The sequence below is a fragment of the Natator depressus genome, chromosome 2 (genome assembly GCF_965152275.1).
Source record: "Natator depressus isolate rNatDep1 chromosome 2, rNatDep2.hap1, whole genome shotgun sequence".
NCBI classification, from domain to species: domain Eukaryota; kingdom Metazoa; phylum Chordata; order Testudines; family Cheloniidae; genus Natator; species Natator depressus.
This window is the reverse complement of record NC_134235.1, coordinates 1644486-1713233: the sequence shown is the minus strand read 5'-3', so window position 1 is coordinate 1713233 and position 68748 is coordinate 1644486. Positions and strand designations below refer to the sequence as shown.

Here is a 68748-nt window from a genome sequence, read left to right as displayed (position 1 = left end):
TGCCACAAGTCCTCCTCTTCTTTATACAAGGTGTGGTAAACCGAGGACAAACAGCTATAAAGGGGGTGGGGGGAAGTAATCAGTCCCAGAAGGTTAAAAGGCCCCTCCCTATCCACTGAGGAGAGGTAACCACAGGTTAATAAGGTTCAGCTGAAAAGGGGTTGCTAAAGAACCAATTAGGTTCATAGAATCATAGAATATCAGAGTTGGAAGGGACCTCTGGAGGTCATCTAGTCCAACCCCCTGCCCAGAGCAGGACCAATCCCCAACTAAATCATCCCAGCCAGGGCTTTGCGAAGCCTGACTTTAAAAACTTCTAAGGAAGGAGATTCCACCACCTCCCTAGGTAACGCATTCCAGTGTTTCACAACCCTCCTAGTGAAATTTTTTTTCCTAATATCCAACCTAAATCTCCCCCACTGCAACTTGAGACCATTACTCCTTGTCCTGTCATCTGCTATCACTGAGAATAGTCTAGATCCATCCTCTTTGGATCCACCTTTCAGGTAGTTAAAAGCAGCTATCAAATCCCCCCTCATTCTTCTCTTCCATAGACTAAACAATCCCATTTCCCTCAGCCTCTCCTCATAAGTCATGTGTTCCAGACCCCTAATCATTTTTGTTGCCCTTCGCTGGACTCTCCCCAATTTCTCCACATCCTTCTTGTAGTGTGGGGCCCAAAACTGGACACAGTACTCCAGATGAGGCCTCACTAATGTCGAATAGAGGGGAACGATCATTTCCCTTGATCTGCTGGCAATGCCCCTACTTATACACCCCAAAATGCCATTGGCCTTCTTGGCAACAAGGGCACACTGTTGACTCATATCCAGCTTCTCGTCCACTGTCACCCCTAGGTCCTTCTCTGCAGAACTGCTGCCGAGCCATTCAGTCCCTAGTCTGTAGCGGTGCATGGGATTCTTCCGTCCTAATTGCAGGACTCTGCACTTGTCCTTGTTGAACCTCATCAGATTTCTTTTGGCCCAATCCTCCAATTTGTCTAGGTCCCTCTGTATCCTGTCCCTCCCCTCCAGCATATCTACCTCTCCACCCAGTTTAGTGTCATCCGTAAACTTGCTGAGGGTGCAATCCACACCATCCTCTAGATCATTAATGAAGATATTGAACAAAACCGGCCCCAGGACCGACCCCTGGGGCACTCCACTTGACACCGGCTGCCAACTAGACATGGAGCCATTGATCACTGCCTGTTGAGCCCGATGATCTAGCCAGCTTTCTCTCCACCTTATGGTCCATTCATCCAGCCCATACTTCTTTAACTTGCTGGCAAGAATACTGTGGGAGACCATGTCAAAAGCTTTGCTAAAGTCAAGGAACAACACGTCCACTGCTTTCCCCTCATCCACAGAGCCAGTTATCTCCTCATAGAAGGCAATTAGATTAGTCAGGCACGACTTTCCCTTGGTGAATCCATGCTGACTGTTCCTGATCACTTTCCTCTCCTTTAAGTGCTTCAGAATTGATTCCTTGAGGACCTGCTCCATGATTTTTCCAGGGACTGAGGTGAGGCTGACTGGCCTGTAGTTCCCAGGGTCCTCCTTCTTCCCTTTTTTAAAGATGGGAAAAATAAGTTTGACGAGAAGAACAATCAAGGTCCCTCCCTTTATTGTTATTTACTGGTTATTACTGATAGGAGGAGGATGAAGGAAAAAAGAATGAAAAACGGGGGCAGGGGGGAGATACAGAATGTTCTTCTTTCTGGCTGGGTCCCAAGGAGGGGCCCCAACAATGAATCTGAGCACAGGGCCCCACTAACTCTAAATCCGCCACTGGGGCTGACCCCTCCCCCACAGCTCCCCACGCCACAGCCAGGGGCTGACCCCCGACTCCCCGAGCCCCGCATGCTGCTGCCAAGACAGGGGCTGACCCCACCACTCCCCGAGCCCTGCATGCCGCTGTCAAGACAGGGCTGATCCCTCCCTCGCCCCAGGTCCCCACACCGCTGCCAGGGGCTGGGGCTGGCCCCGAACCCCCCACAAGCTCCATTCTACCTGGGGCTGATCTCACAAGCCCTGCTGCCTGACACCTCGTGTCGCCACCCCCCCCCCATGTTCCTCCATGCCCCACTAGGGGGGCGCACCAGACTTTTGTGGTAAACTGGGCATTTGTTCGTTTGCTCTTGCCAGATGATCAGTCAGGATAGCCGGGACAGAGCTTAAAAAGGGAACTGTCCTGGCCAAATGGGGACGTATGGTCACCTTATCTCCAGGCAAGTGGGTCCTGAGGGAGTCTGGCCAGGGTGGGGGCAGACCCTGGCCTGGCTAGTTGCGCCACTCCTGAGAGGCTGGAGCGATTCCCCGCCCTGGCACTGGACCGGCCGTGCTGCCAGCTCAGCCTGGCAGACGCCATCACCTTCCAGCAGGGCTGGTGAGTGTGGCAGGGGGCACGGTGTGAGGGAATAGGTCTCTGGAGGTGTGTGAAGGTCTGCAGGCCAGTGGGGGATCTCTTGGGGGAAGGTCTGGGGGGGGGCTGCTGGGCATAGCAATTGCAGGGGACGCTGGGCACAGGGAGCCGGAGGCTGTGTGGCATGGCATGGGCCCACCCCGGAGGGGAAGGGGCAGGCTGGCAGCACAGGGCCGGGTGGGCCAGTGTGCGTCTGGCAACTGCTGGTTTGTATACAGTGTCCTTGCACTGGGCTGGGCAGAGTGGGGCTGGCCCCACCATGCTATACCCCATTGCCCCTGGCTGGCCCCTTGCTCTGGGGACTGGCTTCCCCACGCCATGCTCCTTTGCCCCCATGGGGGCCCACAAAAGGTTAATCTGGCCCTGCCCAGGAGTCCCAGCTCCCAGTCCCACGCTCCTCCTCGAGCCTGGCTCCCAGCCTGTCCCCCCAACTGTAACCACTAGACTTCACCTCCCCCCCCCCCCCCCCCCGCGAGCCAGGATAGAGGCCGGGGGCAGGGCAGGTCTAGCCGCACAGGTCACCACACACCTTGGGCACTCCATCATTATTACAAGCTTTGAAGCAGCAGCCAGGTGCCCCCATCATGGACCCGGACCCCAATGTGGGAGGCGCTAGACAAACCCAGAACACAGACAGCTCCTGCCCCAAGCTGCTGCTCTAAGGCTAAGGCCAGAAACATGAGGTGGGTCCAGACTGATGGACAGGGAGCACCAGGGTATGACACACTGCTCAGCCTGAGGCTGCAGGCTCAGGTCCCCATGGCCTGGAGCTTTCTATAGCCATCCCAGCAAAGGGGAGCTTCAGATGCAGGGCCCAGGGTTCCCATGCTGTGGAGAGGTGACCCCACCGGAAGGGAAGTGTGGTTGGTATCTGACTGCAAGGGGGAGGGACGAGGTATGGTCCCTGGGTGTCTGCGCAGGGGTGGATGATGACAAATGGTCCCTGGGTGACTGCGGGGGAGGACAGAGGACGGACAAGGTATGGTCCCTGGGTGACCACAGCACCTCAAGGCATGATCCCTAGCCAGTCCTCCCCAGGAAGCCCAAAGTCTGAGGGGGGCTCTCACTGCCAGCCCAGCCTGTGCCAGGGCAGCTCAGGGCTCACCCCACCAGCATGCAAGTCTTGCTCAGGCTCGTTCCATGTACTCAGTGACATGGACCGATTCATTCAGACGTTCTAAAGCCGAAGTGTACTGAGGGGCGCCTGCCTGCAGGGCACGGGGCCAGGATGTGCTGGGATGGAAACACCAGAACCCCTGCAACCCGTTCAAAGGTATCTAATGCTGCCACGCCCAAGAGCAGGGAACCAGGCAGGGGCCCATCCTGCTCACGCTGCAGTGTGGGATCATGACACTTCTGCCTGGCACCACATAACAGCCATCTCCAGAGGAACCCCAGACTTCTATGGCCACAGACAGGCTGAAGCAGACCAGCTCCAGGCTGGCTTTGCCAGGTGGCTCGTGGGCCAGGAGCCTGGTCATCATTCCATCAACTGAGAGGTCTCACAATGAGAGAAGGCGGGGAGGCAATCTCTCTTGTATCGGACCAGCTGCTGTTGGTGGAAGAGAAGCTTTCGAGCCACACAGAGCTCTTCTCCTGGTCAGGCGTTCCCCAGGCACTGCTGTTAAATCATTGTGTCCCATGCCAGGGGGGACAGCGCCTCCCTGCAGCTGGTTTGCTGGCTGCCAGGTCCTGAAGAGGGTCTGGCTGGATGCTGTCTGCTGCTGATAAATGCATGTTAACAAAAACACTGTTTTAACCCATTCCTTACCCTGCCTCTGCCGCAGCCAGTGCTGCCTCTGTTGGTGACAGGACGCTGGGCCAACCCAGTTTACTAAATCTGGTGTTAAACAAAATCCCTTCTTCACAAGCTGCCGTATTCCCCCTTGCACCAAGACTGCTTCTCCAGCCACCACAGGCTTCCAGCTCCCATGAGACCTGAGTTTACAACATAAAGTTCAAGCAGAAACTAATGCCCCCCTCCTTTTAAATACAAACTACTCTCACAGCATGCCCAGCTCATCCTGCAGCACAAAGGCAGACTGTGCCTTTAAGGTCAGCATGGAGGGCACTCGCACAACCCCTCTCCCTGTGCCAGTTGCAAGGGTGTTAGGTGCAATTGCACCAGAGGCCTTCCCCTTCCTGGGGAGCCCTTGCTCTAGTCTAGTGCCAAGGAGCTGAGTGGTGTTTACGCAGGTGGGCCATACGGCAGGCCGAGCGCGATCTCCTCAAACACGAGATGCCCAGAAGATAAAGGGGCACAGCTTGTGCAGTGGGGCCACTGAGTACGTACCCCAGAGCACTCCCAGGCGGCAGGGAGTTTCTGTAAAAAGGGAAATTCCACAGAACAAACACAGTGCTCATTGAACCGTAATGTTTGGGAACCAAAGAGTTAAAGCAGGAAGCTCCTGGCTCCTCACAAGACCCCAACACTCTCAAAAGCCATGGGACCTTCCCCCACCTGCTCTGCCAGGGGCTCAGAACCCAGCCCATGTACTGACTGTACCCCAGGTGGGTGTAGGTGCAATGGCTGGGGGGAGGGGGGGGCACTGAGGCTCAGAATGTACCAGGCTATCAAGCATTTGAGCTCCTCTGGGCAGACGGGTGCTGGGAAAGCCCAAGGCAAGGGCTACTCATCAGCTGGGAATGGCTTTCCCAGACCAGACCCGACCACTGCCCTTGAGCCAGAAGCACTGGGAGCTTCACCAGCACGGAGCCTGGCAGGCCAGAGAGCCATGGTGCCAGCAGGCAGGGAGTTCCTGGCACTGGGGTCACAACTGCCTGTGGTGTTTGAGGACCCTGCCAAGGGACTGCAGAGCCGCCATACCAATGCCGGGAGCAGCCTGCAGCAAGCAGAGGGGATGCCTAGGCTGGGAGGTTCACAGCAGACTCCGGCTCACATAGGGTTACTCCTGGGAACTGCCATAGGCAGGAACCCTGGCACAATGGAGACTGATATCGCAGAGCGCCAGTCCTTCCTCCAGCACCTGGGAACTGCAAGACTTCAATTCTGATGTATCCCCACCAGCACTGTTTCCCCTTTGCCCTGCACTCAGCCAGAGGGGCAGGCTCCCTTTGCAAATACAAAATACAATTTGCACCAGAACAACGTTTTATTTAGAGCGTTTTTATAAAAAGGAACTGCCCCTGATATCTGGGGCTGAGCAGCTCCTGCCCCGAGCCATGGGACAGCTGACTACTGGGATGCACGCCCCAGCGCCCGCGGCCCCTAGGAGAATGAGTGGGCCCAAAGCCCGGGTGTAGGCAGCCAGGGCTACAGACACAGGTAGCAGAGTCAGGGCCCGTCACCCAGTGAGAGACACCAGGTTTTGCAGACACTGGCAAGACGTTCAAATGTACCAACGTGATGTTGCCACCAGCAGAGGAGCTCAGCCTGGGCCCAGCACCGACGTTGACATTGGGGCGTAACGGAACCAGGCTGCTGGACGAAAGGGCACATTGCTGGCATGGGCACTGCTGGACCGATCCCTTGCTGAGGCCAGGGCAGTGCTCCCTGCCCCCATGCACTCAGTCACATGCAGCGCTGGTCCTAGGCACACATGCCTGTGCGCTCACTCCCCCAGCAGCGTGGTGACCTCGTGCACGTGGTCACGCACCACCTGGTCCAGCACGGCGTACACGTCCTTGCAGGCCTTGCTGGCAGCCTCGATGACCTGCTCCAGGTGGTCCTCGTGCAGCCGCGAGTTCATCTCCAGCAGGGCAATCTGGTCCGACTTGGGCAGCAGAGCGAGGGCTACCTGGGGCCCGCCGGCTGCCTCCTCCACATAGTTGAGGTCGGCCAGCGGCGTGTCCTCGATGAAGCCGGCAGAGCTGGCGCACACGTAGTCTCGCATGGGGATGCCTGCGTCGATGGTGGCCAGCGTGGCTGCATTCACGCAGGCACAGTAATTCCCACCGTCTGCCTGCAGGATCTGGGGAGGCACAGTGCTTAGCACAGAGGGCAGAGCAGGCTGCACCCACCCACTCAAGGGACCTGTGTCTGGCCCCACGGAGTTCAGAGCTAGACCCTGCATGCCCACAACCCTCCTTGGTGATCAGTCACCTGCTCAAGACACAGTACAAGCCCTGTGCAAACTCCTGGTGTTGCTGTCTGAGCAGGCGGTGGAACTAGCAGGGCAGTGAGCAGAATGCACTGTGGCTGATCCCAGCCTGAACCCCACACAAACAACCCTCCTCACACTGGTGCACGAGCCAGTGCCCCAGCCAGGCGAGTGCCCCCCACATAGGTCACCGCCCCCTGCCCCAATGGCTCAGCTGACGGTTCCTTGTGCCCCTTGGTCACACCATACTACTCCCCAACATGCTCCCTGGGCCCAAGGCCCTTGTAGCAATGGGCAAGGTTTGAGCCCCCTTCCCACCTGCTCCAGGGACCTATTACAGGCATCTGGGGTGGGACATACCGCCCTGGGGTCACCACACCAGAGAGGCAGGAAGCTGCCAGTGCTGTGTGAGGAGCTGCAGGCCACAGGAGCCAGGTGGTGCTGAGTTAACCAGTGTAAAGGCCCCATGACTTGGGGGGCCAAGGCTAGAAAACCCCTTACCTGCACGTAGATGTCGATCTGGGAGCGGGGGTATAGCTGGGTGAGGATCGCTGCCTCGAAGGTCTGCTTGAGGTGCAGCGTCATCTCACTGGACTTGCGGTCACCGTGGGGCCGGCGCTTGCGCTCCCCTGTGCTGAAGGTAGCCATGCTGTACTGACAGTTCACCAGCGCCCGGTCATGCAGGGCCTTACTGCGGGAGCCACGCATCTGCCAACAGACGGGTAACACGGCAGGGCTAGCAGGCCACATGGTGCTGCAGTGCCCTGGGAGGGGGGGCAGGGTCCTGCAGTCTGGGGGAGTCTCAGAGGGATTCGGTGGACAGGTTACCTTGTCCCATAATATAGGGCTTGCAATACTGGGTGTTATGGACGACCCCCCATTATGGGCCGGGAGAGGGACCAAGGGCACGTTTCCCTGGGGACAGGCCTGCGGAGCAGGGTGAGAGGGGATCGCTCCCACCAGTACTAGGGACTTGAGGTGCACAGTGAACTTGCTAGGGACAAAGCCCTGATGGGTCCCAGCCACAGCCGATCATCTCCAGGGAAGTGGGCTTGTTTGGTGTTTTATCCTATAGCTCGCCTTCCCCCACGCCCAGCTCCTCCATCTGACACAGGGCCAAGATGGCCAGTGCAGAGGCACAGTCAGGAGTGGGGGTAACGGATGGGGGAGCAGGGCTGGAGGCCTGGACTCCTGGATCTATCTCGAGCTCTGGGGGGAGCGGGACCTAGTGGTTGAGGAGACTGGGGACCCGGACTCCTGGGTTCCATCCTGGCTCGAGAGGGTGTTGGAACTAGTGGCTGGGAACCCGGACTCCTGGGTTCTTGGGATGGGGGGGGGGGGGCGCTAGTGGCTGGGGACCGGACTCCTGGGTTCTCTAGGGGGAAAGTGGGGGCTAGTGGCTGGGGACCTGGACTCCTGGGTTCTCTAGGGGGAAAGGGAAGGCTCGTGGCTGGGGACCGGACTCCTGGGTTCTCTAGGGGGAAAGTGGGGGCTAGTAGCTAGGGACCCGGACTCCTGGGTTCTCTAGGGGGAAAGGGGAGGCTCGTGGCTGGGGACCCAGACTCCTGGGTTCTCTAGGGGGAAAGGGGAGGCTCGTGGCTGGGGACCCAGACTCCTGGGATCTCTAGGGGGAAAGGGGAGGCTCGTGGCTGGGGACCCAGACTCCTGGGTTCTCTAGGGGGAAAGGGGAGGCTCGTGGCTGGGGACCCGGACTCCTGGGTTCTCTAGGGGGAAAGGGGAGGCTCGTGGCTGGGGACCCGGACTCCTGGGTTCTCTAGGGGGAAAGGGGAGGCTCGTGGCTGGGGACCCGGACTCCTGGGTTCTCTAGGGGGAAAGGGGAGGCTCGTGGCTGGGGACCGGACTCCTGGGTTCTCTAGGGGGAAAGTGGGGGCTAGTGGCTGGGGACCCGGACTCCTGGGTTCTCTAGGGGGAAAGGGGAGGCTCGTGGCTGGGGACCGGACTCCTGGGTTCTTGGGGGGGGGGGCGCTAGTGGCTGGGGACCGGACTCCGGGGTTCTCGGGGGGGGGGGGGGGCTCGTGGCTGGGGGAAGTGGGGGCCCGGACTCCCCCGCCCCCTCACCTCGTGCGGCCCGTACACCACGGCCAGCGCCTTGGTGTTGCCCTGCTCGAGGTAGGCGGAGCCGTCGGCCTGCGCGAACACCCCCATGCGGGCGCGCACCTTGCGCAGCTCCCCGGCCCGGCGCCCGTCCACGCGGTAACCCTCGTCCGACAGCAGCTCCAGGCCGGCCATGGCGCGCTCCCGGCCTGCCCCGCGCCGCGCCCCCTACCCGCCCCTCCGCCGCTCCCGGCCTGCCCCGCGCCGAGCCCCCCGCCCGCTCCCGGCCTGCCCCTCCGCCGCTCCCGGCCTGCCCCGCGCCGAGCCCCCTGCCCGCTCCCGGCCTGCCCCGCGCCGCGCCCCCTACCCGCCCCTCCGCCGCTCCCGGCCTGCCCCGCGCCGAGCCCCCCGCCCGCTCCCGGCCTGCCCCGCGCCGCGCCCCCTACCCGCCCCTCCGCCGCTCCCGGCCTGCCCCGCGCCGCGCCCCCTACCCGCCCCTCCCGGCCTGCCCCGCGCCGCGCCCCCTACCCGCCCCTCCCGGCCTGCCCCGCGCCGAGCCCCCTGCCCGCTCCCGGCCTGCCCCTCCGCCGCTCCCGGCCTGCCCCGCGCCGAGCCCCCTGCCCGCTCCCGGCCTGCCCCGCGCCGCGCCCCCTACCCGCCCCTCCGCCGCTCCCGGCCTGCCCCGCGCCGCGCCCCCTACCCGCCCCTCCGCCGCTCCCGGCCTGCCCCGCGCCGCGCCCCCTACCCGCCCCTCCCGGCCTGCCCCGCGCCGAGCCCCCTGCCCGCTCCCGGCCTGCCCCGCGCCGCGCCCCCTACCCGCCCCTCCCGGCCTGCCCCGCGCCGCGCCCCCTGCCCGCTCCCGGCCTGCCCCGCGCCGCGCCCCCTACCCGCCCCTCCGCCGCTCCCGGCCTGCCCCGCGCCGAGCTCCCAGCCTGCCCCGCGCCCCCTGCCGAGCTTCCCGCCGCTCCCGGCCTGCCCCGCGCCGCGCCCCCTACCCGCCCCTCCGCCGCTCCCGGCCGCGCCCCCTGCCCGCCCCCCCGCCGCTCCCGGCCTGCCCCGCGCCGAGCCCCCTGCCCGCCCCTCCGCCGCTCCCGGCCTGCCCCGCGCCGAGCTCCCAGCCTGCCCCGCGCCCCCTGCCGAGCCCCCCACCCGCCCCCCCGCCGCTCCCGGCCTGCCCCGCGCGGGGAGTCCAGCGCGTCACGGCTGTGCGCTCTCGCTGACCCTCCTGGTGTCTCGAGCGCCCCCCCCGCCGGCCCCCCCGCCCCAGGAGCGGAGCGGAGCGGGGCGGGGCGGGCCTGGGGCCGGTCTCTGGGGCGAGCGCCGCTGGCGGCCTGAGCCCCGGGCCCGCCGCGCCCCCTCGGGCGGGTTCCCCCCTTGCGCTGGGGGCGCCGCTGCGCGCTCGGGCAGCGAGCCCGGAGGGGCCGGGCCCTTGGGCCGGGGCGAACCTCCAGGCGAGCTGATGCCGGCCCGGTCCCCCCGGGGCCCGCGCTGCGAGCCGCCGCTTCCGAGGGCGCGAGGCCGGAGCCGCGCCGCGCAGCAGCGAGCCCGGCCGCTCAGCCCCGTCTGTCGGGCCGGCGTCCTCTGTCAGGCGCCAGGCACGAGCCCCCAGGGCCGCAGCAGCCGCCTCCCGCCTCCCCAGCCCTCTGGTCTTGAGCTGGGGGCTGTTTTTAGCTCCCAGCTAAGGAGGGCTGGGAAGCTGGTGTCTCTCTGCGCCGTTGGTTGCTCGGGGCCCGTCTCCTGGCCATTGGATTTAGCCTTGTCTTTTCGGTTCCATTGATCTGGGGACCAGGCCCAGAGAGCCAGGTGACACCCACACCCCTCTCTTTGTCTGCCTGGAGAGCAAACAGCCCTTTTCCACCTCCAGGTGGCAGTGCAGCACGTGGGGGAAACTGAGGCACACATAGGCTTCATAAAAATATTGCAAAATATTCTGCCCTTCGACCGTCACCCCTTTTCCTCCTGCAAGACCAGACTTAGCAGGGTCGCTATAACACGTGACCTGGGGAAGTTCAGGGACCTCTGTGACAAGGCCTCAGCTATAACATTTGCACTCCCCTTAACATGGGCCACTTCCATATCATAATCTTGGAAGGCCACGCTCCATCTCAGCAGCTCGGCATTTGCCGCTTTCATTTGATGCAGCTGCTTCAGAGGAGAGCGGACCATACACAGGAAAGTGCAGCCCAGCCAGATACGGCTGCAGCTTTAAGAGCCCACACAATGGGCAGGCATGCCGCCTCTAGTTTAGCATAGTTTCTGCTCTGTGGGGAGCAGTTTCTTGCTCTGGTACACAGTTGGGTGGCTCTCCCCCTTAGCATCGGCTTGCATCAGCACCATGCCCAGCCTGTGAACACCAGGAAGGGCTTGTTGAAGTCTGGATTTAGAACCTCCTTCAGTGCACAGAGCCCTCTGGCACTGCTCGGTCCAGACCATCCTGTCTAACTTACCCTTCTTGCACAGTTCAGTGATGGGAGTTGCCAAGGAGCTACAGTGGGTGTGACAAAGTGGGAATGTTCTTAATATTTTCTCTGAATACTGTGTGTGCACCTTGGTTCCCCTGTCGTGAACCCGCTCCTAGAATTAATATTTCCAGGGATTTAACTTTTCCTCAGTGTGATGGATGTACTGGCTTTGCTCTGCATAGCTCTTGGAAGTCCGGAACCACTGCAGAACGTTTAAAGTCTCAGGTCTGGTTCGGCATCAAGTCTGTTTCTGTATTTCATTTTCAAATGTGCATATGAGGAAAACGCTTTTTTGCATAAGTATGTTGTTGAAAATTGTAACAAAACTGTAGTATCTTTTTCTGCCAGAAGGGGGTACTTGTTTCTTAAACTCAGCCAAAAGTTCATCACTGACATATATCTTAAACTCCTTTTCAGTTTGTAATCACAGGAGATCTCAATCAATTTCTCTTTTTCCTCAGTGTTCAGTATCTTTGTTGAGAAAGTGGTATCAACAAAAGGGTTGTGAATCCAGTCATTATTGCCTGACATAGCTGGAAAGTATTCCCTGAAAGTTGTGCAAAGTCCTTATTAGTTTTAGTGCACGGATCCAACTGAAGTTTATGTTCTGCCAGGAAGTCATGAAGATTACTGGTTTCAGAGTAACAGCCGTGTTAGTCTGTATTCGCAGAAAGAAAAGGAGTACTTGTGGCACCTTAGAGACTAACCAATTTTTTTGAGCATAAGCTTTCGTGAGCTACACGAAAGCTTATGCTCAAATAAATTGGTTAGTCTCTAAGGTGCCACAAGTCCTCCTTTTCTTTTTATGAAGATTACTGAAACACTCGGTTTGATTGTTTTCCAAACAGTTTTCCCAGAATTGCAACTTCTTTATCATGGATTCAGTTTGCTCTTGCACATTGAAAACTGTTATTTTGAGGCCTTGAAGAGATAAATTTAGGTAATTAATTCTTGAAAAAATATCTGCTAAATAAGCTAGGTTCTAGAGCCAGACATTATTTTCCATACCGCTGGCAAGGTGGAAAGGGTGGCTGAAAAAAACTAGGATTTCCGTTCTAAGCTCAAACAAGCGCACAAGGACTTTGCCCTGTGAGAGCCATCTGACTTCGGTATGGGTCAAGAGACAATTGTGTACACTACCCATTTTTTCACAAAGTATGTGAAGTATTCTGGAATTTGTTGGCCGTGATTTTATGAAATTCACCATTTTCACTGCATTGTCCAACACTTCCTTCAGTCATGTGTTCTGCTGCGTGGGCTTGTCTATGAATACTGCAATGAGTCCAAGAGACTTTTGATATAACCATCATTAATGTGGCCCCATCAGTGCAAATGCCTAAGCAATGAGACCAATCTATTTCCTTTTCTTGAAAATATGCACTAGTCAGATTGAAGATATCTTCTCCAGTTGTACATTCTTCCAGTTTCTTCCAGCAAAACAACACGTCGTCTTCAACCATACCTTCATTCACACAACGTACAAACAGAGCAAAATAGCTAGATTAGCTACATCAGTTGGTTCATCCAATTGTATAGCATAATATGGACTGTTTTTCACTCTATGTACAATTGTTGTCTCTACGTTATTTGACGTCATTAATTCTTCATGACAACGTATTGGACAAAGGTACCATGTCAATCCTTTTTGAAGCCTTTTCTCCAAGCATGCAATGAACTACATCTTTTATACATGGACCAATCAAGCTCTCTGCTGTGGTAGGGGCTTCTGATGCTTTTGCTACTCGGTAGCTCACGTGGTATGACGCATTTTCGTTATCAGTACTTGCTTTGGATATAAAACTGATCATGTCACTTTTCCTTTGAGCTAATTTTCACTTGAAAAAATCAACAGGCTTGTCGAGTTGTGCAGGATGCCTAGTTTCTATATGGCGCCGAAGTAGAGAAGGTTTGAGGCTGTTGTTTGCTAGAACATCACCACAGATCACACACAGTGGTTTTGGACGTTCTTGATCACCAATGCATGTACACCCATATTTTATATAATCATATTTTCTTTTCTTTGTAAGTGACTTTCCAGGACCATCATGATCATTAGACTCGGATTTTCCACAGTGTGGACTTGAGGAAACACAAGCTGATTCTTGCGTCTTTCCCCTTTCCTTTTTCAGCCACTTATTAATTGAACTTGTGTACAAAAGTTCTAATAAAAATAACACAGAGAATGCTAACAACCAACAAACTAGAAAATGAGAAGATTTACTCACGTCTCACTGAAGCAAAACGGCACTCCAGGGAGAATGACTTAGTATCGAATTACTGAGGCACCTTAATGCTGCTACACTGGCTGCAACGTGGTTGCAGCTGGTTTGGCGCACAAACACCTTTTCTTCTGCCACCAGGGCCACCCCTAGGGGGGTGCCGTCCTAGCCGGGCCATCCCTAGCTATTTTGATGCCCTACGCAGCCCCCACCCCAGGCCTCTGCAAGGGTTGGGGCGGGGGGCTGGCCACTTCTTGCAGGAAGTGGAGTGACCCGGCCCCAGCCTGCTCTGCTCTGCTCCCCTGGCTCCCAGGCTTGGGAGAAGGGGGGAACCGCCCCCCAGCACTCACTGGCGGTGTGGCTGGGAGCCCAGGGAGTGGAGCAGACTGGGGCTGGGTCACTCTACTTACTGGTGAGTGCAGGCCCGACCGCTTCTGGAGTCCTCAGGTGAAGGGGTGGAGTAGGGGTGGGAAGAGGTGGGGCAGGGGCCATGGGGAAGAGGCAGAGCAGGGGCTGGAGCAGCACGCAGCTGCGTAGGGCACCAGAAAATTTGGTGCCCCAAATTTCCTGGTGCCCTATGCAGCTGTGTACTTTGCAAATGGGTAAGGAAGGCCCTGCCTGCGAGGGACAAATTAGCCTGGACCCCTCCCCACGTGCAGCGTGGCCCCTGCTCACTCTGCCCTTCATGCCACCCAACTTCCCCTATCTGCCAGGGATGGGGTCCGAGCTGCCAATTGTGCGCCTGGGGTCCCAGCTGCTGCTCTGCCCACCATGGGGCTCAGGCTGCTGGCCCCGCACCGGGGTCTGGGCTGCCGTCTCTGCACTTTGTGGGGCTCAGGCTGCTGGACCCCGTTGATCAGGGCTCGGGCTGCCTGCTGAGTGCTCCACTGAGCTCGAGCTAGCGGTCCCTGCTGACTGCTGGGGCTTTGGCTCCTGGACCCAACTGCCCAGCCCCACGCTCCATGGGGCTTAGGCTGCCAACCCCATGCTGACCACTGGGGCTCGGGCTGCTATTCCCCTCCTCTGATGGGGGCAGGGCTCGGGCTGCTAGCCCCACTCTCCATGGGGCTTGAGCTGCTAGCCCCGCGCTGACCACTGGGGCTTGGGATCCCACCGACTGGGGTTCAGCTGCACTCTCTGCAGAGCTTGGGCTGCTGGCCCCAACTGCCCCGGGCTCGAGCTGCTGGCCCCCCCCACTGACAGGAGCTCAGGTGTGCACTCCTCAAGGCTCATGCTGCTAGCCTCAACTGCTTGGTCCCACTCTCCATGGGGCTCGGGCTGCCAGCCCCGCACTGACTGCTGGGGTTAGGGATACCGGCCCCCCCCACTGACCAGGGCTTGGCTGCGGGCTCAGCACTCCATGGGGCTCGGACTGTCTGTCCTGCAGCTGGGTCCCACCTGCTGCCTCCCATGCCCGGGGTCCTCTGGCCGCCATTAGGGAAATTTTTCTGGTGAACTCCCAGGGGTTCGTGAACCCCAGTTTGGGAACCACTACCCGATGAGTTACTCAAGTATCTAGGTGATGGGATAAGGGTGTGTGATCGCTGCAGAGACCCCTAGAGGGCAGGTGTAACTGCCGACTGGCTGCCTGGGCACAGAATGGCTGATACTCTGTATCCTGGCAACTGATGGCCAGATCCTGTCCTCTGCAAGGAGCCAGCCGGAGGTGTTGGAGAACAAGGAGACCAGGTGACCTGTTTGCCCCGGAAGGAGACAAAGCACGGAGGAGGGTCTGCTGAGCTTAACTGGGCTAATGGAAGGGGTCAGTCTCCTGGTTTGGCTCTGGATCCCGCCAAGATGGACTTTGCTGTAACTTCCTGATTTCTGTGCTCCGTCCTATACTGTGTTCCCGATGGCTAATAAATCTTTTGTTTTACATGCTGGCTGAAAGTCACAGCTGACTGTGGCATTGGGGGCATGGAAGGCTTCCCCAGGGGTCCCACCAGGGGGACTCACTGCAGGGAGCTCATGGGGTTAACAGGGGGCTGAACGCTCTGAGGTCAGACCCAGGAAGCACTGAAGCCGAGGAGGCTTCTTGCCCTGGTGAGTGTGCCCTGAGGGGAGACGCTGCCCCAGAGTTCTGCCTGCCTTCATTCAGAGCAGCTCCAGAGCACCCAGCCTGGGACTCTGTGACAATGGGGTGCAAAACTCTGGCAGAACCCCGCCATCCCAATAAAGGCCTGGGCCTGTTTCTTGGTTAGGGACATGGTCCAGTTGTTACCAGTTTTCCCTGTTACTTTGGGGTATGCTCATTTATTACGGTTACATTTTGGGGTGGGGGTGTCTGTAATTCTATCAATGTACCGCTTGTGTCTCTTGTGTTCTCACACGGTGCTCTGCTTCTCCCTGCTGCAAGGCCCCTCCCAGTGGCGCTGTCCTGCCGGACCTCGGTTCCCAGGGCTGGGTTCTTCCAGCCCCAGAATCAGATGCGCACATGCACATACGTTAACAGAGTGCATCTGAGAGGACGGGGTTAATCAGCACTCCCAAGCTGACCCCTTATATGTCCCTGCACTCAGCAGACTGGATCAAACAGCACCTCCAAGCTGCTGCCCTCGTATGCCTTGGGCCCCGCACCGGAATAGAGCCCGCCGGAGCAGGCTGGGTTGAGCAGCACTTTCAATCCGCCACCCTCCTATGTCCCAGGTTCAGTACGTCCCTATCCCCACTTTCACATTACTGTTGTTCTGGTCGTAACCCACTGGATGAGCAAACCCCACAGGATTTTTGGGTGGTGCAGGGATCTTTAGCTTAGGCACGAGGAGCATTGCTGCAGAGCAAATGAGGAAACCATTCCTCATTCCAAGGAGTCCAGGACAGCTGGCTGTATTTCAAAGAATCTCTATTGAGGTTACAGGGACAAACCATCCCGATGTGTCGAAAGAATAGTAAATATGGCAGGCGACCAGCTTGGCTTAACAGTGAAATCCTTGCGGATCTTAAATATAAAAAAGAAGCTTACAAGAAGTGGAAGATTGGACAAATGACCAGGGAAGAGTATAAAAATATTGCTCGGTCATGTAGGAATGAAATCAGGAGGGCCAAATTGCACCTGGAGCTGCAGCTAGCAAGAGATGTTAAGAGTAACAAGAAGGTTTTCTTCAGGTATGTTGGCAACAAGAAGAAAGCCAAGGAAAGTGTGGGCCCCTTCCTGAATGAGGGAGGCAACCTAGTGACAGAGGAAAAAGCTAATGTACTCAATGCTTTTTTTGCCTCTGTCCTCATGAACAAGGTCAGCTCCCAGACTGCTGTGCTGGGCAACACAGCATGGGGAGTAGGTGGCCAGCCCTCTGTGGAGAAAGAAGTGGTTAGGGACTATTTAGAAAAGCTGGATGTGCACAAGTCCATGGGGCCGGATGCGCTGCATCCGAGAGTGCTAAAGGAGTTGGCGGTTGTGATTGCAGAGCCATTGGCCATTATCTTTGAAAACTCGTGGTGATCGGGGGAAGTCCCCGACGACTGGAAAAAGGCTAATGTAGTGCCCATCTTTAAAAAAGGGAAGAAGGAGGATCCGGGGAACTACAGGCCAGTCAGCCTCACCTCGGTCCCCGAAAAAATCATGGAGCAGGTCCTCAAGGAATCTATCCTGAAGCACTTACACGAGAGGAAAGTGATCAGGAACAGTCAGCATGGATTCACCAAGGGAAGGTCATGCCTTACTAATCTAATTGCCGTCTATGATGAGATTACTGCTTCTGTGGATGAAGGGAAAGCAGTGGATGTATTGTTTCTTGACTTTAGCAAAGCTTTTGACACGGTCTCCCACAGTATTCTTGTCAGCAAGTTAAAGAAGTATGGGCTGGATGAATGGACTATAAGGTGGGTAGAAAGCTGGCTAGATCATCGGGCTCAACGGGTAGTGATCAATGGCTCCATATCTAGTTGGCAGCTGGTATCAAGTGGAGTGCCCCAAGGATCGGTCCTGGGGCCGGTTTTGTTCAATATCTTCATAAATGATCTGGAGGATGGCGTGGATTGCACCCTCAGCAAATTTGCAGATGATACTAAACTAGGAGGAGTGGTAGATATGGTGGCAGGTAGGGATAGGATACAGAGGGACCTAGACTGGGCCAAAAGAAACCTGATGCGGTTCAATAAGGATAAGTGCAGGGTCCTGCACTTAGGACGGAAGAACCCAATGCACAGCTACAGACTAGGGACCGAATGGCTCGGCAGCAGTTCTGCAGAAAAGGATCTAGGGGTTACAGTGGACGAGAAGCTGGATATGAGTCAACAGTGTGCCCTTGTTGCCAAGAAGGCCAATGGCATTTTGGGCTGTATAAGTAGGGGCATTGCCAGCAGATCGAGGGACGTGATCGTTCCCCTCTATTCGACATTGGTGAGGTCTCATCTGGAGTACTGTGTCCAGTTTTGGGCCCCACACTACAAGAAGGATGTGGATAAATTGGAGAGAGTCCAGCGAAGGGCAACAAAAATGATTAGGGGTCTGGAGCACATGACTTCTGAGGAGAGGCTGAGGGAACTGGGATTGTTTAGTCTGCAGAAGAGAAGAATGAGGGGGGATTTGATAGCTGCTTTCAACTACCTGAGAGGTGGTTCCAGAGAGGATGGTTCTAGACTATTCTCAGTGGTAGAAGATGACAGGACAAGGAGTAATGGTCTCAAGTTGCAGTGGGGGAGGTTTAGATTGGATATTAGGAAAAACTTTTTCACTAGGAGGGTGGTGAAACACTGGAATGCGTTACCTAGGGAGGTGGTGGAATCTCCTTCCTTAGAAGTTTTTAAGGTCAGGCTTGACAAAGCCCTGGCTGGGATGATTTAATTGGGGATTGGTCCTGCTTTGAGCAGGGGGTTGGACTAGATGACCTCCTGAGGTCCCTTCCAACCCTGATATTCTATGATTCTATGGACCAAAAAAACATCCATGAGGGGGAGAGAGAGAGAGAAAGAGAAGCAACCAGCTTAATCATGAAAGTTATTTATTGCCAGGTAATAACCATAGGGGAGTCAAACAAACAAAACAGTGATAATTTTAAATCTAACTTAAAAGTCAGGTTTAGATTGTAAAAGTCAGGTTTAGAAAACTCTGATCACACAAGTCAGGGTCAGAAGGCTACACGGAGAGAGAGAGAGAGAGGGAGAGAGAGCTGGGTTCTCACCACTCCATGAAGATGGACTCGATCGGGGGTCCCAGGTGGTGGTAGCTGAGGGTCTGGAGTGCTGAAGACAGGCAGAGCCCCCAGCATGATCAGTCAGGAGAAGATGAAGTCCCAATGGAACTGACTCAGATTTTGGATCCAGGCATCAGAGCACTTACTCGAGCATGGGTAGGGGCTTTTGGAGGGAAACAACAACGGTTCAAAGGAGAACACTAGATTTGTTTATTATCAGAGGGGTAGCCTTGTTAGTCTGTATCCACAAAAACGAGGAGTCCGGTCGCACCTTAAAGACTAACAGATTTATTTGAGCATAAGCTTTTGTGGGTAAAAAACCCACTTCAGATGCATGGAGTGAAAATTACAGATGTAGGCATAAATTTACTGACACATGAAGAGAAGGGGAGTTACCTTACAAGTGGAGAACCGGTGTTGACAGGATGGACCTGGTCCACTCCCAGTAATTGATGAGGAGGTGTCAATACCAAGAGAGAGAAAATTGCTTTTGGAGTGAACCAGCCACTCCCAGTCTCTATTCAAGCCCAAATTAATGGTGTTAAGTTTGCAAAGGAATCGTAGCTCTGCAGTTTCTCTTTGAAGTCTGTTTTTGACATTTTTTTGTTGAAGGATGGCTACTTTTCAATCTGTTATAGACTGTCCAGAGAGATTGAAGTGTTCTCCTACTGGCTTTTGTATGTTACCGTTCCTGATGTCTGATTTGTGTCCATTTATTCTTTTACGTAGAGACTGTCCGGTTTGGCCAATGTACATGGCAGAGGGGCATTGCTGGCACACGATGGCATAGATCACATTGGTGGATGTGCAGGTGAATGAGCCCCTGCTGGTGTGGCTCATATGGTTGGGTCCTCTGATGGGGTCGCTAGGGTAAACTAGTGGTGTGGCTCAAGGGAGGTGTGACTGGTTCGGACACAGAGACGCCCTTGGGGCTGTTACCTGACATGCTGAAACTACCTCTGAGCCTTTTTTCCTGTCTGCTTGGGACTCCAGACCCCTGCCTTGTTGAGCCAGACATGCCAGCCTGCTGCAAACACAGACCTAGGTCTGGTCCACGCCCCCAAAGCTGCAGACTTTAACCAAAAACTGCTCAGCACGTCACCTGTCTCCAGCACCCAGTTCCAAATGGGACCGAAACCCCAAATAAATCCATTTTACTCTGTATAAAGCTTATACAGGGTAAACTCATATACCAGCACCCTGAATAACACTGATAGAGAGAGATGCACAGCTGTTTGCTCCCCCGGGTGTTAATCACTTACTCTGGGTTTACTAACAAACAAAAGTGATTTTATTAAGTATAAAAAGTAGGATTTAAGTGGTTTTAAGTAATAACAGACAGAACAAAGTAAGTTACCAAGCAAAATAAAACAAAACACGCAAGTCTAAGCCTAACACATTTAAGAAACTGAATACAGGTAAATCTCACCCTCAGAGATGTTTTAATAAGCTTCTTTCACAGACTAGATGACTCCTTAGTCTGGGCCCAATCCCTTCCCCTGGTACAGCCCTTGTTAGTTCCAGCTTAGGTGGTAACTAGGAGATTTATCATGACTGGCAGCCCCCTTTGTTCTGTTCCACCCCCTTTTATAGCTTTGGCACAAGGCATGAATCTTTTGTCTCTCTGGGTCCCCACCCCTCCTTCTAAATGGAAAAGCACCAGATTTAAGATGGATTCCAGTACCAGGTGACATGGTCACATGGCCTGTGAGACCCCAAGCCTCCATTCCTTCCAGCCTGACTCACAGGGAACACAGGAAGTCTTACAAGTAAACAGAGCCATTCACCACCAATTGTTCTAGTTAATGGGAGTCATCAAGATCCTAAGCCACCATTAATGGTCCACACTTTGCATAATTACAATAGGACCTCAGATTAATACTTCATATTTCTAGTTTCAGATACAAGAATGATGCATTCATACAAATAGGATGACCACACTCAGTAGATTATAAGATTTGTAATGATACTTTACAAGAGACCTTTTGAATGAAGCGTATTCCAGTTACATCATATTCACAGGTTTCCGAGTAAGAGCCGTGTTAGTCTGTATTCGCAAAAAGAAAAGGAGGACTTGTGGCAACTTAGAGACTAACCAATTTATTTGAGCATGAGCTTTCGTGAGCTACAGCTCATTGCATCGGATGCATAAAGTGGTCTGTAGCTCACGAAAGCTTATGCTGAAATAAATTGGTTAGTCTCTAAGGTGCCACAAGTCCTCCTTTTCTTTCATCATATTCACACTTATATCTCTATAAAACATATTGAGTGCAATGTCACAATAGTATATCAAGTTGCAGTGGGGGAGGTTTAGGTTGGATATTAGGAAAAACTTTTTCACTAGGAGGGTGGTGAAACACTGGAATGCGTTACCTAGGGAGGTGGTGGAATCTCCTTCCTTAGAAGTTTTTAAGGTCAGGCTTGACAAAGCCCTGGCTGGGATGATTTAATTGGGGATCGGTCCTGCTTTGAGCAGGGGGTTGGACTAGATGACCTCCTGAGGTCCCTTCCAACCCTGATATTCTATGATTCTGATTCTATGATCAAAGTTGTGTTGTTCAGGCCAGACACTAGGAACGGATCATTCCTGGCTTTGGGCGGCGTTCCTTTGAGGGAGCTCACAATGCAATGAGGGAGCTTGACTATTTTGGATATCAATCAAGGATTTATTACTAGAATTGGTCTGATAACTACTGAGCTGGGAGCGTGCAGGCGTGGGTTCGTTAACATCTGGAGCAGAGATCCCCCATCATGCAGTGCTTCCCTGCTTTCCTGGTCCCAGAGTTCCCTGCGGTTCTTGCCTTGGTATCTCTGTTCTCCAATCTGTATGCTAATGGAGATGCCTCCCTGTCCCATCTTCGATGCAAATGAGCCTAGGGGAGTTTCCTTAATCCTGTCACCCTTGTCCCAGGGGTTGAGCTGTGACTCCCTTGGCCTTTTCATTGCCTTTTGTAAGTCTTTCTTCTGATCGGCTTTGGTTCAGGCAGAGACGGGGGGGGTGGGGAGATGGTCTTTCCTGTGTCAGACAGGCTGGGTGCTGCGCCCAGGTTCCCCAAGAACACAGGGCAGATAGGTAACATGGGCTCTGATCGCCTCCACCTTGGCAGGCTCTGGCCATATGCGGCCGCTCTACACCTTGTGGCCTGGGTACGACACCTCTGCCATCCCTACCTTACACTTCCCAGCTTTTACCGTCAGTCCTGCCCCCTTGAGGCAGCCCAGCACCCTCCTCCCCTGGGCCACATGGTCCTCCCAAGCCTAGCTAAAGACACAGATATCATAAATGTACACCAGGGCAAAGACCTCCCTCCCCCTCAGTAACTGACCCACAAGGTGCTGGAGGGTGGCAGGTGCCCCCTTGAGGCCAAAAGGCAGGACCAGGAACTCAAAGACCCCTATGTGGTGATGAGAGCAGATTTCACCCTGGCCTCTGGGTCTAAAGGCACCTGCCAGTTGCCTTTGGTGAGATCCATGGTAGTGAGGGAACGGGCTCACACAACTTGTCTAAAAAGAAAAGGAGGACTAGTGGCACCTTAGACACTAACCAATTTATTTGAGCATAAGCTTTCGTGAGCTACAGCTCACTTCATCGGATGCATTCAGTGGAAAATACAGTGGGGAGATTTATATACACACAGAACATGAAAACCTGGGTGTTATCATACACACTGTAAGGAGAGTGATCACTTAAGATGAGCTATTCCCAGCAGGAGAGCGGGGGGGGGGTGAGGGGTGGGAGGGGGAGGAGAAAACCTTTTGTAGTGATAAGGTGGGCCATTTCCAGCAGTTAACAGGAACGTCCGGGGGGGGGGGGGAGGGGAGGGAGGGAATAAACATGGGATAAATAAACAATAAATATGTCAAGAATTATAACATTCATAAACCAGTCGGAGAACACTTCAATCTCTTTGGCCACTTGATTACAGACCTAAAAGTGGCAATTCTTCAACAAAAAAACTTCAAAAACAGACTCCAACTAGAAACTGCTGAATTGGAATTAATTTGCAAACTGGATACAGTTAACTTAGGCTTGAATAGAGAGTGGGAGTGGATGGGTCGTTACACAAAGTAAAACTATCACCCCTAAAGTCAGCATGTCCCTGACCTCTCTCTCCAGGGTTACAGCAACGTTCAACTGGGTCAGTCCAGAGCCCAGAGCTCTCCGACCCTTCTCTAGTCCCAGTCCAGAAGCCCAGCACTTAACCCCACCTGGCCCCTGCTCTGTCCTTTGTCCTTGTTCCCAGGAAACCTGGTCACCTGGCCTCCACCTCAACCCTTTGTTCTCCAGCTCATCACACCTGGCTGGCATCCTGCGGAGGATTGGTCATCCATGGTCCTCAGTTGCTAGGTACCAAATGTCCGGGCAATTGGAGTGGCCATTGTCTTTTCCTGGCTCTCCATGGGGCCAGGCCTCAGACAGCCTGGCGTCAGTCACACCTGGATCTCTGCAAAGAGTAAACAACCTTTTCCCCCGACCCAGTTAATCATGCAGCACATAGGGGAAACTGAGGCATACACAATACTCATCCAAAATATTATGAAAAATTCCCACTCTGTCACAAGAGGATTGAAGGTTAGAGCATAGTCCATTCTGCTTGGCCCAGAGCCCAGCCAAGCTGCAGTGAACCCTTGGTTCAAGTTCTGTCTGCCCCCCTGTCTGACCTCCGCTGTCAGACTCCTGATGAGAGCCCAGACTGCTTCCTGCAGCCATTGGCCATTATCTTTGAAAACTCATGGCGATCAGGGGAGGTCCCAGATGACTGGAAAAAGGCTAATGTAGTGCCCATCTTTAAAAAAGGGAAGAAGGAGGATCCGGGGAACTACAGGCCAGTCAGCCTCACCTCAGTCCCCGGAAAAATCATGGAGCAGGTCCTCAAGGAATCAATTCTGAAGCACTTAGATGAGAGGGAAGTGATCAGGAACAGTCAGCATGGATTCACCAAGGGCAAGTCATGCCTGACTAATCTAGTTGCTTTCTATGACGAGATAACTGGCTCTGTGGATGAGGGGAAAGCAGTGGACGTGTTGTTCCTTGACTTTAGCAAAGCTTTTGACACGGTCTCCCTCAGTATTCTTGCCAGCAAGTTAAAGAAGTATGGGCTGGATGAATGGACTATAAGGTGGATAGAAAGCTGGCTAGATCATCGGGCTCAACGGGTAGTGATCAATGGCTCCATGTCTAGTTGGCAGCCGGTATCAAGTGGAGTGCCCCAAGGGTCGGTCCTGGGGCCGGTTTTGTTCAATATCTTCATTAATGATCTGGAGGATGGTGTTTATTGCACCCTCAGCAAGTTTGCAGAGGACACTAAACTGGGAGGAGAGGTAGATATGCTGGAGGGGAGGGATAGGATTCAGAGGGACCTAGACAAATTGGAGGATTGGGCCAAAAGAAATCTGATGAGGTTCAACAAGGACAAATGCAGAGTCCTGCACTTAGGACGGAAGAATCCCAGGCACCGCTACAGACTAGGGACCGAATGGCTCGGCAGCAGTTCTGCAGAAAAGGACCTAGGGGTTACAGTGGACGAGAAGTTGGATATGAGTCAGCAGTGTGCCCTTGTTGCCAAGAAGGCTAATGGCATATTGGGCTGCATTAGTAGGAGCGTTGCCAGCAGATCGAGAGAAGTGATTCTTCCCCTCTATTTGGCACTGGTGAGTCCACATCTGGAGATTTGCATCCAGTTTTGGGGCCCCCACTATGGAAAGGATGTGGAAAAATTGGAGAGAGTCCAGCGGAGGGCAACAAAAATGATTAGGGGACTGGAACACATGACTTCTGAGGAGAGGCTGAGGGAACTGGGGATGTTTAGTCTGCAGAAGAGAAGAATGAGGGGGGATTTGATAGCTGCTTTCAACTACCTGAGAGGGGGTTCCAAAGAGGATGGATCTAGACTGTTCTCAGTGGTAGCAGATGACAGTACAAGGAGTAATGGTCTCAAGTTGCAGAGGGGGAGATTTAGGTTGGATATTAGGAAAAACTTTTTCACTATGAGGGTGGTGAAACACTGGAATGCGTTACCTAGGGAGGTGGTGGACTCTCCTTCCTTAGAAGTTTTTAAGGTCAGGCTTGACAAAGCCCTGGCTGGGATGATTTAGTTGGGGCTGGTCCTGCTTTGAGCAGGGGGTTGGACTAGATGACCTCCTGAGGTCCCTTCCAACCCTGATATTCTATGATTCTATGATTCTATGACTTGCCCCCCACCTCCCCAGTCCTTAAATCTTGAGCTGGGAGATTATTGTTCAGCTTCCCAAAGGAGAGGCTGGGAAGTCCATGTTGCTCTGGGGCATTGGTGGCTGGTATCAATGTCCTGGCAGTTGGATTTGCCACTAGCTTTTCAGAGGGTCCAGTGATATGGGGAACAAGACCCAGACAGCTGGGTGCCACCCACATCTATGTCTCTTCGCCTGCCTGGAGAGCAAACAGCCGTTTCCCACCCCCAGGTAACAATGCAGCACACAGGGGAAACTGAGGCACACACAAGCCTCAAAATTATCACCGCGGCCCCCATTGGCACACCGGCTGCACGGGCTCAGACAGACTCCTGCAGCGCATTGCACCGACCGGGCCGCTCCCGCAGCTGCCCTGGCTCCCGGTAACCCGCTCCGGGCGCCGGGCCGGGGCCAGGCGAGCCCCCTGCGCTCGGCGCTGCACTCGCGAATCGGTCGCGCAGCGGAGCCCAGCCCGTGCGGGCAGCGAGGGGCGAATTCTGGCCGGGACGCAGCGCCCCCTCGCGGCGTGGGCAGTCTCTCCAGGCCGGGCGGAGAAGCTCGCGTGGGCTGGAGCCGGCAGCGGGCTCGGCAGCCGCAGCGGTCGAAGCGCAGACAAGCCCCAGGGAGAGCCCCGCGCGCTCCCGGGTCCGCCGGAGGGCGCAGCGCAGCCGCCCCCGCTGGTTCCCCCCATCCAGCCTCGCCCCCTCCCCATGCAGCCCCGCCTCCTGGGCTCCCCGGCCAGCCCACAGCCCAGCCCCCCAGGAGCCCAGCCCTCGGCCCCGCGCCGCGGCTCTCCGGGGCCAGGCGGCGCAGGGGCGGGGCAGGGGGCAGGGGGCGGGGAGCGGCGCTGGGCCGGGCTAAACCGGGGACCGGGAGCCGGACCCGACCGCTCACCCCAGGGCTCGTGCGGTGCCCCCGCGGCTCCTTCTCCTCTGCCCGGCCCTCTGGCTCCGGGGCTACCCCGGCACTTCCCCTGCGGCTGCGCCCGGGCCGTGCCCCGCAGGGACCCAGCCATGGCCGTGCCAAGCCCCAGCAAGTTCCAGTTCGCCATCGACCGCGGGGGCACCTTCACCGACATCTTTGCCCGCTGCCCCGGGGGGCGCGTCCGCGTGATGAAGCTGCTGTCCGAGGACCCGGCCAACTACCGCGATGCGCCCACGGAAGGCATCCGCCGCATCCTGCAGGAGGTGAGGGGCCGGGCACGGGGCGGCCGGCGGTGCCGGGGGGAGCCGTTCACAGCCCTAGGATGGTCTTGGCTGGGAGCGGGCACTGCCCCCAGGGGCTCCGGAGACGGAGGTGCCCAGCCCCCTGGCTGGCAGCTGCATGCGCTGGCCCAGGCGCCGGGGGCATGGTGGGGCGCAGACGCTGCGCTGGAGCACCCCAGTGGGCCCGTTCACTCCCCGCGGTCCGTTTGGCTCCTTTCCCCCCCGAGGCCCCGGTCAGCCCAGCGCACCGCCCAGGCCAGGAATGCACCTCAGCAGGTCGGAGCGGGCGCCGTCTGAGCAGCATCCTGCCCCCGGCTGCAGCCAAATTGGCCCCAATAGCCCGGAGCAGACTGGGCAGCCTCTCGCCCTGTCTGTCTCTTGCACGTCCCGCTGCCAGGATCGCAGCAGCATCCAGCAGCCCGCATCCTGCCCGTGGCTCTGGCCCCGCAGAGTGAGCCTGGCCCATCTGGGAGGGGGTGGCCGTTTCTCCCTGGCCCAGCTGGGTTTGATGCAGGAAGGGGGCGCGGTGTGTGACACCCTGAGGGGGGTGCTCCCCTGACAGATCTGTCATGGTGCGGGCCCAGCACCCCCTGTTCTCCCTAAGGGGGTGCTGCCTGGCCTGGCTCTGCCTGAGGGAGGGGAGACCTTGGTCGTGCTGGGTCATGGCTCATGAAGGGCCCCCAAGGTTAGAGCCCTGGGCTGGGAAGCCAGGCTCCTGGGGTGTTTCCAGCTCTTCCACTGGCTCACTGGATCACCTTGAACCAGTTCCTTCCCCTCTGAGCCTCAGTTTCCCCATCAGCGCTCTGGGGACAGTGACTCCCTTCTCCTGGGCTCATGGGCATGAGATGATCTGAGCTCCATGGACGGGTGTTACTGGCTGTGGGAGGAGAGTGCCCCACAGTGACAGGAGCTTCCCCCAGGAATGCGGCATTCCCTTTCCCTGCGACCACCCCCTGGACACATCGCAGATAGAGTGGATCCGCATGGGGACCACGGTGGCCACCAACGCCCTGCTGGAGCGCAAGGGGGAGCGGATCGCCCTGCTGATCACCAAGGGCTTCCGGGATCTCCTGCACATCGGCAACCAGGCTCGGCCCAGAATCTTTGACCTGGTGAGTCCCCAGCCCTGCCTCCTGTCTGTCTGCCTCTCCTGGGCCAGGCTGCTACTGCTGACATGACTTTGTATGGCCTTGGGTGCCAAGTGTGGCCAGGGCAAGGAGCTCCTGGGTCCAGGAGCATCTGGAATCTGGGCAGGATTCTCCTGCATGCTCTGTCTCTGAGTAAACCAGCCCCCCACTGCCCTCAGGGCCCCTTTCCCACATGCCAGGGGCAGCCGGGCAGGGCGGGGTATGTGCTGCACCTGGCGATTGGCTGGCACAGTTTGAGCGCAGGCTGAGTTGTTCCAGCCAGCGGGGCGCCCTCGTGAATCCAGCACGTGAGGCCCTGGGGGAGTCGCCCTTCGGGAGGGCCCTGTCCACTGACCCAGAGGATGTCCTTGGGAACCCAGATGTCCTTGGGAACCCAGTGCAAGGGGCCCATTGTTTGGAAGAAGCCTGGACTGGATTCCTCAGCTAATCTCTGGCTGCAGTACCCGCCTCCCTTTCTCTGCACTTGGCTGGCTGTGGGGCCACGTGGCAGCTGCGGCTGCTCCATCCCTCCCCACAGACCCTCCCATCTCTTGCTGTCAGTGCCTCTCCCCTGAGGCTCCCCTGCACTTTGTACATGGCCTGGGTTGAGCCTTTAATCCCTGGAAAAAGAAAAGGAGGACTTGTGGCACCTTAGAGACTAACCAATTTATTTGAGCATAAGCTTTCGTGAGCGACAGCTCACTGCATCCGATGTATCCCAGAGAGCCCCAGTCCAGGCGCCTCTGCCACTGAGCACCCAGGGGTGGGGGTGGGGAGGGCAGGGCGGGTGTGTCCTGGCTGTCGGCTCTGGTGTCTGTTCTAGATGGGAGGGTCTAGACTAAGCCACTGACTTCCTCCTGATGTGCCTCCCTTTGGGTACGTCCACACAGCAAACACAGCCGCGGCAGCAAGCTTTGGCGCTGGTCAGCTGACTCGGGCCCCCGGGCTCCCCACACAGTGTAGACGTTTGGCTTTGGGCTGAAGGCTAGGAATCGAGACCCCCGTCCCGCCTCTGCTGGGTCTCAGGGCCTGGCTGCAGCCCGAGCGGGCGTAGTGCGGGCCCAAGGCAGCTGCCCCGGGTCCTGAGATGGTGCCGCGGGTGTTTTGCTGTGTAGATGTGCCTTTAGCCTCTCTGGGGCGAGAGGGGTTAAACCAGGGGCGGGCAAACTTTTTGGCCTGAGGGCCACATCGGGTTTCAGAAATTGTATGGAGGGCCGGATAGGGGAGGCTGTGCCTCCCCAAACAGCCAGGCGTGGCCCGGCTCCTGCCACCTATCCGACCCCCCACTTGCTTCTCACCCGCTGATGGCCCCCCCAGGACTCCTGCCCCATCCAACCCCCGCATTCCCTGTCCCCTGATGCCCACCCCCCCCGGGACCCCTGCCCCATCCACCCCTCCCTGTCCCCTGACTGCCCCCAGACCCCCCGCCCCTGAATGCCCCTGCCGCCCCATTCAACCCCCCCTCCCCTTCCTGACTGCCTCCCCCTGGGACCCCTGCCCCCATTCAACCCCCCTGTTCCCAGCCCTCTGACCACCCCGACCCCTATCACTCCCCTGCCCCCTGACCACCCCCCCGAACTCCCCTGCCCTCTATCCAACCCCCCGCTCTCTGCCCCCTCACCCTGCCGCCCGTCTGGAGCTAGCCACTGACCGTGCAGCGCAGAGACCAGGTCAGGCAGCCGGGCCGCGCAGCACAGTGCACCGGGTCAGGCCGGGCTCTGCCGCTGCGCTGCCCAAGGAGCTCGCCGCCCCCCTCCCAGAGCATTGCGCCGGTGGCCTAGTGAGCTGAGGCTGAGGAAGGGGGAACAGCAGGGGAGGGGCCAGGGATAGCTTCCCAGGCCAGGAGCTCAGGGGCCGGGCAGGAGGGTGTCCCGGCGTCCCCGGGCGATGCTCTGGAACTGCTCCCTACGAAGCCAGGCAGGGCTCTGGGGGAGTCTCCTCTCTGGGAGCAGCCTGTCTGCAGGACACACAGCTCACACGGCTTCCACCTTCCTGGGTCTGACCTCGGAGCATTCAGCCTCCTCTGCCCCTCCGTGCACTTCCCCCAGCGAGTGCGCCCAGGAGGGGTCCTGGGGAAGCCAGAGGGTCCTGCCCCCCAACTCCGCAGTCAGACGGGACTCTCAGCCAGCCAGTAAAACAGAGGTTTATTAGACAACAGGATCATGGTCTAACACAGAGCTTGTAGGTGCAGAGAACCGGACCCCTCAGCTGGGTCCATTTTGGGGGGCAGTGAGCCAGACAACCACGTCTGCCCTTCACTCAATGTCTCCAGCCAGCCCCAAACTGAAACTCCCTCCAGCCCCTCCTCCTCTGGGCTTTGTCCCTTTCCCGGGCCAGGAGGGCACCTGATCCCTTTGTTCTCCAACCCTTTAGCTCTCACCTTGTAGGGGGGAAGGGCCCAGGCCCTCAGTTGCCAGGAAACAGGGTGTCGGCCATTCTCTGTGTCCAGACCCCTGCACACACCTGCCCTCTAGGGCTCTGCAATGATCATACACCCTTACCCCACCACCTAGATACTTAAGAACTGCACAGGGGAAACTGAGGCACCCCCACACTATTCAGAGGAAACATTAAGAACAGTCCCGCTTCGTCACAGAGCGTCTTGCGGGCCGGGCTGTAGTTTGCCCACCCAGGTGTGACAGTGCCCCGGGACGCTGTGTTGGGAGAGAGCGATCAGAGCCCCGGAGCCCTGCGCAGCCGTTCCTGGTGGGGCCCTGACTGCCGGCAGCAAGGAGCCGGGGCGGGGGGGCAGGAGGCGCCTCCAGAACCACCTGGAAGAGGGGAGGAAATGAGGCTACTGAGGCTGAACCGGGGGCCTCACATGCCAGGGGCTGGGCTGAGTCAGAGGGTCCTGGCGGGAGCAGGGCCTGGGGCTTGGCCCCTCGCCTGGGGCAGGCGGGTGGTGGGCAGGGAGCCCACCCCAGTGGGCGGGAGTTGTGGGGAGCTGGGGCAGCACAGAGAGACCTGGGTCAGTGGGGTGCGGCAGGACGTGGCGGGCGGGGCTGCATAGGCAGCAGCCTCACACCGGGAGCGGGGACCGCAATGCACCCCCCCCCAGCCCCCGAGGGTTGGAGGGTGGGGGGTGCCAGCAGGGGACCAGAGCGATGGAGTGAACTGCAGCAAGGCAGGGGAGGATCAGCCCCCAGCCCCCCAGCCGCTTCGCCCTGGCGGTCACCTGGGGGTGGGCGGGACGAGAGCCAATCCCTGGGTCGGCCCCAGACCATGCGGGGGCGCGTGCGACTGGCCCTGCCCTAGGGCTGGTCTCCACACTCCAGCCCCCCAGCCTGGCAGTGACGGGGCCCCTCTGTCGGGTCCCCAGGCGGTGGCAATGCCCGAGGTGCTGTATGAGGAGGTGGTCGAGGTGGACGAGCGGCTGATCCTGCACCACGCCAGCTGCCAGCTCCCCGGGGCCGACCCCGGCCAGGTGCTCCCAGGTTGGTGTTTGGAGCCAGGCGGAGGGGGAAGTCAGGGCCGGCTGGACCCGGCCCACTGAGTACCCAGGGCAGCGCCATGGAGGGGTTCAGCCCGTGTCCCTTTGGTGTCTCCCCAATTACCCCTCCCCTCCCCCCCCCGCTCCCTGTCCTCAGCCAGTCCCCTCCCCACATTGCTTTGCTCTCTGTCCCTCTGCCCCATGGCCTCTGCGGGGGGGTGGTGGGGGGAAGCGGGCTTGGGGATGCGGTTTGCAGGCGTGGCCCCTCTACCGTGGCTCCATCCCCTCCCCAGGCGTGGTGGGGGATTCGCTCGTGGTGCAGCGCCCCGTGGACCTGGCCGCGCTGCGGAGAGACCTGCAGCGGCTGCTGGCGCAGGGGATCCGGAGCCTGGCCGTAGTGCTCCTGCACTCGTATGCGTGAGTTCCTCCGGGTGGGCGCTGGGCCCCACCCCACTCGCGGTGTCAGAGCCAGTCGGGGCTGGAGCCTGCACCTCCAAAACCTGGGGAACAGGTCAGCCTTGTGCACCCCCACGCTGGGCACTGCACCCGGCTTGGTGCCCCACCAGCGCCCCTGCTCAGCGGCTAGCATGGCCCTGCCCCAGGGGCTGGGGAGCTCTCCTATCTGGCTTTGGGCGGGGGTGCCTTGCTCTGGGGAAACTGGCGCCCCGCTGATTGCCGTATGGCTGGGGCAGCCCCGGCCCCACGGCTCTCCCCAGTCCCCTGACTCTTCTCTTTCTCCCTGGCAGCTGGCCAGCCCACGAGCAGCAAGTGGGGGCCCTGGCCCAGGAGCTGGGCTTCCAGCACGTGTCTCTGTCATCCTCGGTGATGCCCATGGTGCGGGTGGTGCCACGCGGGTACACCGCCTGTGCCGATGCCTACCTGACCCCCTGCATTCGCCGCTACCTCGATGGCTTCTGCGCCAGCTTCACCCAGCAACTCCAGGTGAGCATGGCGGCACATCGCCTCCAGGGGCCTGCCATGCCCTGATTGCCCCAGCGGCTGGGCGGGCGTTGCCCTGAACAGCCCCCTGGCGCTGCCCCACCGACCCAGGCAGACGTGGCTCTTCTCGCCTCCCCACACGGCCACCCCCGCTCCTCCACATGGAGTCATCTGCTCCCCTCTTCTGGGCCTGGTCTGTGTCCCCGTGCCAGGGCCCTCTCCCTGCCTGGGCACGTCCCAGAGCCCCTCACCTGGCTCCAGCCTCTGTCCCAGGGCCCGTCCCGGTTCTGCTGGCCTTGTGAACCTGGCTGGGGACCCTGGTTCCCGTTCTGCCTCCTGCCCTCGGTCCATGCAGGGCCCCTCATCCCACCTGGCTCCAGGCTCACCTGCTCTCTCTGGCTCCCTCTGCAGGACACCCAGGTGCTCTTCATGCGCTCCGACGGGGGCCTGACCCCCATGGGGCAGTTCAGTGGCTCCCGGGCCATCCTGTCTGGCCCCGCTGGCGGCGTTGTGGGCTACGCGATCACCACCTACAGCCAGGAGGACGGGCAGCCTGTGATCGGCTTCGACATGGGAGGTGGGTGCCGCCTGCAGGGGGGTCTCTCCCTGTGACTGGGGAGGGTCTGAGCTCCTTTGCACATGGCAGGGGGACCCTGGCTCCCCCAGATGGACTCCCCCAGGGCAGGTGAGGCCTGGCGCTGGGAGGGCGGGCGGGGAAGCTGGGATGTTGCCCTGCCCCGGGCAGGCTGCAGGCCCTGGGGATGGAGCCGGCTGCACGGAGCCAGCTCTGAGCCAGGCCCTGGCTGGGGCCTGGGGCAAGCGGCTGAGCTGTGACTCCCGCAGGCACCTCGACGGATGTCAGCCGCTATGCCGGCGAGTACGAGCACGTCTTCGAGGCGACCACGGCTGGGATCAGCATCCAGGCCCCCCAGCTGGACATCAACACCGTGGCGGCCGGCGGCGGCTCCATGCTCTTCTTCCGGTGGGTGCCTGCCTGCGGCCGTGCCCCCGCACAGCCCCTTCCCTGGCCTGCCGCTCCTGGGGAGCCTTCCCCCAGCGGTGGGGTTCAGGGACCCCGGCTGGCTCGGGGGGGGCTCGAACAGCCAGTCCTGCTGCTGTGGCACCCGGACTCCCCTTTCAAAGGGGGTGAGCCTCCCACATCCCTCAGTGGCACCCACTCCAGGCCTAGCAGCCCCAGTCCTGCTTGTGGGCCAGGAGAGGGCCCCCGAGTGCGGGGTTGGGGCTGGGAGCCGAATGGCAAGGGCACTGTGGGGCTGGCTCTGGGGGTGCTTCGCCTGCTGCTCAAGGGACTGTTTGGGCCTTGCGCTCTGACGTTCCTGGCCCGAGGGGCTGTGCTTTGTCTGAGCTTCAGCATCCGGCCCCTGGACATCGGCCGCTCCTGGCTCGCAGCAGAGCCGGCCTGGTTCCAGCCCCGTCCCGGCTCCTTCTCCCCTCCCCACACTGGGGTGTAATGTTGGCACCCCACCAGCTAAGCAGCGTCAGGGCAGCTCTGAGACCTACACACGCTTGGCTCCTGCTGGGAGCAGTGCTGCACCCCATTTCCCCTCAACAGGGGGCGCTCTCCCCTGCGTCAGCGCAGACCCCGATGCCCCAGCCTGGCGCTAGGGGCGTGTGCTGCCGGGCGGGGAGGCTCTGTAGGGGGCGCTCTCCCCCAGGTCTGTCCCCGATGCCCCAGCCTGGCGCTAGGGGGGTGTGCTGCCGGGGGGGGGGCTCTGTAGGGGGCGCTCTCCCCCAGGTCTGTCCCCGATGCCCCAGCCTGGCGCTAGGGGCGTGTGCTGCCGGGGGGGTGGGCTCAGTAGGGGGCGCTCTCCCCCGGGTCTGTCCCCGATGCCCCAGCCTGGTGCTATGGGCGTGTGCTGCTGGGTGGGGCTCAGTAGGGGGCGCTCTCCCCCGGGTCTGTCCCCGATGCCCCAGCCTGGCGCTAGGGGCGTGTGCTGCCGGGGGGGGGCCCTCAGTAGGGGGCGCTCTCCCCCGGGTCTGACCCCGATGCCCCAGCCTGGCGCTAGGGGCGTGTGCTGCCGGGGGGGGCTCAGTAGGGGGCGCTCTCCCCCGGGTCTGACCCCGATGCCCAGCCTGGCGCTAGGGGCGTGTGCTGCTGGGGGGGTTCAGTAGGGGGCGCTCTCCCCCGGGTCTGTCCCCGATGCCCCAGCCTGGCGCTAGGGGCGTGTGCTGCCGGGCGGGGCTCAGTAGGGGGCGCTCTCCCCCGGGTCTGTCCCCGATGCCCCAGCCTGGCGCTAGGGGCGTGTGCTGCCGGGGGGGGGCTCAGTAGGGGGCGCTCTCCCCCGGGTCTGTCCCCGATGCCCCAGCCTGGCGCTAGGGGCGTGTGCTGCCGGGGGGGTGGGCTCAGTAGGGGGCGCTCTCCCTCAGGTCTGTCCCTGATGCCCCAGCCTGGCGCTAGGGGGGTGTGCTGCCGGGGGGGGGGGGGGGGCTCAGTAGGGGTCGCTCTCCCCCGGGTCTGACCCCGATGCCCCAGCCTGGCGCTAGGGGCGTGTGCTGCCGGGGGGGGCTCAGTAGGGGGCGCTCTCCCCCGGGTCTGACCCCGATGCCCAGCCTGGCGCTAGGGGCGTGTGCTGCTGGGGGGGTTCAGTAGGGGGCGCTCTCCCCCGGGTCTGTCCCTGATGCCCCAGCCTGGCGCTAGGAGGGTGTGCTGCCGGGGGGGGGGGGGGGGCTCAGTAGGGGTCGCTCTCCCTCGGGTCTGTCCCTGATGCCCCAGCCTGGCGCTAGGGGCGTGTGCTGCTGGGTGGGGCTCAGTAGGGGGCGCTCTCCCCCGGGTCTGTCCCCGATGCCCCAGCCTGGTGTTAGGGGCACGTAACGGGGCTCCTGACCCTTTGTGTTTATTGGAGATCTCCTGGTACTTCCCGGGGCTGGCGCATGATCCGCACTGTCCCTGCCTGGTTCCGATCTTTTCCTCCCTCTTGCCCATGTGCCCTCAGCTGGGCACAGGGTTCTCCTTCACTCCCTGCCCCGAACTGCAGGGCGATGGCCGCTGCATGGGGCTCCCGTGCCTGCCCGGGGCCGTGCTGCAGTAACGCCTCCCCCTTCTCTCCCCACCAGGTCCGGGCTGTTTGTGGTTGGTCCCGAGTCCGCGGGGGCCCATCCTGGCCCCGCCTGCTACAGGAAGGGTGAGGCCGGGGCTCTGCTGTGCCGGGGCGTGTCTGGGTGGGCTGGCGAGTGGCAGCGACTGACCCCCTTGTCCTTGCAGGGGGGCCCCTGACAGTGACTGATGCCAACCTTTGTCTGGGCCGCCTGCTGCCCCATTACTTCCCCCACATCTTTGGGCCGGGTGAGGACCAGCCGCTCTCGCGGGACGCCGCTCTGCAGGGCTTCCAGGAGCTCACTGCCCGCGTGAACGCCTTCCCGGCCAGCCAGGCGCCGGGCCCCCACCCCTCTCTCACTGTGGAGGAGGTGGCCATGGGCTTCATCCAGGTGGCCAACGAGGCCATGTGCCGGCCCATCCGCTCCCTGACCCAGGTAGGGGTGGGGCAGTGCTGCAGCCCATCAGCCCCAGGATGGTGACATCTGCCCCCTGGTCTCCCCGGAGCTGGCAGGGCATCTCCCCCCACCCCGGGAAAATGCCCAGGAGTCCCCCACCCCTGCTCTCCTGCCAGCACTGGGAGCAGAGCCCGGGGCTGTGCATGGACAGCTCCTGGCTCTGCCGGGGCCCCGGCACTCCCCGGTGTTACGCGCAGAGCTGAGCCCAGGGGAAGGCTCAGGCCAGGCTGGTGACTCTGGCCAAGTGCATCCCCATCCTGCCTGCGGGAGAGAGAAGGTTCCCCAGGACTTGTTCCTGGGGGTGGGGAAGGTTTCCTGGGGCTCGCTCTCAGTTCCCTGGCCGGGGGTGGGGGTGGTTCCTGGCTCTTGCCAGGGGGGCTCAGTTCCTGGGGGTGGGGGCGGGGAGGGGTTGGTTCCCTGGGTCTGCTCCGGGGCGGGGAGCTCTGTTCCCCGGGGGGGTTGGTTCCCTGGGTCTCGCCTGGGCAGGGGGGCTCTGTTTCCCGGGGGAGGGGTTGGGTCCCTGAGCTGGGGCAGGGGGGCTCGGTTTGATGTCCCTGTGGGTGACGCTTCCTCTGGTTCTGGCAGGCGAGGGGCCACGATACCTCGCGCCACGTGCTGGCCTGCTTCGGGGGCGCAGGAGGGCAGCACGCCTGCGCCATTGCCCGGGCGCTGGGCATGAAGAGGGTGTTCATTCACAAGTGCGTACCGGGGAGCTGGGCCGGGCGCTGGGAGTGGGGGGCTGGGGGAAGCTGGGCACTGGGAGTGGGGGGAGCTGGGCGCTGGGAGTGGGGGGATGGAGGGAGCTAGGCTGGGCGCTGGGAGTGGGGGGAGAGGGCCGGGCGCTGGGAGGGGGGGATGGGGGAAGCAGGGCCGAGTGCTGGGAGTGGGGGACAGGGGGAGCTGGGCCGGGCGCTGGGAGTGGGGGGACGGGCGGAGCTGGGCCGGGCGCTGGGAGTGGGCGGAGCAGGGCCGGGCACTGGGATTGGGGCGACGGGGGGAGATGGGCTGGGCGCTGAGCGGGGGAACCTGGGGGGAGCTGGGCCAGGCGCTGGGAATTGGGGGAGTAGGGCTGGGCGCTGGGAGGGGTGGGGCTGGTGGAAGCTGGGCTGGGCGCTGGGAGTGGGGGGACGGGGGAAGCAGGGCCGGGTGCTGGGAGTGGGGGGATGGGGGGAGCAGGGCCGGGCTCTGGGAGTGGGGGGCTGGGGGAAGAAGGGCCGGGCGCTGAGAGTGGGGGACGGGGGGAGCTGGGCTGGGCCCTGGGAGTGGGGGGCTGGGGGAAGAAGGGCCGGGTGCTGGGAGTGGAGGGACGGGGGGAGCTGGGCCGGGCACTGAGCGTGGGAACCTGGGGGGAGCTGGGCAGGGCACGGGGGACGGGGGGAGCAGGGCTGGGTGCTGGGAGTGGGGGACAGGGGGAGCAGGGCCGGGCGCTGGGAGTGGGGGGACGGGGGGAGCTGGGCCGGGCACTGAGCGTGGGAACCTGGGGGGAGCTGGGCCGGGCGCTGGGAGTGGGGGGACGGAGGGGAGCCTGTGGTTCCTGCGTAGCTGGACCCGCGCCCTGGGACCGGCCAGGGGCCGCTCTGCCCGGCTCAGGGTGCCCCCCGCCGCGTTGCCCTGAGGACCGAGCTGGCACCCTCACGCCGGGTCTCCTTGCAGGCACAGCGGGATCCTGTCGGCCTACGGCCTGGCCCTGGCGGACGTGGGTGCACGAGGCCCAGGAGCCCTGCTCCCTGCACTACGGGCCCCAGGCCTATGCCCAGCTGGACGAGCGCCTGGCGGCGCTGGAGACCGAGTGTGTGCGGGCCCCTGCAGGCCCAGGGCTTCCCCAGGTACCCGCCCCACTGGCCCAGGGCTGCCCACCGGGGTCTGGCGCTGGGGCTGGGGTGCTGCCGGCTGGACGCCCCGAGGAGGAAGCACTGGGTGCTGCGGGGATCAGGAGGGGCCCGTCACCCTCCGCCCCGGGGTTTGCATCAGCACCTCCCACTGCTTTCTCCGGGCGGGCAGGTGCGGGTTCCCGGGTGGGGGGCGGGCTCTTGGGGGGTGGGCAGATGGGCTCTCTAGCACTCAGCAGGCGGGCGGGCTTTCAGGGGGGCGGGCGGGCTCTCTGGCGGGGGGATGGGCTCTCGGGGGGGCGGGGAGCTTTCAGGGGGGCGGGCGGGCTCTCTGGCGGGGGGACGGGCTCTGGGGGGGACGGGGGAGCTTTCAGGGGGGCGGGCGGGCTCTCTGGCGGGGGGACGGGCTCTGGGGGGGGCGGGGGAGCTTTCAGGGGGGCGGGTGGGCTCTCTAACACACAGCAGGCGGGTGGGCTCTCTGTCTAGAAAACGCCCCCCCCCCCCCCCCCCGCAGCTAACCGCTCTCTCCCCACCCAGGTCTCAGATCCGCACGGAGCCCTTCCTGCACCTGCGCTATGAACGCACAGACTGTGCCCTCATGTGCTCGGCCAAGGGGCACCCGGCCACGTCCGATTCCTGCCGGGCCGGGGACTTCCGCACCGCCTTCTCCAGCAGGTGGGTGTCCCTTGCCCCACGGCAGGGGCCTGGGCTCTCCTTCCCCCTGGAAGCACTGGGGCTGCGGCTGCCATCCCTTCGGGCAGGGGCCGAGTTGCTGCCCTGTGCTTCTCCCAGAATGACTGATGTGCACCGTCGCACGATCCTGAGGGCCCAGGGGTTTATCATAGAATATCAGGGTTGGAAGCACCTCAGGAGGTCATCTAGTCCAACCCCCTGCTCAAAGCAGGACCAATCCCCAATTAAATCATCCCAGCCAAGGCTTTGTCAAGCCTGACCTTAAAAACCTCTAAGGAAGGAGATCCACCACCTCCCTAGGTAACGCATTCCAGTGCTTCACCACCCTCCTAGTGAAATAGTGTTTCCTAATATCCAACCTAAACCTTCCCCACTGCAACTTGAGACCATTACTCCTTGTTCTGTCATCTTCTACCACTGAGAACAGTCTAGATCCATCCTCTTTGGAACCCCCTTTCAGGTAGTTGAAAGCAGCTATCAAATCCCCCCTCATTCTTCTCTTCGGCAGACTAAACAATCCCAGTTCCCTCAGCCTCTCCTCAGAAGTCACCTGTTCCAGTCCCCCTCATCATTTTTGTTGCCCTCCGCTGGACTCTTTCCAATTTTTCCACATCCTTCTTGTTAGTGTGGGGCACAAAACTGGACACAGTACTCCAGATGAGGCCTCACCAGTGTCGAATAGAGGGGAACGATCACGTCCCTCGATCTGCTGGCAATGCCCCTACTTATACACCCCAAAATGCCATTGGCCTTCTTGGCATCAAGGGCACACTGCTGACTCAATATCCAGCTTCTCGTCCACTGTCACCCCTAGGTCCTTTTCTGCAGAACTGCTGCCAAGCCATTCGGTCCCTAGTCTGTAGCGGTGCATGGGATTCTTCCATCCTAAGTGCAGGACTCTGCATTTGTCCTTGTTGAACCTCATCAGATTTCTTTTGGCCCAATCTCCAATTTGTCTAGGTCCCTCTGTATCCTATCCCTCCCCTCCAGGGTATCTACCTCTCCTCCCAGTTTAGTGTCATCTGCAAACTTGCTGAGGGTGCAATCCACGCCATCCTCCAGATCATTTATGAAGATATTGAACAAACCGGCCCCAGGACCGACCCTTGGGGCACTCCACTTGATACCGGCTGCCAACTAGACGTGGAGCCATTGATCACTACCCGTTGAGCCCGATGATCTAGCCAGCTTTCTATGCACCTTATGGTCCATTCATCCAGCCCATACTTCTTTTAACTTACTGGCAAGAATACTGTGGGAGACCGTGTCAAAAGCTTTGCTAAAGTCAAGGAACAACACGTCCACTGCTTTCCCCTCATCCACAGAGCCAGTTATCTCGTCATAGAAGGCAATTAGATTAGTCCAGGCATGACTTGCCCTTGGTGAATCCATGCTGACTGTTCCTGATCACTTTCCTCTCGTGTAAGTGCTTCAGAATTGATTCCTTGAGGACCTGCTCCATGATTTTTCCAGGGACTGAGGTGAGGCTGACTGGCCTGTAGTTCCCCGGATCCTCCTCCTTCCCTTTTTTAAAGATGGGCACTACATTAGCCTTTTTCCAGTCGTCTGGGACTTCCCCGGATCGCCATGAGTTTTCAAAGATAATGGCCAATGGCTCTGCAATCACATCCGCCAACTCCTTTAGCACCCTCGGTTGCAGCGCATCCGGCCCCATAGACTTGTGCTCGTCCAGCTTTTCTAAATAGTCCTGAACCACCTCTTTCTCCACAGAGGGCTGGTCACCTCCTCCCCATGCTGTGCTGCCCAGTGCAGTAGTCTGGGACCTGACCTTGTTCGTGAAGACAGAGGCAAAAAAAGCATTGAGTACATTAGCTTTTTCCACATCCTCTGTCACTAGGTTGCCTCCCTCATTCAGTAAGGGGCCCACACTTTCCTTGACTTTCTTCTTATTGCCAACATACCTGAAGAAACCCTTCTTGTTACTCTCAACATCTCTTGCTAGCTGCAACTCCAGGTGTGATTTGGCCTTCCTAATTTCACTCCTGCATCCCCAAGCAATATTTTTATACACTTCCCTGGTCATTTGTCCAATCTTCCACTTCTTGTAAGCATCTTTTTTGTGTTCAAGATCAGCAAGGATGTCACTGTTAAGCCAAGCTGGTCGCCTGCCATATTTACTATTCTTTCTCCACATAGTGATGGTTTGTTTCTGCAACCTCAATAAGGATTCTTTAAAATACAGCCAGCTCTCCTGGGATGATTTAGTTGGGGATTGGTCCTTCTTTGAGCAGAGGGTTGGACTAGATGACCTCCTGAGGTCCCTTCCAACCCTGATATTCTATGATTCTATGTATGACTCCTTTCCCACTCATGTTATTCTCCCAAGGGATCCTGCCCATCAGTTCCCTGAGGGAGTCAAAGTCTGCTTTTCTGAAGTCCAGGGTCCGTACTCTGCTGCTTTCCTTTCTTCCTTGTGTCAGGATCCTGAACTCGACCATCTCATGGTCACTGGGCACCTGAGGGTTAGTGGGCAGCAACTGCCCAGGGCTCGCTGGAGACTTGTCTTGTGTCTGCCAGGCCACTGCCCGTGCCCCCCTGTGGCCCAGAGGAGCCCTGCCTTGCAAGGGGTGCAGCGGGGCTTGTTCTCAGCCACGTGCCGGGCTGGTGGGCGTCTCTGCAGCCCCGGTGCAGCGTGTGTCTGGGGTAACGGCTGCCTGGCCTGCAGGTACCTGAAAGAGTTTGGCTTCACCATCCCCGGGCGCCCTGTGGTGGTGGATGATGTGCGGGTGCGAGGCACTGGCAGCACCGGGATTGGTCAGGACGAGCCAGTCGCGGCCAGCGGCAGACCTGCCCGTGTGGAGACGGTGAGACCCAGGGAGCAGCGCTCTCCCGCCCCGCCCGTGAGCGCCCCCCACCCTGGGGCAGTGGAGAGGGGGTCGCTCCCTCCCTGCCTATGGGCAGGTGGGCTCTGGGATGGGGCAGCCCCTCTCCCAGGGCAATCCCACAATGCCCCTGCCTGTCAGTGATCTGCTGGTCCTCCCACATGCCCTGCCTCGGAGCAGATCCCGGGGGCTCAGCTCTTCCCAGATAGGGGGCGGCACGATGGGCACCTCTCCTGCGCACCACAGGCCCGCGGGGCGCTGAGTGCAGGGAGGGCAGGCTGGCTGGGGCCCAGGCGTGCTCTGACTGCGCTGAGCCATGGCCTGTGGGTCCAGATGGCTCCTCTGGGGCAGGGCAGGATCAGTGCCTGGCCCATGGCCCCACAATCTGAACTGCTGAGACAATGGCTCCAGCTATGCCGGGGGGGGGGGGGGGGTTCCCTGTTAAGTGATGCACAACAGGGCGGGGTTGGGGGAACCTGGGCCCAGGCACTCTCAGGGCATCCCCTTTTTCTCCCTGGCCAGGTGACCCGCTGCTATTTCACCGACGGCTACCTGGACACCTGCGTGTACCTGCTGGAGGAGCTGTCCTGGGACCACTCCATCCCCGGCCCCAGCATCATCATTGATAAGAACAGGTAGGAGGAGGGGTAGATGGAGCCTGGACATATGAGTTCTATTCCCATCGCTGCGGCGAGAGCCTGGGCCAATGGTGAAAGCAGGATGCTGGGCATCAGGACGCCTGGGTGCTGTGCCCGGTGTCGAGAGGGGAGAGCTGGGCTGGGCTGAGATGGGTGGTCAGCGCTCCTGGGTGCTGTGCCCGGTGTAGACAGGGTAGAGCTGGGCCGGGCTGAGATGGGTGGTCAGCGCTCCTGGGTGCTGTGCCCGGTGTCGAGAGGGGAGAGCTGGGCTGGGCTGAGATGGGTGGTCAGCGCTCCTGGGTGCTGTGCCCGGTGTCGAGAGGGGAGAGCTGGGCTGGGCTGAGATGGGTGGTCAGCGCTCCTGGGTGCTGTGCCCGGTGTCGAGAGGGGAGAGCTGGGCCGGGCTGAGATGGGTGGTCAGCGCTCCTGGGTGCTGTGCCCGGTGTCGAGAGGGTAGAGCTGGGCTGGGCTGAGATGGGTGGTCAGTGCTCCTGGGTGCTGTGCCCGGTGTCGACAGGGTAGAGCTGGGCCGGGCTGAGATCGGGGCCGGGCTGAGATCGGTGGTCAGCGCTCCTGGGTGCTGTGCCCAGTGTCGACAGGGTAGAGCTGGGCTGGGCTGAGATCGGTGGTCAGCGCTCCTGGGTGCTGTGCTCGGTGTCGAGAGGGGAGAGCTGGGCTGGGCTGAGATCGGTGGTCAGTGCTCCTGGGTGCTGTTCCCGGTGTCGACAGGGGAGAGCTGGGCTGGGCTGAGATGGGTGGTCAGCGCTCCTGGGTGCTGTGCCCAGTGTCGACAGGGTAGAGCTGGGCTGGGCTGAGATGGGTGGTCAGCGCTCCTGGGTGCTGTGCCCGGCTCAGCCTCTGACTTGCTCTGTGGCTGGGGAAGTCTCTGTCCCTCCTGCGTGAGAGGCTCTGCGGGGCACTTCAGGGAGTTCTGGACGGTGGGTGGCGATGGACGTCCCGGGGGGCGATGGGAAGTGCTGCCCTGGGGGACCCTCCCCAGGGCATGTGCAGTAACGGAGCCTCATCCCTCAGCACCATCCTCATTGAGCCGGGCTGCACGGCCTCCATCACGCGCCGTGGGGACATCAGCATTGCCGTGGGCTCCGAGAAGCAGGGCTCCATCAGCACCCAGCTCGACAGCATCCAGCTCTCCATCTTCTCCCACCGCTTCCTGGGCATTGCAGGTGAGGCTGCGGCACCAGGCCAGCTCCCAGGCCCTGTCTCCACGTGTGTTGTCCAGGAACTTCTCTCATTCTTTTCTGAACTGTGTTATAGTCTTGGCCTTCACAACATCCTCTGGCAAGGAGTGCCACAGGTTGACTGTGTGTTGTGTGAAGAAATCTTTCCTTTGGTTTGTGTTAAACCTGCTGCCTGTTAATGGTTGGTTTAGAAACAACAAATCCTGCATCTCGGCAGAGGGTTAGACTAGGTGGCCCTTGCAGTCCCTTCTAACCCTGTGGGTCTATGATTCTAGTTTCATTGGGTGACCCCTGGTTCTTGTGTTATGTGAAGGGGTAAATGACACTTCTCTATTCACGTTCTCCACACCAGTCATGATTTTTAGACCTCTATTATATCCTCCCTTAGTTGTCTCTTTTCTAAGATGAAAAGTCCCAGTCTTATTAATCTCTCCTCATATGTACGTTTTCCAGTTGTAATGTTTCTTTTTTGAGATGGGGTGACCAGATCTGGAAATGGTATTCAAAGTGTGGGAGTGCCATGGATTTATAGAGAGGCATTATGATATTTTCGGTCTTCGTATTTATCCCTTTCCCAGTGATTCCCAACGTTGTTCGCTTTTTTGACGGCTGCTGCACATTGAGTGAATCTTTTCAGAGAACTATCCACAGTGACTCCAAGCTCTCTTTCCTGAATGGTAACAGCTAATTTAGACCCCATCAATTTGTACGTAGAGTTGGGATGATGTTTTCCAATGTGCATTACTTTGCATTTATTACCATTGAATTTCACCTGCCATTCTGTTGCCCATGTTAGGGCTTCCTCTCGTCCTCCCTTGGTTCTTGTCACCCAGACAGAAAGCAGAAGGCCAGAGTCCCACGTGCAGGCAATGTGATGGTTATTGGGGTTACCAAGCAAGCATACTCCGCAGCTCTGTACACCAGGAGAGCTGTTCCCTGGCCCCCTCCTCTTTATTAACAGGGCAGTTATACCTGTAGAGCACGCCCCTGGCACCGCCCTTTACAGTTTATGGTCCTGTTCCATTTTGGAGGGTTGTGAGTCTGGGGGCTTCGGTGCCACCTCTTTTGTACCCCGAGGGAAGGGTAGGGAGTGAGGCCAGGCTTTTCTTTGGCTTTTAGTGTTTCTTATGCCTCCCCCCTCATCTCCCTTTGCCCCTCCTCACTGGTTCCTTGGCTTGGGAGAGGAGCTGTACACCATACGCAGCCAGTTAAAAAACCCGGAATTCTATCTCGGCCTAAATACTGCATGGCATCACTGGCAGCCACTCAGCCCCGTTTGTGAGATCCCTTTGCCTGGGCAGCTCCCATTTGGTGCGAGGGGTGCGGGTGGGAATGTGGGGAGGTGGGGTGGTGGTGCAGGAGCTCCCGTTTGGTGCGAGGGGTGGGGGTGGGATGTGGGGGGTGCAAGAGTCAGGACATGGGGTGTGGGGGGGGCTGGGTATGTGTGGGGGGTGCAGGAGTCAGGGCAGGGGGCTGGGGGTGTGTGAGGAGGGTGCAGGAGTGAGGGCAAGGGGCTGGGTATGTGTGAGGAGGGTGCAGGAGTCAGGGCAAGGGGTGTGGGGGAGCTGTGTATGTGTGGGGGGTGCTGGAGTCAGGGCTGGGGTTGTGTGGGAGTGCAGGGATCAGGGAGGGGGCTGGGTGTGTGTGGGGGTGCAGGGGTCAGGGCAGAGGGCTGGGTGTTTGTGGGGGGGTGCAGGGGTCATGGCAGAGGCTGGGCGTTTGTGGGGGGGTGTGCAGGGATCAGGGCAGAGGGCTTGGGGTGTGGGCCGGGGTCGTGGGGGTGCGCCCAGCCCCTTGCCCTGAGCGGCTCACGGCAGGAGGCTGGAGGGGATATGCCGATTCCACCCCCTTCCCAAGGCCCCGTCCCCACCTCTTCTCCACCTCCTCCCCAGAGCAGTGAGCGCAGCTGCAGCTCGGCTTCCCCCCCTCCCTCGCAAGGGCCAAGGGCCGTCAGCTGATCGGCCCCAGGGAGGGAGCAGAGGAGGGGCGGGGGAGAATAGCGGGCCGGGGCGGGCAGGATTTTTAATGGCTTGCTGCTGCCTGCCGGGATCCCGGCCTGGGTTCAGCAGCAGGCTGAGCAGGGCCAGCGGCTGGGACCCGGCAGGCAGGAGCGTGCCATTAAAAATCAGCTCACATGCCGTCTTTGGCACGCGTGCCATAGGTTGCCGACCCCTGCCTTAGACACTCCAGTTTCCCAGTATCACCACCAGTGCCCCTCGTTATGGGGACAGATGGTTATGAAAACCAATACCCCAGTAAAAGAAAAAAGGTTCCCTCGATCCCAAAGGACCAAGCCCCAGACCCAGGTCAATATACAAATCGGATCTTACCCACAAATCATGCCGTTGCCAATCCTTTAGAATCTAAAATCTAAAGGTTTATACAGAAAAGGAAAAGGATAGAGATGAGAGCTAGAATGGGTTCAATGGAATCAATGACAGACAGTGACGGCCAAGTTCTTGGTTCAGGCTTGCAGCAGTGAGGGAATAAACTGCAGGTTCAAATCCAGTCTCTGGAGAACATCCCCAGCTGGGATGGGTCCTTCAGTCCTTTTCTTAGAGCTTCAGTCTGTAGCAAAGTCCCTCAGAGGTAAGAAGCAGGACTGAAGACCAGATGGAGATGAGGCATCAGCCTTTTATAGTCTCCTCCAGGTGTAAGAACCCTCTTTGTTCTTATCGTGGAAAATTACAGCAAAAATGGAGTTTGGAGTCACATGTCCATGCATGACTCAGTTTTTACAGGTGGCAGCCATTGCCCACATGCTATCTTGAACGTCTCCAGGAAGGCTTCTTACGTGGATTGGAGTCTCCCAAGGTCTATTGTCAGTTAAGTGTTTCTTGATAGGGCGCTTAACTTGCAAATTCCTTTCAAGAAGCTGACCAAATGCTTTACGAAGGCTTCTTGGAAACAAACACATCGAGATACCAGTACAGAGCTAATATTCATAACTTCAACTACAAAAATGATGCCTGCATGCAGACAGCATAATCATGATCAGCAAGCCATAACCTTTCCACAGATACCTTATACGGCAACCTTTGTACAATATTGCTGAAAATAGATAACGGTGGCTGCAACAATGATTTATACGGTCCCAGGTTATATCAGTAACGTCACAGTAACTCTTCGCAGACTGCCTGGGACTTAACTATCTTGATTAATTTAGTGTTATCTGCAAACTTTGCCACTTCACTGTTTACCCTTTTTCCAGATCAGTTATGAATATGTTGAACAGCACAGGTCCCAGTATAGATCCTTGGGGGACCCTGATATTTACCTCTCTCCTCTGTGAAAACTGACCGTTTATTTCTTCCCTTTGTTTCCTATCTTTTAACAGTTACTGATCCCTGAGAGGACCTTCCCTCTTACCCCATGACAGCTTACTTTGCTTAAGAGCCTTTGGTGAGGGACCTTGTCAAAGGCTTTCTCAAAGTCCAAGTACGCTATTGTCACGGAGTCCCTGGTCGATGCTCTGGCACTGCTCCCCATGAAGCCAGTCAGGACTCTGGGGAAGTCTCCTTTCTGTGAGCAGCCTGTCTTCAGGACACACAGCTCACACAGCTTCCACCTTCCTGGGTCTGACCTCGGAGCCTTCAGCATCCTCTGCCCCTCCGTGCGCTTCCCACAGCGAGTCCGCTCATGTGGGGCTCCTGGGGAAGCCAGAGGGTCCTGCACCCCAACTTCGCAGTCAGACGGGACTCTCAGCCAACCAGTAAAACAGAGGTTTATTAGACGACAGGAACATGGTCTAACACAGAGCTTGCAGGTGCAGAGAACAGGACCCCTCAGCTGGGTCCATTTTGTGGGGGCAGTGAGCCAGACAACCACACCTGCACTTTACTCCGTGTCCCAGCCAGCCCCAAACTGAAACTCCCTCCAGCCCCTCCTCCCCTGGGCTTTGTCCCTTTCCCGGGCCAGGAGGGCACCTGATTCCTTTGTTCTCCAACCTTTAGCTCTCACCTTGCAGGGGGAAGGGCCCAGGCCATCAGTTGCCAGGAAACAGGGTGTCGGCCTTTCTCTGTGTCCAGACCCCTGCACACACCTGCCCTCTAGGGCTCTGCAACGATCATACACCCTTACCCCACCACCTAGATACTTAAGAACTGCCTAGGGGAAACTGAGGCACCCCCACACTATTCAGAGGAAACATTAAGAACAGTCCCACTTCGTCACAGCTATGTCCACTGGATCCCCTTGTCCACATGTTTGTTGACCCCTCAAAGAATTCTAGTAGACTGGGGAGGCATGACTTCCCTTTACAAATGCCAGGTTGACTCTTCCCCAGCAAATCGTGTTCATGTGTGTGTCTGATAATTCTGTTCTTTACTATAGTTTCAATCAATTTGCCTGGTACTGAAGTCAGGCTCACCGGCCTGTAATTGCCGGGATCACCTCTGGAGCCTTTTTAAAAATTGGGTGTCATATTAGCTACCTTCCAGTCATCTGGTGCAGAAGCGGATTGAAATGAGAGGTCACAGACCACAGTTAGTAGTCCTGCAATTTCACATTTGCGTTCCTTCAGAACTCTTGGGTGAATCCCATTTGGTCCTGGTGACTTATTCCTGTTTAGTTTATCAGTTTGTTCCAAAACTTCCTCTTATGACACCTCAATCTGGGACAGTTCCTCAGATTTGTCACCTAAAAAGACTGGCTCAAGTTTGGGAATCTTCCTCACATCCTCAGCTGAGAAGACCGATGCAAAGAATTCATGTAGCTTCTCTGCAATGGCCTTATCGTCCTTGAGTGCTCCTTTAGCATCTCAATCGTCCAGTGGCCCCACTGGTTGTTTGGCAGGTTTCCTGCCTCTTGATGTACTTGCTGTTAGTTTTTGTGTCTCCAAATTGTTTTTTGGCCAGCCTAATCATACTTCTGCACATGACTTACCACAATTTATGTTCCTCTCTATTTTCCTCAGCAGGATTTGACTTCCAATTTTAAAAGCTGTCTTTTTGTCTCTACCCCTCTTTTGCTCTCTGGTTTAGCCATGGTGGCATTTCTTTGGTCCTCTTACTTCTTTTTGTTTTCTCCTGTGGGGTATATGTGTAGTTTGAGCCTCTATTATGGTGTTTGTAAAAAATGTCCATGATGCTTGCAGGCATTTCACTCGTGTGACTGGTTAAAGCACAGTCCGAGTCCCTGCCGGTTAGCCCAGAGCCAGGCTGAGCTGCCATGAGTTCCATGCTCAGGCTGTCTCTCGCTCAGGCCTGGTCGACACCAGAAAATTAGGTCGGTTTAAAAACGTTAGTCAGGTGTGTGAAAAATCCCTCCCCCTGCATGGCGTAATTAAGACATCCCATGGAGACAGTGCTAGATCGATGGAAGAATTCTTCCGTCGACCCAGCTGCCGTCTCTCGGGGAGGTGGATTAGCTATGCCAAGCGAAGAACCCCTCCCGGGGGTAGGTGGTGTCTACACTGACATGTTACAGCAGCACGGCTCGTGCTTTAAGTGTAGACAAGCTCTCAGTCTGATCTCCTTGGGCAGTTCCCAGGTGAGAGCCCCGACTCCCTCCAGCAGCCTACTCCCCCCCAGGCCTGTGTCCTCCAGCTGGGGGGTCTTTGCTCAGCCTCCCTGCAGAGTGGTGGGGAAACCCCTCTCCCCCTAGGCCATGGGTGCCAGGTGTCAATGTCCTGCTGCAGGCTTTTCCATTGTTCACTGCTTTGGGGTCGGCTGGGCCAGTCCTTTCCAGTGACCCCTCCCGGCTCAGACAGCTGGGCACTATTCTTACCCAGGCCTCAGCCTGCCCTGAGAGCACATGGGAGGTGAGGAGTCACTCCTGGTCGAGGCGCCAGCCCACAAGCCAGGAGCTGGGCTGTGACTCCCAGGGCAGGAACATAAGCCCCACGGGAGGAGCAGCAGCTCAGTCTGCTCAGTGTGACTCCAGGGCTTGGAACTCTCTCCTGCCCGGCAGTGACAACAGAGCCCCCCAGCCTTCGCCTGCTCCAGCCCTGCTCTTGGGCCCAGGCCCACCCTGTTCCTAGTCCTGCTCCAGCCCTGCTCTCACACCAAGCCCAGTCCGATGCCTGAGTCTGGCTCCGGCCACTAGGCCTCCCCAGCCCAATCACCATTTCAGACAAAACAGCCCTTTTCTCCCCTCCCCCATGACGGTTGCCATATAGAGGAAACTGAGCCACATTTAGGCTTCATAAAAATACTACAGAAAATCCCCACTTCCAGTGCTCTCAGCTGGGCCCATCCCACAAGCCAGGGGGACTGGGCAGGGCAGGGCAGTGCTTGGATGGGAGACTTCCTAGGATGCCAGAAGCTGCCGGGAGCAGCATGTGGGCCCAGTAGGGGACACGGTCCCCTTGCAGTTGGGGCTGACCCCACTGCAGCGCTAGGGGGCGCTCCGCGGCTGGAAGTGTTGCTGGGGTCTCTGGCCCACGTACCCCAGAGTCGGCGTGTTAACCCCACTGTCCTGGCCCCATTCTAATCAGGTGGAACTCCTTCTGCCTCTCCAAATTCCCCCTGGCGCTTCAGCTGGAGCACAGACTCTCCTTCACTACCTGTCCCAAGCTGCTGACGAGCCCCGCTGTGTGGCTGTTACCCAGCCGTTCCGTGCCCCACCCCAGAGGCAGCTGCCTTTCACACAGCATCTTTTAAACAAATTGTCGCCCAAGGGCCGCCCCAGTTCAGTCAGGGGGTGTGGGGCACCGAGAGGCATGTAGGACAGGGAGGTGATGCGTTTGTGGCTGAGATTTGGGAGGAGCTGCCGGGTCCATGATACAGAGGCCTAGAGGCACTGGAGCTGCGGTGAAGAAGGTTCTTGCACAGAGAGTGCGTAGTACTGATGCAAAGTGCAGACAGGTTGGTGCTGGGGAAGTGGGGGAGAGATGGACCCGTGATGCCAGCTGGAGCCAAGGATGGAGGGGGACTCTGCCCGATCTGCTGAGCTGCCTAGGTTCTGGGAAGGGGAGTTGCATGGCTGTGGGGGGTGCCCTTGGGGCTGGGGGTTCCTATGGAATGGCTCCCTCCTCGGGGTTGGTAGCAGTCGCTTCATCTCGCCCTGCAGAGCAGATGGGCCGGATCCTGCAGAGAACGGCCATCTCCACCAACATTAAGGAGCGGCTTGACTTCTCGTGCGCCCTCTTTGGGCCGGATGGGGGGCTGGTGTCCAACGCTCCCCACATCCCGGTGCACCTGGGGGCCATGCAGGAAACTGTCCAGTTCCAGGTAGGTGCAACCCCGGCACACACCTCTTTGGCATCCCCCTGCGCCCTGGCTCTGCGCTTTGAGGGCTGGGCCTGCGGCTCCCCCAGGGCTGGCCAGCCCCCTGGGCGGCCCCTGAGCACCGCTCTCGGTGCCGTTTCAGATCCGGAACCTCGGGGCTGACCTGAACGAGGGTGACGTGATCCTCAGCAACCACCCATGTGCGGGGGGCAGCCACCTCCCAGACCTGACTGTCATCACACCCGTGAGTACCACCGGCAGGGCCCGGGCAAGGGGCAGCTGGTGCCTCTGGGCTGCAGCTCCCCATGTCAGATTGTCATGGAGTCCCTGGGTGATGCTCTTGAACTGCTCCCCATGAAGCCAGGCAGGACTCTGGGGCAGTCGCCTTTCTGTGAGCAGCCTGTCTTCAGGACACACAGCTCACACAGCTTCCACCTTCCTGGGTCTGACCTCGGAGCATTCAGCCTCCTCTGCCCCTCCGTGCGCTTCCCCCAGCGAGTCCGCCAAGGTGGGATCTTGGGGAAGCCAGAGGGTCCTGCCCCCCAACTCCGCAGTCAGACGGGACTCTCAGCCAGCCAGTAAAACAGAAGGTTTAGTAGACGACAGGAACATGGTCTAAACCAGAGCTAGTAGGTGCAGAGAACAGGACCCCTCAGCTGGGTCCATTTTGGGGGGCAGTGAGCCAGACAACCACATCTGCCCTTCACTCCATGTCCTAGCCAGCCCCAAACTGAAACTCCCTCCAGCCCCCCCTCCTCTGGGCTTTGTCCCTTTCCTGGGCCAGGAGGTCACCTGAGTCCTTTGTTCTCCAACCCTTTAGCTCTCACCTTGCAGGGGGGAAGGGCCCAGGCCATCAGTAGCCAGGAAACAGGGTGTCGGCCATTCTCTGTGTCCAGACCCCTGCACACACCTGCCCTCTAGGGCTCTGCAACGATCATACACCCTTCTCCCCCACCTAGATACTTAAGAACTGCCTAGGGGAAACTGAGGCACCCCCACACTATTCAGAGGAAACATTAAGAACAGTCCCGCTTCGTCACACAGATCCAGCCAGAAGCCATTCTTTGGGGGGCAGCCCTGGGGCCCATGTGTGACATGAGTTTATGGGTCTCAGCCCATTCCTGAGCAGGCAGTTGTCCCCACCCCAGAGGTGCCAGCCCCCAGGGCACTGTGGCCTCACAGAGAGGGCAGGGGCCAAGGAGGGCTGGCAGGCTGGTGACTCAGGGCAGTGGGTAGGCCAAAGGCAGGGGCAGCGTGTGGGGGTTGCCCCACACCTTGCAGTGCCCTGTCCTGAGCCCCTGGAGGGCACGTGGGTCCCTGGCCCTGATTCCAGCTGCTCTCCCCTCCCAGGTGTTCTGGCCAGGGATGCCAAGGCCCGTGTTCTTCGTAGCCAGCCGCGGGCATCATGCGGACATTGGGGGCATCACGCCCGGCTCCATGCCCCCGCACTCCAAGGCGCTGCAGGAGGAAGGCGCCGTCTTCGTCTCCTTTAAGCTGGTGAAGGACGGAGTCTTCCAGGAGGAGGGTGAGTCTGCTGGGGGCAGGATGGGGGCTGCATGTATGAGCTGGGGGGAGCAGCTAAGCAGCCTTGGGCTAGATCCGCATGCGGATGGGAGACCCCCAAAGGGATCCCTACGCTCTGGCCCCAGGGGAGCCATCCTCCTGACCCTGGCATGAGCTCCCCTTCCGCGCCAGCTGGGTGAGTGGGCTCCGTCTCCGAGCCCTGCGGGGGGGGCAGGATTTGTTCACTGGGCGTTTGCCTCCCACAACGCCCCAGGCTGGGGAGTGGGTAGATCTCTCCCCCCGGATAGCACCGTCCTGCCCCGTCAGTGCGCCCCTGGGGGCGTGAATATCCCATCATGCAGTGCAGCCCGTGGTGCCTGCTGGCCCCGTCTCCAGGGGCCGGCTCGCACCTGCCCCTCCTCTCAGCAGCTGTGACCGAGGCCCTGATGGCTCCCGGCCGCATCCCAGGCAGCAGTGGCACCCGCCAGCTCCAGGACAACCTGTCGGACCTGCGGGCGCAGGTGGCGGCCAATCAGAAGGGGATCCAGCTGGTGAGCGAGCTGATTGGCCTGTACGGGCTGGAGGTGGTGCAGGCCTACATGGCACACATCCAGGTAAGCGGGGAGGGGCAGGGCCGCCGGAGAGGGGCCTGGTCTGGGGTCCTGGGGCTGGTGTGCCCCGATCTCTGTGCAAAGGAGCAGGACCCCGGGCTCCCCTGCCCTCCACATCCCGTTCCCAGCCCCCACCCCCCTGCCTCACTGCCCTGCTCTGCCCCACAGGCCAATGCAGAGGTGGCGGTGCGGGACATGCTGAAGGGCTTTGCTGCTCGCTGTGGGGGGGCGACACGCCCCATGGTGGTGCAGGCGCAGGATCACATGGACGACGGCTCCCCCATCCGGCTGAAGGTGGAGGTGGACCCACAGGAGGTGAGCCAGGCCCCTCTGCTGGGGGTCGGGGCTGATGTCGGGGGATCTGCAGGGGGAGGAACTGGGGGGGGTAGCAGGAGGATGAGAGAGTTGGGGGGGATCCAGCTGGCGGGGGAAGAGTTAACCCAAAGGTGGGGGACCCAGTGGCAGAGGTAAACTCCCATCTGATGGGTGAGCAGGAATGGGGCTGGGGGTGACTCCAGGGGGGGTGAATCTGTGGGGGAGGAGCTAGGATGTTGGGGCAACTCTGATGGGGGAGGTGGGTGCTGGGGTGACCCAGGATGGGGGGAGAGGGGCTGGAATGAAGGAGGGCCAGGCTTCTGGGCTGACCCCAGAGTGGGGGGAGGTGGGTGCTGGGCTGACCCCTACCTGGGGGGCGGGGCGCGCGGAGCCCGTTCTGAGCCCGGCTCTCCGCAGGGCAGTGCTGTGTTTGATTTCTCCGGCTCTGGCCCCGAGGTGCATGGAAACTGCAACGCGCCCCGCGCCATCACCCTCTCGGCACTGATCTACTGTGTGCGCTGCATGGTGGACCAGGACATCCCTCTCAACCAGGTGGGCCCAGGAGGGGTCTGCAGGGCAGAAGGGAGGGTGGGGGTGGGGCTGGGGCTGGGGCTGGCACAGGGTACGTGGGGAGCTGCGGTCTCTGGATGGCACCGGGGCTGGGGCTGGCACAGGGCGCGCTGGGAGCTGTGCTCTCTGGATGGCGCCGGGGCTGGGGCTGGCACAGGGCGCACTGGGAGCTGCGGTCTCTGGGTGGGGCCGGGGCTGGGGCTGGCACAGGGCGCACTGGGAGCTGCGGTCTCTGGATGGCACCGGGGCTGGGGCTGGCACAGGGCGCGCTGGGAGCTGCGGTCTCTGGATGGCACCGGGGCTGGGGCTGACACAGGGCGCGCTGGGAGCTGCGGCCTCTGGATGGCACCGGGGCTGGGGCTGGCACAGGGCGCACTGGGAGCTGCGGTCTCTGGGTGGGGCCGGGGCTGGGGCTGGCACAGGGCGCACTGGGAGCTGTGGTCTCTGGGTGGGGCCGGGGCTGGGGCTGGCACAGGGCGCACTGGGAGCTGCGGTCTCTGGATGGCACCGGGGCTGGGGCTGGCACAGGACGCGCTGGGAGCTGCAGTCTCTGGGTGGGGCCGGGGCTGGGGCTGACACAGGGCGCGCTGGGAGCTGTGGTCTCTGGGTGGGGCCGGGGCTGGGGCTGGCACAGGGCGCGCTGGGAGCTGCGGTCTCTGGGTGGGGCCGGGGCTGGGGCTGGCACAGGGCGCGCTGGGAGCTGCGGTCTCTGGGTGGGGCCGGGGCTGGGGCTGGCACAGGGCGCGCTGGGAGCTGCGGTCTCTGGATGGCACCGGGGCTGGGGCTGACACAGGGCGCACTGGGAGCTGCGGTCTCTGGGTGGGGCCGGGGCTGGGGCTGGCACAGGGCGCACTGGGAGCTGCGGTCTCTGGGTGGGGCCGGGGCTGGGGCTGGCACAGGGCGCACTGGGAGCTGCGGCCTCTGGATGGCACCGGGGCTGGGGCTGGCACAGGGCACGCTGGGAGCTGCGGTCTCTGGACGGCACTGGGGCTGGGGCTGGCACAGGGCGCGCTGGGAGCTGCGGTCTCTGGGTGGGGCCGGGGCTGGGGCTGGCACAGGGCGCACTGGGAGCTGCGGCCTCTGGATGGCGCCGGGGCTGGGGCTGGCACAGGGCGCGCTGGGAGCTGCGGTCTCTGGGTGGGGCCGGGGCTGGGGCTGGCACAGGGCGCACTGGGAGCTGCGGTCTCTGGATGGCACCGGGGCTGGGGCTGGCACAGGGCGCGCTGGGAGCTGCGGTCTCTGGATGGCACCGGGGCTGGGGCTGACACAGGGCGCGCTGGGAGCTGCGGCCTCTGGATGGCACCGGGGCTGGGGCTGGCACAGGGCGCACTGGGAGCTGCGGTCTCTGGGTGGGGCCGGGGCTGGGGCTGGCACAGGGCGCACTGGGAGCTGTGGTCTCTGGGTGGGGCCGGGGCTGGGGCTGGCACAGGGCGCACTGGGAGCTGCGGTCTCTGGGTGGGGCCGGGGCTGGGGCTGGCACAGGGCGCACTGGGAGCTGCGGCCTCTGGATGGCACCGGGGCTGGGGCTGGCACAGGGCACGCTGGGAGCTGCGGTCTCTGGATGGCACTGGGGCTGGGGCTGGCACAGGGCGCGCTGGGAGCTGCGGTCTCTGGGTGGGGCCGGGGCTGGGGCTGGCACAGGGCGCACTGGGAGCTGCGGTCTCTGGGTGGGGCCGGGGCTGGGGCTGGCACAGGGCGCGCTGGGAGCTGCGGTCTCTGGGTGGGGCCGGGGCTGGGGCTGGCACAGGGCGCACTGGGAGCTGTGGTCTCTGGGTGGGGCCGGGGCTGGGGCTGGCACAGGGCGCGCTGGGAGCTGCGGTCTCTGGATGGCACCGGGGCTGGGGCTGACACAGGGCGCGCTGGGAGCTGCGGCCTCTGGATGGCACCGGGGCTGGGGCTGGCACAGGGCGCACTGGGAGCTGCGGTCTCTGGGTGGGGCCGGGGCTGGGGCTGGCACAGGGCGCACTGGGAGCTGCGGTCTCTGGGTGGGGCCGGGGCTGGGGCTGGCACAGGGCGCACTGGGAGCTGCGGCCTCTGGATGGCACCGGGGCTGGGGCTGGCACAGGGCACGCTGGGAGCTGCGGTCTCTGGACGGCACTGGGGCTGGGGCTGGCACAGGGCGCGCTGGGAGCTGCGGTCTCTGGGTGGGGCCGGGGCTGGGGCTGGCACAGGGCGCACTGGGAGCTGCGGCCTCTGGATGGCGCCGGGGCTGGGGCTGGCACAGGGCGCGCTGGGAGCTGCGGTCTCTGGGTGGGGCCGGGGCTGGGGCTGGCACAGGGCGCACTGGGAGCTGCGGCCTCTGGAAGGCACCGGGGCTGGGGCTGGCACAGGGCACGCTGGGAGCTGCGGTCTCTGGATGGCACTGGGGCTGGGGCTGGCACAGGGCGCGCTGGGAGCTGCGGTCTCTGGGTGGGGCCGGGGCTGGGGCTGGCACAGGGCACATGGGGAGCTGCAGTCTCTGGGTGGCGCTGGGGCTGACACAGGGCGCACTGGGAGCTGTGGTCTCTGGGTGGGGCCGGGGCTGGGGCTGGCACAGGGCGCGCTGGGAGCTGCGGCCTCTGGATGGCACCGGGGCTGGGGCTGACACAGGGCGCGCTGGGAGCTGCGGCCTCTGGATGGCACCGGGGCTGGGGCTGGCACAGGGCGCACTGGGAGCTGCGGTCTCTGGGTGGGGCCGGGGCTGGGGCTGGCACAGGGCGCACTGGGAGCTGCGGTCTCTGGGTGGCACCAGGGCTGGCACAGGGCGTGCTGGGAGCTGTAGGCTCTCTCTGTGCCCCCTGCGACTGCGCACTTGCCTGGAGCGGTGGGTTCAGCCCCAGTTCGGCGGAAGGCAGAGGGGTGGGGGTGCTCAGGGCAGCCTGACGCCCTCTCCCCCATGGCAGGGCTGCCTGGCCCCGGTGCAAGTTCTCATTCCCAAGGGCTCCATCCTGGACCCATCCCCGGAGGCTGCCGTGGTCGGGGGCAACGTGCTGACCTCACAGAGGGTGGTGGACGTGATCTTCAGGGCCTTTGGGACCTGCGCCGCCTCCCAGGTGAGAGCGTGGGGGAGCGGCATGCCCTGTGTGGGGCTGGGGAAGGGCGGCTGTGGAGCTGGGCCTTGGGGCTCTCCTTGGCTGGGGCTTGGACAGGGGCACGGAAGCAGTGGGGTCTGGCGATTCCTCCAGCCTGCGGGCATAGGGCACGGGCAGTTTGGCGGCTGTGCCCAGCCGAGGGGAGTTGCCTGTTGAATGGGCCCAGGCGGCTGGAGGCATCCCGCAGGATGGGGCTGGGCGTCCCTTGGGCTGGGGCTCACCCTCCTCCAACTGCCTTGGCTGGGGCTGGGGCTGGGCCAGGGCTGAGTACGCAGCTGGGCCTGCCTCTCCTCTGGATCAGGACCCCAAGGCAGGGGGCTGGCTGGCACAAGATGTGACGGAGCAGGGAATGGGGAGGATTGACCTGGGGATGTTGCAGGGGAGTTTTACTGGAACTGTCTTGTCACGGCGTCCCCAGACCATGCTCTGGAACTGCTCCATACGAAGCCAGGCCGGACTCTGGGGGAGCCTCCTCTCTGGGAGCAGCCTGTCCCAAAGGCAAGATGCTTACACAGCTTCGACCTTCCTGGGTCTGACCTCGGAGCATTCAGCCTCCTCTGCCCCTCCGTGCGCTTCCCACAGCGAGTCCGCCCAGGTGGGGTTCTGGGGAAGCCAGAGGGTCCTGCCCCCCAACTCCGCAGTCAGACGGGACTCTCAGCCAGCCAGGAAAACAGAAGGTTTATTAGACGACAGGAACATGGTCTAACACAGAGCTTGCAGGTGCAGAGAACAGGACCCCTCAGTCAGGTCCATCCTGGGGGACAGGGAGGCCAGAGCCCCATCTGGGCCTCCCTCCATTTCCCCAGCCAGCTCCAAACTGAAACTCTCCACCCCCTCCTCTCCTTTGTCTCTTTCCCGGGCCAGGAGGCCACCTGATCTCTTTGTTCTCCAACCCTTCAGTCAGCACCTTTGCAGGGGAGGGGCCCAGGCTATCAGTTGCCAGGAGACAGGGTGTTGGCCATTCTCTGTGCAGACACCATCACACCTGCCCTCTCGGGCTCTGCAACAATCACACCTCCTTATCCCCCCCACCTAGATACTGAAGAACTGCATATGGGAAACTGAGGCACCCACACAGTATTCAGAGAAAACATTAAGAACAGTCCCACTTTGTCACACCTCTCCCCCCTTCAAGATCGAACTGAGCGGGGTCACTTTAGCCGGTGACCCGGGGAAGTTCGAAGCCACCAACGTTCCCATGGATGCCCCAGCATCTCTCCCGTTCCTTGGTGGAAGTTAAACCAGGCCCTTCCAGTTTCACGCCCTCCCTTAGGTCGGGGGTGGTCGATAGCACTCGCATGCTGCATGTGGGAAGGCTTATGTGGCCCGTGCCCTTTTGCCACCCCAATACCCCTGGGGTTCAAACTGGGATCGGGTCTTCTCCCAGCACTCCCAACTGGAGGGCTGCGATTGGGCTCTTTTGCTTAAGAGCCCCCATCTTGACCATGGCCGGTTCTGGGCTTGGGCAGCCGCTCTCCACCTTGTGGCCCAGGTACGACGCCTCTGCCATCCCCACCTTACACCTTCCAGCTTTTACTGTCAGTCCTGCCTGCTTCGGGTGACCCAGCCCCCTCTTCACTGGGGACACGTGTTCCTCCCAGGCCTGGCTAGAGACACGGGTATCATCAATGGACGCCAGGGCCAAGTTCTCCATCCCCCTCAGTAGCTGATCCACCCGGTGCTCGGGGGGAGGCTGACGCCCCCCCCCGAGGTCGAAAGGCAGGACCAGGAACTCAGAGAGCCCCAAAGGGGTGGTGAAGGCAGATTTCAACCTGGCATCTGGGTCCAAAGGCTCCTGCCAGTTGCCCTTGGTGAGATCCACAGTAGGGAGGTAATGAGCCCCCGCAGCTTGTCTAGAATCTCACCAGGCCTAGGCCTGGGGTAGGCATCGGACACGGTGATATCCTTAAGCTTCCGATACTCCCCACAGAACCAGATCGACCCGTCTTCCTCGGGGACCCACCCCAGTGGCACGGCAGGTCCTGTGACCCCGCGGCACGGCAGGTCCTGCGACCCCGGACAGAGCGTGGGGAAGGCCGGGACAAGGTTGAAGCTCCCTTGAGACCCCTGCCCATCATAGAGGAGCCTTTCCAGAACGGGGCTCTGGACATAGTGGGGCCCCTCAGCAAGGCGACCTGGTTGGGGAAGAAATATGTCCTGGGGGTGATGGATCTCGCCACCCGCTACCCAGAGGCGGGGGCTCTGTCCTCCACCGAGGCAGACACCAGGGCAGATGCGCTGCTGACCATCTTCAGCAGAGGGGGGGTCCCCAGCGGGGTCCTTACAGACCAGGGGTCCAATGTCCTGTCAGCCCGGCTCCAGGGCTGGTGGGAGAAATGGGGGGGTCTGGCCCACCTGGGCCTCTGCAGGTGACCCTCCGTCCCACGGGCTGGTGGAGAGAGTCTATGGGGCCCTGGAGATGGTGCTGAGGACTTTTATGAATCAGCATCCGCAGGATGGGGACAAGCACCTGCCCCACCCGTGGTACGGGGACGTGCCCCAGGAATCCACCGGGTTCTTCCCTTTGAGCTGCTGTGTGGGAGGAGAGTGAGGGGACCCCTGAACCTGGTAAGGGACGGTTGGGAGGTGAAGGGGGGAGACCCCCTGGTGGATCTCTTCCCTGAGGTGGGAGCCAGTCCTCCCATCAGGTGTCCCCCGTTCAGAGTCACTGGGAAAACAGCCCAGAGCCTGCAGAGAGGTCAAGGACATGCTGGCTTTAGAGGTGATCCAGCCATTCAACAGCCCACAAGCCTCACCCGTGGGGCGGGTCCCCAAGGAAGACGGGTCGATCTGGTTCTGTGGGGAGTATCGAAAGCTTAAGGATATCACCGTGTCCGATGCCTACCCCAGGCCTAGGCCTGGTGAGATTCTAGACAAGCTGGGGGGGCTCATTACCTCCTTACTATGGATCTCACCAAGTGCGACTGGCAGGAGCCTTTGGACCCAGATGCCAGGTTGAAATCTGCCTTCACCACCCCTTTGGGGCTCTCTGAGTTCCTGGTCCTGCCTTTCGACCTCGAGGGGGCGTCAGCCACCCCCCCAGCACCGGGTGGATCAGCTACTGAGGGGGATGGAGAACGTGGCCCTGGCGTCCATTGATGATACCTGTGTCTCTAGCCAGGCCTGGGAGGAACACGTGTCCCCAGTGAAGAGGGGGCTGGGTCACCCGAAGCAGGCAGGACTGACAGTAAAAGCTGGAAGGTGTAAGGTGGGGATGGCAGAGGCGTCGTACCTGGGCCACAAGGTGGGGAGCGGCTGCCCAAGCCCAGAGCCGGCCAAGGTGGAGATGATCAGAGATTGGCCCGTTCCCCAGACCAAGAAACAGATCCAGGCCTTTATCGGGATGGCGGGGTACTACTGGGGGTTTGTACCCCACTTGAGCACCCCAGCTGCCCCCACCACTGAGCTGTGTAAGAAGGGGAAGCCAGACGAGGTGGTCGGGACCGAGCCGTGCCAGAGGGCTCTCTGTGCGCTGAAGGAGGCTCTAATCCAGGGCCCGGTAAATCTGGTAAACCCAGACTGCGCCAAGGCCTTTTCAGTGCCACCGATGCCTCAGACGCAGGGCTGGGTGCGGTGCTGATGCAGGCCGGTGCTACGGGGGAGAGACACCCCATCGGGTACCGGAGCAAGAAGCTGCTGCTCCGGGAGCAGAACTATGTGGCCATCGAGAAGAAATGCCCGGCCGTGGGGCAGGCCCTTGAAAAGCTGCAGCCAGATCTATGGGGCGGCGCTTTGCTGTGTACATGGACCCCTCTGCCCCGACGCGGCTGCATCCAATGAAAGGGGCTGATGCCGAGCGGCGGGGGACAGAGACACCTGGTCAGAGGGTGGCCCAGGTCAAGATGGGGGCTCTTAACCAAGAGAGCCCGAATCACAGCCCTCCAGACTGGAGCGCTGGGAGAAGACCCGATCCCAGTTTGACCCCCGGGGGTTTTGGGGTGGCAAAAGGCACAAGCCGCATAAACCTTCCCACATGCGGCCTGCGAGTGCTATCGACCACCCCCGACCTAAGGGAGGGCGTGAAACTGGAAGGGCCTGGTTTAACTCCCACCAAGGAACGAGAGAGATGCTGGGGCATCCATGGGAATGTTGGTGGCTTCGAACTTCCCCAGGTCACTGGCTAAAGTGACCCCGCTCAGTTCAGTCTCGAAGGGGGGAGAGATGTGACAAAGTGGGACTGTTCTTAATGTTTTCTCTGAATACTGTGTGGGTGCCTCAGTTTCCCCTATGCAGTTCTTCAGTATCTAGGTGGGGGAATAAGGGGGTGTGATTGTTACAGAGCCCGAGAGGGCAGGTGTGATGGTGTCTGCACAGAGAATGGCCAACACCCTGTCTCCTGGCAACTGATAGCCTGGGCCCCTCCCCTGCAAAGGTGCCGACTGAAGGGTTTGGAGAACAAAGAGATCAGGTGGCCTCCTGGCCGGGAAAGAGACAAAGGCCAGAGGAGGAGGGGCTGGAGGGAGTTTCAGTTTGGAGCTGGCTGGGGAAATGGAGGGAGGCCAGATGGGGCTCTGGCCTCCCTGTCCCCCAAGATGGACCTGACTGAGGGGTCCTGTTCTCTGCACCTACAAGCTCTGTGTTAGACCATGTTCCTGTCGTCTAATAAACCTTCTGTTTTCCTGACTGGCTGAGAGTCCCGTCTGACTGCGGAGTTGGGGGGCAGGACCCTCTGGCTTCCCCAGGACCCGCCTGGGCGGACTCGCTGTGGGAAGCGCACGGAGGGGCAGAGGATGCTGAATGCTCCGAGGTCAGACCCAGGAAGGTGGAAGCCGGGTGAGCTGTGTGTCCTGCAGACAGGCTGCTCACAGAGAGGAGACTTCCCCAGAGTCCTGCCTGGCTTCATAGGGAGCAGCTCCAGAGCATCGCCCAGGGACGCCGTGACAACGTGGACTGGGGAAACGGAGGGAACCCCAGGGCTGGGGTCTAAGCTCCCTGCTCCCCCAGATGGACCTGCCTGAGGGGGTCCTGTTGTCTGTACCTACAAGCTCTGATTTGGACTGTGTTCCTGTCGTCTAATAAACCTTCCGTTTTGCTGGCTGGCTGAGAGTCACGGGCAATCGCAGGAAGTGGGGGGTGCTGGGCTCTGACTCCCTCACACTCCATGGCACAAGGCCGGTCATGCTCTCCCGTCGGGGTCCTTGGGTCCTGTCGGGGTCCCCGGGGCCGGATCTCCCTCCATCTCTCATCCCCTCGCTCCAGGGCTGCATGAACAACGTGACGTTTGGGAGCGAGCATGTGGGGTACTATGAGACAGTGGCGGGCGGCGTGGGGGCCGGGCCCCACTGGCATGGGCGCAGCGGGGTGCACACCCACATGACCAACACCCGCATCACTGACCCCGAGATCCTGGAGAAACGGTGGGTCTGGGACCCCATGGGGAGCACCCCATCTTTGCAGGGCTCTCGGCTAGGGCCCTCCTTGGGGGACACGGGCAGGGAGTCTGGGAGAAGGGCCTTGTGGGGGGAGGAGCTGGATGGAGTGGGAGGTCCCTTGGTGGGGGAGTGGCAGCAGCCAGGACACCCAAGACCTGTGGGGTAACCCCAGCTTGTTAGGGGCCTCCACCGAGCCCATGGGCCCTCAGGATGTAGTGTCCTCGGCCCCTGTAACCGCTGCCGGGGGGGCTGAGCTGGCTGTGGGTCCCAGGGTCTCCCCGCTCTGTGCTCAGGCAGTGGCAGAGTGTGCAGGGGGACCGGGTGGAGGGTGCCCTGCCGGGGGGGGTCGCTCATCTCCTCAGTGACGCTGCCTCCCCCCCAGGTACCCAGTGATCCTGCGCTGCTTTGAGCTGTGCCGGGGCAGCGGGGGCAGCGGGCGGTTCCGGGGCGGGGACGGGGTGATCCGCGAGCTGCTCTTCCGCCAGGAGATGGTGCTGTCGGTGCTGAGCGAGCGCCGGGCCTTCCGCCCCTACGGCCTGCAGGGTGAGCACCCGCCGTGGTCCGGCCCCCCACCGGGCACCCCCTCCCCTCCCCTCCCCTCCCCTCCACTGCGGTCCCCACTGAACTGCCCAGCTCCTCGTGGTATCCCCATTTGATCCTCCCTCCAGCCCCCCCGGCAAACCCCCACACCCGCTCGTGGTGTCCCCCGTCTGTCACCCCGTCTGCCCTCCCTCTGACCCCCCCACCCCGCCCCCTGGTGGTATCCCCCCATCTGTCACCCCGTCTGCCCTCCCTCTGACTCCCTTTTCTCTTCTGGGCAGGGGGGGACTCTGGCTCCCCCGGGCTGAACTTGCTGATCCGCAGAGATGGACGAACCATCAGCCTGGGGGGGAAGACGTCAGTGCGAGTGCTTCCCGGGGTAAGAGTCCAGCGCCCCGCTTGGCTGGGGGTGGGAGCGGGAGCCGGTTGGCATGGCTGTCCTGGTGTTGTGGGGGTGGGGCTGTCCTGGGATGGGGTGGGGCCGGCTGGCACAGCTCTCCCAGTGTGGTGGGGGGCGGGTTGGCTGGTTGGCATGGCTCTCCCGGTGGGGGGCAGGGCTGGCATGGCTGTCCTAGGGGTGGGGGGCGGCTGGTTGACCCGACTCTCCCGGTGGGGGGGGCGGGGCTGGCAGGGCTGTCCCGGGGGTGGGTAGGAGGGGCTGGTTGACCCAGCTCTCCCGGTGGGGGGTGGGGTTGGCACGGCTGTCCCGAGGGAGTGGGGGAAGGAGGAGCTGGTTGACCCAGCTCTCCCGGTGCGGGGTGGGCTTGGCACAGCTGTCCCGGGGGTGGGTAGGAGGGGCTGGTTGACCCAGCTCTCCCGGTGCGGGGTGGGGTTGGCATGGCTGTCCCGGGCGGGGGAAGGACTGGTTGACCCAGCTCTCCCAGTGTGGGGTGGGGTTGGCACGGCTGTCCCGGGGGTGGGTAGGAGGGGCTGGTTGACCCAGCTCTCCCGGTGGGGCGTGGGGTTGGCACGGCTGTCCCGAGGGAGTGGGGGAAGGAGGGGCTGGTTGACCCAGCTCTCCCGGTGGGGGGTGGGGTTGGCACGGCTGTCCCGAGGGAGGGGGGGAAGAAGGGGCTGGTTGACCCAGCTCTCCCGGTGGGGGGTGGGGTTGGCACGGCTGTCCCGAGGGAGGGGGGGAAGAAGGGGCTGGTTGACCCAGCTCTCCCGGTGGGGGGTGGGGTTGGCACGGCTGTCCCGAGGGAGGGGGGGAAGAAGGGGCTGGTTGACCCAGCTCTCCCGGTGGGGGGTGGGGTTGGCACGGCTGTCCCGAGGGAGGGGGGGAAGAAGGGGCTGGTTGACCCAGCTCTCCCGGTGGGGGGTGGGGTTGGCACGGCTGTCCCGAGGGAGAGGGGGAAGGAGGGGCTGGTTGACCCAGCTCTCTCGGTGCGGGGTGGGGTTGGCCCGGCTGTCCCGGGAGGGGGGGAAGGACTGGTTGACCCAGCTCTCCCAGTGCGGGGTGGGGTTGGCACGGCTGTCCCGGGGGTGGGTAGGAGGGGCTGGCTGACCCAGCTCTCCCGGTGTGGGGTGGGGTTGGCACGGCTGTCCCGGGGGGGGGGGTAGGAGGGGCTGGTTGACCCAGCTCTCCCGGTGCGGGGTGGGGTTGGCACGGCTGTACTGTGGTGTGGCTGGTACTTTCCTTGGGTTGACCTGGTCTGATTCCCCTCTCTGGGGCTCCTGTCTGGGCAGGGTCTGGGGACAGCCCCCTTCTCCCCTCACCGTCTCCCTCCCCTCCCCGCAGGACGTCTTCCGCTTGCAGACCCCTGGCGGGGGTGGCTTTGGGCCGGCTGCTGACATTGGGGACTCCCTGGAGCGGCGCCAGCTGCCCGACGCCAGGAGCTTCCTGGAACGTGGCAGCCTGTACGACTATCGCCTGGCACAGGAGACGGCGTGAGGGCCGGGGCTGGGGCGTGGGATGAGCTACCCCAGGGCTCTGCCCCCACGCCATGCGGGCTCCGAACAAGCAGCGTGGCATGGCCCCCTCCCCCCTCCTGGCTTCCTAATGCGGGGAGCATCCTCTGTTGGGCCAGGACTCCTAGCTCTCAGTCAGCTGTGCCCTGCCTTGTTGTGTGACATTGCCTGAGTCCCTGCCCCTCTCTGCCCACTATGGGGTGAGCACTTTCAGGGGTCATTCCTGGCCTTTGCAGAGGGTTTGGGACTCGTGGGGCTGGAGGTGCAGCTGGGGACCCGTCTCCACCTCCGAACCCAGGCAAGGGGAGCAGCTCCGGCCCGGCCTTTTGGACGTGGAGAAGAATTGACGCTGGGCATCGGACCTATGTCCATATCGTGGGGAACCAGGACCCTGCGTCAAGCTGCCCCGCTAAGGTCTGATCTGCACCTGGTTCACAGAAAGCAAAGCCCTAGACTCGATAGGGGGGAGCAGGCTGGGCTGGTGCCCTTCCCTTTTCTCCAGCAGCCCGTACCCGTACTTGTCGACCTTGTGGTGCCCGACACCAGCCTAGAGGTGCTGGTGGACTTGGATGCCTCAGGCAGTTTCATGGATCCAGAGTCTGCCCTTTTGTCGGGACCAGTCACCCACCAGATGGCTCCCTTCAAGGCAACTGTCCTTTGAGGCCACCGAGAAGTTCTGTTTGGGCTCATTCATGAACTGCATTCACCAGTTGTCCTTGGCATCCCCTGGCTCATCACCTACGACCTGCACATCTGCTGGTGGTCAGGCACAACATGCTCTTGTTCCCTGTCTCGCCAGCAGTCCTGTTTCCTGAGAGCCAAACCAGGCCCAGCAGCCCGCTGCCGCTTACTCAGTCCTCCAAAGAATTCAGAGATGCTAAGAGAGGATCCAAAGGTGACCCTGGCAACCCCCACGACCTTCTCCACAGCTCCAGGGATTCCTGTTAAATTTCAGCTCTATGCCGACATGGTCAGTGAAAAGAGAGCCAGTGCCCTACTGCCTCATTGCAGCATGATGGCCCCATTGACCTCCCGCCAGGAGCCGAGGCTCCTTTTGGGCACATTTACTCCCTCTCACAATCTGAACTGCAGGCATTTCTGGGGGACCTGTCCCCAGGAAAACCTTCAGAAGGGGTTAATTTGCCCCTCTACATCCCCAGCAGGGGCCCCAGTCTTCTTTGCGGCAAAGAATTGTGGTTCCTCCGGCCTTGTGTGGACTACCAAGTATTGAACAAGATTACAATCTGAAACCGGTACCATGTACTGCTTATTAATGAGCTGTTTGAAAGACTCTGCCCTGCCAAGGTCTTCACAAAGTTGGGCCACCGTGGAACTTCTACCCTGGTGAGGATCCAGGAAGGAGACGAATGGAAGACCACCTTCCATACCAGGCATGGCCATGGTCATGCCATTTGGGTTGTGCAATGCCCTGGCAACATCTTAAGGACATACTGGACCAATTTGTTGTCCTCTACCTGGATGAGATCCTCATTTTCTCTGAAAGTCAGGACCTCCACAGTCATCATGTCTGCACTGTCTTGGAGTGATGACGCCAAAACCACCTCTGCTCAAAACTTGAGAAATGTGAGTTCAATAAGGACACGGTGGAATTCTTGGGATCCCCTGGCCTGAGGAACTCCCATGGACCTTCGTAAGGCAGGGGCAATATTTGACTAGGCCACACCCAAGGATGTAGGTGGAGGGCAGTGTTTTACAGGTGATTTATTAAAGGATTCTCTAGCCTGGTTGCACTCATAACAGTGCTCCTGCGAAAGGGGGCCAGTTTGCCTGACCCGTGGGGCTTCAGTTAGCCTTTGATCGACTGAAGAGGGCATTCACCTTGGCACCTATCCAAATTCACCCAGAATTCACTGAACCATTTATGATCAAGGCCAATGACTCAAACTTTGCCATAGGTGCAGAATTATTTCTACATGTGGGTCCCTGCAACCAATTCTACCCATGTGGTTTTTATTCTTGGAAGCAGTCCTCAGTGGAGAAAAATTACAATATTTGGGACAAGGAACTACTGGATACCAAGGCGGCTCTGAGAAGTAGGGCTCCTTCTAGGAGGTGGCACCATTCCCAGTCCAAGTCCTGATGGACCATAAGAACTTGGAATACCTATAGACTGCCAGACTCCTTAACCAACCCCAGATCTGCTGGTCCCTCTTCTTTGCTCACTTCACTTCACTTGCAACCTATCATCCCAGGGCAGATGCCCTATTCCGCAAAGGCTAACATCTCAGACCTGGTGAAGAGCCCTCTGCCACCATGGTCAAAGGGGCCCAACTTTGTCAACAGGACAATTGACAGCAGTCTGATGTCCTCCATCTGCTCCCCAGCGACGCATTTGTGACCTAGATCTTCCAGACCCTGAACAATGTGGTTACCCAATCACCCCAGATCCGACTACAGAATGGCCTCTTCTATTGCAAGGCTTTTCTGTATGTTCCGGATGGACAACCTAGGTTTCAGGTATTGAAACTATGCCACAATTCGCCAGCAGTGGCCGTTTTGGCCAATTCAAGCCAATCTGGTCTTGAGGAACCTCTGGTGGCCAGGCCTATGAGATTACATCAAGGATTATATAAGGTCCTGCAACCTCTGTGCCTGTATCAAGAAACTACAGTCTAAACCCCTAGATCTCCTCCAGCCTCTGCCCACACCGCCAGTCTTGGTCTGCTGTGCCAATGGACTTCATTGTAGAACTCCCACGCTCACAGGGACACTGGGCAATCCTGTGTGCCCTTGAGCTCCTAACAAAGATGGTGCACTTCAGCCCATGCCGTACAGTTCTCACCCATGGGAGGTGCCTTGGCTTTCCCCCCTTGCTTATTTGGCCATTTGTATGTGAAATTACCCTGTGTGCACCTGCTCTGCGGGGCAGGAAGCGACCTGCCAGCCAGGCCCGCGGCGAGCCGGCCGAGCTGTGGTTGTACGCCAGGGCAGGCGTGGCTGTGCCCTGTGCCGGGCTGTGCCTCGGGAGCTAATTTTGGCAATTGAAGGGAGCTTCCAGGTTTGTGGTTTGCCTGGGGAAGCCGCACGGCCCTGTACAAACCTGGGCGCATCCTCGGGCTAATTAACGCTGTCATCAGCGAGGGCCGGAGGAGCTGGGCGTGGCTGGCTGGGCTGGGCAGGGGGCCAGCAGCATATTCAGCGGGTGACTCTCCTTCAGGTAACAGCTGCTGTGATCATGGGGGCCCCACTGACCAGCTCACAGTGTCCGCCGAACGGTGAGATGCAGAGAAAGGGTTATAAGATATTCCAGGGGTGGGAAAAGGTGCATAAGGGAGACAAACAGAGAGCCTAGGCTAGTCCAGACAACCCCCTGCCCCCCAGGAGAGCCCCAGCACGGTGCTAACCCCACGTCTGCTAACCAAGAGAAGTGGGACCAGAAATCAATGGGCCAAAATGAGGCCTAACTGGTGAGCAAACTAATGAAGGGGATGGGCTGTTCTGCCCGCGGCTACCTTTGGGGGCCAGACAAAAAGCCTTCGGGGAGCTGGTGGGGAGGCAGGAGGGCCGGCAGGAACGGGCTTTTCCATCATGGTTACCACCGCCACCTTCTCCTGGGATCTGCCCTTGGGCCGCTGCCCTGACCAGGCCAGAGAGAGGGACCCAAATGTCGTTGCCAGCTGCCCTGGCTCCCACTAACTCCCAGCCCTGCTGCCCCCCACCCCTGGTGTTTTCTTTTTCTCCCCTTAGCTCTCCTCTGTCCTCTCCCTCTCCTCTGCCTTCTGCCTAATAAGACCCTGGCTGAGCAGGCCAAGACTGCGCCTTAGCAGCCCCGCTGTGAGCCGGTGGCCATGGAGGCGGCTAACGGTCATGCCCAAACAGCCCCGAGCTGGTATACGTTTGCTGGGTCCTGGCGTGGCCGATCGGCCCCTGTGATGAGCTTGTTCTCTTCTGCCCAGGGTGTTACCGGCCACGGGGCGACTGTGCGAGCACATGGGTGTCACCAGTGGTGAGCTGGAGCCGGTTCGCACCAGTTCGCTAGAACTGGTTGTTAAATTTAGAAGCCCTTTTAGAACCCGTTGTTCAGCGAGGGAGAACCGGTTCTAAAAGGGCTTCTAAATTTAACCGGCCAAAAGTGGCGCCTTAGGGGCTGACTCCACGGGTGCTCCAGCCCTGGACCACCCAGGGGGAAAATTTGGTGGGTGCAGAGCACCCACGGGCAGTTCCCCGCCCCACCCCCGGCCCCCGCTCACCTCTGCTCCACCTCCTCCCCTGAACGCGCTGCCCCGCTCTGCTTCTCCGCCCCCCCCCCCCGGCTTCCCGGGAATCAGATAGAATCATAGAATATCAGGGTTGGAAGGGACCCCAGAAGGTCATCTAGTCCAACCCCCTGCTCGAAGCAGGACCAATTCCCAGTTAAATCATCCCAGCCAGGGCTTTGTCAAGCCTGACCTTAAAAACCTCTAAGGAAGGAGATTCTACCACCTCCCTAGGTAACGCATTCCAGTGTTTCACCACCCTCTTAGTGAAAAAGTTTTTCCTAATATCCAATCTAAACCTCCCCCATTGCAACTTGAGACCATTACTCCTCGTTCTGTCATCTGCTACCATTGAGAACAGTCTAGAGCCATCCTCTTTGGAACCCCCTTTCAGGTAGTTGAAAGCAGCTATCAAATCCCCCCTCATTCTTCTCTTCTGCAGACTAAACAATCCCAGCTCCCTCAGCCTCTCCTCAGAAGTCATGTGCTCTAGACCCCTAATCATTTTTGTTGCCCTTCGCTGGACTCTCTCCAATTTATCCACATCCTTCTTGTAGTGTGGGGCCCAAAACTGGACACAGTACTCCAGATGAGGCCTCACCAGTGTCGAATAGAGGGGAACGATCACATCCCTCGATCTGCTCGCTATGCCCCTACTTATACATCCCAAAATGCCATTGGCCTTCTTGGCAACAAGGGCACACTGTTGACTCATATCCAGCTTCTCGTCCACTGTCACCCCTAGGTCCTTTTCCGCAGAACTGCTGCCTAGCCATTCGGTCCCTAGTCTGTAGCGGTGCATTGGATTCTTCCATCCTAAGTGCAGGACCCTGCACTTATCCTTATTGAACCTCATCAGATTTCTTTTGGCCCAATCCTCCAATTTGTCTAGGTCCTTCTGTATCCTATCCCTCCCCTCCAGCGTATCTACCACTCCTCCCAGTTTAGTATCATCTGCAAATTTGCTGAGAGTGCAATCCACACCATCCTCCAGATCATTTATGAAGATATTGAACAAAACCGGCCCCAGGACCGACCCCTGGGGCACTCCACTTGACACCGGCTGCCAACTAGACATGGAGCCATTTATCACTACCCGTTGAGCCCGACAATCTAGCCAGCTTTCTACCCACCTTATAGTGCATTCATCCAGCCCATACTTCTTTAACTTGCTGACAGGAATACTGTGGGAGACCGTGTCAAAAGCTTTGCTAAAGTCAAGAAACAATACATCCACTGCTTTCCCTTCATCCACAGAACCAGTAATCTCATCATAAAAGGCGATTAGATTAGTCAGGCATGACCTTCCCTTGGTGAATCCATGCTGACTGTTCCTGATCACTTTCCTCTCATGTAAGTGCTTCAGGATTGATTCTTTGAGGACCTGCTCCATGATTTTTCCAGGGACTGAGGTGAGGCTGACCGGCCTGTAGTTCCCAGGATCCTCCTTCTTCCCTTTTTTAAAGATTGGCACTACATTAGCCTTTTTCCAG

At 60.0% G+C, this 68748-nt stretch overlaps 2 protein-coding genes across 2 annotated transcripts; one reads left to right on the top strand and one right to left on the bottom strand.

Moving 5' to 3' along the window:
- Positions 1 to 5524: 5524 nt before the first annotated feature.
- Positions 5525 to 8764, bottom strand: EXOSC4 (exosome component 4). Its single transcript, XM_074942908.1, has 3 exons — positions 8565 to 8764; positions 6987 to 7193; positions 5525 to 6356 (listed from the first exon to the last, which is right to left on the bottom strand). The coding sequence occupies exons 1-3, from the start codon at positions 8733 to 8735 to the stop codon at positions 5997 to 5999; spliced, it is 738 nt and encodes a 245-aa protein (XP_074799009.1). The 5' UTR covers positions 8736 to 8764; the 3' UTR covers positions 5525 to 5996.
- A 16670-nt stretch (positions 8765 to 25434) lies between these two features.
- Positions 25435 to 67202, top strand: OPLAH (5-oxoprolinase, ATP-hydrolysing). The gene is given in 28 exon segments (XM_074943642.1): positions 25435 to 25750; positions 26689 to 26880; positions 30215 to 30329; positions 30619 to 30742; positions 31072 to 31267; positions 31676 to 31841; positions 32108 to 32246; positions 34340 to 34407; positions 34488 to 34756; positions 35363 to 35475; positions 36431 to 36476; positions 36478 to 36579; positions 36581 to 36603; positions 37144 to 37281; positions 39986 to 40124; positions 40665 to 40777; positions 41813 to 41964; positions 48991 to 49151; positions 49291 to 49392; positions 50499 to 50673; positions 51081 to 51265; positions 51431 to 51577; positions 51995 to 52129; positions 55030 to 55179; positions 60418 to 60575; positions 60973 to 61133; positions 61412 to 61509; positions 62869 to 67202. Coding segments are annotated over 28 exon segments (3894 nt in total). The 5' UTR covers positions 25435 to 25576; the 3' UTR covers positions 63022 to 67202.
- Positions 67203 to 68748: the final 1546 nt, after the last annotated feature.

What these genes read in the sequence shown, in the direction of transcription:
- EXOSC4 (XM_074942908.1), bottom strand. Translation starts at nt 8,735, where the DNA reads ATGGCCGGCCTGGAGCTGCTGTCGGACGAGGGTTACCGCGTGGACGGG. An exon ending in TGGTGTACGGGCCGCACGAG is followed by an intron (nt 7,194 to 8,564) that starts GTGAGGGGGCGG and finishes GTCTGTTGGCAG; the next exon opens with ATGCGTGGCTCCCGCAGTAA. An exon ending in AGATCGACATCTACGTGCAG is followed by an intron (nt 6,357 to 6,986) that starts GTAAGGGGTTTT and finishes GTGCCTCCCCAG; the next exon opens with ATCCTGCAGGCAGACGGTGG.